The sequence below is a fragment of the Micromys minutus genome, assembly GCF_963924665.1.
Source record: "Micromys minutus genome assembly, chromosome: 13".
Taxonomy (NCBI): domain Eukaryota; kingdom Metazoa; phylum Chordata; class Mammalia; order Rodentia; family Muridae; genus Micromys; species Micromys minutus.
The window spans coordinates 1,767,180-1,835,089 of record NC_137982.1 but is presented as its reverse complement, the minus strand read 5'-3'; the positions used below and the strand labels follow the sequence as shown (position 1 = coordinate 1,835,089).

General features: G+C 53.7%; 6 protein-coding genes across 7 annotated transcripts in view; 3 read left to right on the top strand and 3 right to left on the bottom strand.

Annotated features, from left to right (window-relative positions):
• Positions 1-1,133, top strand: part of LCN12 (lipocalin 12) — a gene marked incomplete at both ends in the record, with an annotated part of 4,023 nt that extends 2,890 nt beyond the window's left edge. Inside the window, one exon of the mRNA XM_080927350.1 lies at positions 1,087-1,133. Within this exon, the coding sequence (XP_080783476.1) occupies positions 1,087-1,133 (47 nt within the window). The remainder of the gene's footprint in view (positions 1-1,086) is intronic.
• A 19,852-nt stretch (positions 1,134-20,985) lies between these two features.
• On the top strand, positions 20,986-24,074 carry PTGDS (prostaglandin D2 synthase). Its single transcript, XM_080928150.1, has 8 exons — positions 20,986-21,086; positions 21,266-21,440; positions 21,742-21,881; positions 21,988-22,064; positions 22,702-22,818; positions 22,970-23,071; positions 23,497-23,522; positions 23,958-24,074. The coding sequence occupies exons 2-7, from the start codon at positions 21,327-21,329 to the stop codon at positions 23,514-23,516; spliced, it is 570 nt and encodes a 189-aa protein (XP_080784276.1). The 5' UTR covers positions 20,986-21,086; positions 21,266-21,326; the 3' UTR covers positions 23,517-23,522; positions 23,958-24,074.
• A 5,233-nt stretch (positions 24,075-29,307) lies between these two features.
• On the top strand, positions 29,308-30,737 carry PAXX (PAXX non-homologous end joining factor). 2 transcript variants are annotated; one of them, XM_080928146.1, is made up of 7 exons: positions 29,308-29,445; positions 29,517-29,577; positions 29,740-29,789; positions 29,877-30,067; positions 30,160-30,225; positions 30,375-30,459; positions 30,536-30,737. In XM_080928146.1, exons 1-7 carry the CDS (start codon positions 29,321-29,323, stop codon positions 30,552-30,554), a joined length of 597 nt encoding a protein of 198 aa, XP_080784272.1. In that variant the 5' UTR covers positions 29,308-29,320; the 3' UTR covers positions 30,555-30,737. The 2 variants fall into 2 exon arrangements, with proteins under 2 accessions (XP_080784272.1, XP_080784271.1); XM_080928145.1 differs by having other exon boundaries at positions 30,532-30,737.
• Positions 30,738-31,512: 775 nt separating this feature from the next.
• CLIC3 (chloride intracellular channel 3) lies at positions 31,513-33,344 on the bottom strand (the record flags this gene model as incomplete). The annotated part of the gene is made up of 6 exons (XM_080927305.1): positions 31,513-31,671; positions 31,750-31,925; positions 32,008-32,114; positions 32,249-32,374; positions 32,453-32,562; positions 33,309-33,344. 6 exons carry the CDS (start codon positions 33,342-33,344, stop codon positions 31,513-31,515), a joined length of 714 nt encoding a protein of 237 aa, XP_080783431.1.
• A 7,662-nt stretch (positions 33,345-41,006) lies between these two features.
• Positions 41,007-60,246, bottom strand: ABCA2 (ATP binding cassette subfamily A member 2). The gene is made up of 48 exons (XM_080927569.1): positions 60,101-60,246; positions 56,919-57,012; positions 55,809-55,920; positions 55,568-55,731; positions 55,191-55,318; positions 54,966-55,076; positions 54,511-54,729; positions 53,797-54,164; positions 53,373-53,532; positions 52,569-52,697; positions 52,309-52,476; positions 52,136-52,232; positions 51,674-51,847; positions 51,501-51,603; positions 51,317-51,431; positions 51,023-51,213; positions 50,746-50,896; positions 50,465-50,669; positions 50,166-50,330; positions 49,889-50,069; positions 49,583-49,795; positions 48,532-48,728; positions 48,263-48,445; positions 47,881-48,065; positions 47,654-47,774; positions 47,182-47,403; positions 46,897-47,103; positions 46,528-46,630; positions 46,127-46,446; positions 45,839-46,052; positions 45,648-45,753; positions 45,444-45,555; positions 45,169-45,229; positions 44,912-45,086; positions 44,716-44,831; positions 44,496-44,643; positions 44,300-44,423; positions 44,062-44,194; positions 43,861-43,978; positions 43,576-43,754; positions 43,213-43,354; positions 42,975-43,109; positions 42,773-42,876; positions 42,604-42,696; positions 42,425-42,527; positions 42,210-42,347; positions 41,921-42,121; positions 41,007-41,617 (listed from the first exon to the last, which is right to left on the bottom strand). Exons 1-48 carry the CDS (start codon positions 60,164-60,166, stop codon positions 41,582-41,584), a joined length of 7,290 nt encoding a protein of 2,429 aa, XP_080783695.1. The 5' UTR covers positions 60,167-60,246; the 3' UTR covers positions 41,007-41,581.
• Positions 60,247-63,128: 2,882 nt separating this feature from the next.
• On the bottom strand, positions 63,129-66,247 carry FUT7 (fucosyltransferase 7; the record flags this gene model as incomplete). The annotated part of the gene is given in 5 exon segments (XM_080927349.1): positions 63,129-64,137; positions 65,023-65,051; positions 65,055-65,183; positions 65,996-66,044; positions 66,159-66,247. Coding segments are annotated over 5 exon segments (1,305 nt in total).
• Positions 66,248-67,910: the final 1,663 nt, after the last annotated feature.

The window sequence follows — 67,910 nt, the reverse complement described above, 5'->3', positions numbered from 1 at the left end:
GGATCTAAAAGTCTGCTGAAGAAGGAAATGGTTCCTGCCAGTTGAACTCACCCTGCCTCTGCTCTCAACACAAATAAATACACTGCCTACTCCAGAATGACTACTGTGATCATGGGGTGGGTGAGAGACAGGAGTGTGAGCCTCTAACCCTGCAGGGCCATGATGCTCATCCTTGGAGCAACCCCAAACTGGCTTTTCAACCCATACAAGGCTCCACTCCTTTCCTGTGTGAGGTCATGAGTTACCCTGTACCGAAGAACTCTGGGGCAGACAAGATAAACTGTGGTAGGCCCAGGCATCCCCTTGCAGCATTGGGTCCTGTGTGGCAGACAGGACCACTCAGAGCCCCAGAGCAGGCAAAAGAAGCCCTGATGATTGTACCCCAGGCTGGAAAAGGGAAAAGGCACACATTCCTTCTGTGTAATGTGGAAATACCATTTATAGGCCTGGCCCTCATTCTAGGGAAGCCATTCAGAAACAGAGAAGCACAGAAGGGCCAAAGCAGTCAGTTAGGAACCTAAGCATCCCAGCTCCAAATGCATAATGTTCACATACCCGGTCCACAACAGCAGGCCACTGATTGGCCTTGCCCATGCCTAAGCCCATCTCAGTCGCAATAAACAGGCAGAGTAGGTCATGGGCCAAAGCCATCTGTAGAGATGATTCCATAGTTGTTGTTGGCCTTGGTAGAACTCAAACAGCAGACATAGACCACCAGACTTAACCTTTACCCTCCTATGAATACTCTACTGCTTGGGAGGGCAGCATAGGGATTGTGGGAGTGAGTGTTTACAATCCCTCTCATGGTACCTTCCCCATCCCCTGGGCAGTGGCATATGGCCTTGTGCCCACTTACTATTGAGCAAGTTGTAGAGAAACCAAGCACATTCTGGACCATGGCTAGGCCATGGTAGGTACAGACCTGAGGACTTTCCTAATGACACCAATAAGACCAATTTCTATTCTAGTCTCAAGGGATACAGTAAGCAGAGCCTTGGTACACAGTTTAGCATTCTCTTGATATCTGACCCCCAAATCAAACTCTACAAGGGAAGCCTGGTCTCTTTTACCCTTATTGTGTCCCAGATGTATCCAAGATGGCACCTCTCATGGAGAAAGTAACAGGCACCTGATTCACTATATGACCGAACTGATGATTGGCTGGCTGTACGATGCATGAATGGGTGGATGGATGGATGGTGGATGGCTGGTGCATGGGTGGCTGATGCATGGGTGGATGGCTGATGCATGGGTGGATGGCTGATGCATGGGTGGATGGTGGATGGATAGACAGATGGGTGAATGGATGAACTGGGTGTGGAGAGGTTGCAAGGGTGAAGGGCAGGCATGAGGGGACAAGGAGATGGGTAGGACTGGGGTGCATATGTTAAACTCACAAAGAATCAATAAAAAGATTCCTTGATGAGGCACACTGTCCCAAGTGCTGCCACCAGTAAGAAGTGGGGCCAGCTCTCCAGCGTGCTCCAGCCAATGAGGGGTGAGGTAGTTCTGCTCATCCCTGGGACACTGACATATTTCCTGGTAGCTGCCCAGAACAGGGACATTGCCATGTTCTCTGATGAACTACGGACATCAACACTGATTCCCGTCGAGGTACAGCTACAGACATGGCCCTTGGTGGCAGCCCAGGCTCCAGGGGTGGGGCAGACACTCACAACAGGCTGCTCCTCTCTCTTCAGAGTGCTCACTCTGCTCCCTTCTCTCTCTCCTATCTGTCCTCCACATAAATCACATTTTGGTGGCTCCTGCTGCAGGCTGGGCATGCGACCGGGTGGGCCCTGTGTGATACCATGCATCATCATGTGGTGGCAAGCAGGTCCATGCTCTAGCAGGCAGGAATGTGGGCAGTAGGGCAGTCTGCAGATCTGTCTCCCTCCTTCCCTGTTGCCCAGCTTTCTGGTAGGCAGGATTCTGTATGTCTATGCCCTGCCTGTGCACATCTGCAGGCGTCTTTTCCCCCAGGACTGTGTGGCACAGCAGAGCAAAGGTCTGTCTTTCTCCTCCAATGCTGCACTGCCTAGAATTGATTTGATTTGATCTGATTAGTATGTGTCCTATAAGACAGCTGTGGCCAACAAAACAGGCATCAGGCCAGGATGGACAAAGACTGCCACCCTCTCTAACCCTGACTGAGAGAAGAGCAGCACCAACAAGATGTCTCTGCCCACCTCTGCCCATCGCCCGGGGACTTACCCTCCCATTCTATGAACCAAACCTTCCCTGTAGAGAAGGGAGTTTGACCACCTGTGTAACCATGCCAAAGGGTTGTAACCCATCCATGATCACCAGAGCCTGACCTAGCTAGGTGCTGAGTCCAGACCTAAGAACAGCATGGTGTCTGCACTCATCCTAGAGCTGTATCCTGGGAGCACATGGCCATTGATCTCCTGGGCGACCCCTGTCTCCTGACACAGATAATCCCCCTTTGAAGCTGAGAGGAGGCTGTTCTTTCCGCAGCAGGAGCTAGAGCACCAGGACATTCTCCAACACTAACAAAAGACTCAACACCATCATAATACCATTTATATTGTGGTCTTCACACGTCCTTTGATAGGAACCATGGAGGAGAAGATGCCATGGTTCCTATTAAAAAGGATAGACTTCAGTCCAGAGATAGGGAAAGGGTCACTTACAAGACTATGCCACCACCTCAGAAATATATTTTTTAAAGCAAACTTTAAAATCCACGAGGCAGACCCCCTAGGAATTTGTCTTCCCTTAGCAGCAGCAGCCCATTCCAGTCCTTCCTGGAATGTTTGCTTTGAAAACAAGAATCCTCTGTGTAAACTGTCTTTGAAGAACGAGGCTCTCCCATAAGAAGGTGGACTAGCCCTTGGCCATAGACTGGGCAAAGAGCAGCAGATGAAGCCCTGGCGAGGCCAGAGGGAGAAGAGTTCAGACACAATGAAGACAGGAGTCTGGAAGCACAGGGGGGAATCAGCACATCTCTGAGAAAATACTCTGGTGTGCTAAATGGGGGAGACAGAGAGAGAAGGGTGGTCACAACAGGCTGTCACTGAGGGCACCACCACCCCAGAGCCAAGATGTGTGTGTGTGTTACATGTGCCTGAAACACACATTTGAGAAGCTACAGACCTTTAACTCCAGAAAGAGGCACCGACTCCCTCACGCAGTTGGACGTTCCTGCTTTGCCCTGTGCCTTCATCTGATGCCACACCAGTGTGTAGAAGGCAGTGTATAGACTCAGCAGCCGGCACACGGACATCATAGGAACTTCACAGCTTCCAGTCTTTGTAGAATTCATTTTACATCCTTTCCCTCCCGATCTCAGTTCTCTTCAAACTGTGAAGCAGTGAGGAGCAGCAGACCAGCCTCTGAGCTAGCGCCATGTGCTCTCTTCCCCGGGGTTTGGGGGGACTCTGCTTGGGGGCGTGTCTCAGCTGTTCTCTGCTTGTCTTCCTTTTAGTGATGCTGAGACTGGATCCCAGGAACTCATGGTCTTACATGTGTTAGGCATGTGCTAGGCATGTGCTAGGCATGTGCTCCATACTAAACTTCCTCTTTGCTTTCATAAGGTTATAATTTCCAGAAGACCTTCCCTTTGGTGACATTAAATTTGGGTGTTTGGCATCCTGTAATCTTCACCAGTTCAAAAGGTACCCCAGGAACCCCAGCTACACAGTGAGCATCTTCTATTCTAGTTGAAAGCCAGCTGGCCAGACAGGAAACCAACTTTTGTGAGTTGGTGATTAGGTCAGGGCTTCCCGCACCAGCTGGTTCTCCAACTCTTGGGACCCAGCAGTGGGGAAACAGCATTTGACCAAACTCTTGCTCTTCAAACAGAGTGGCCAGGCTCTCCGTCTCTGCCAGGGAGCTGCCCAACACGTCTTCCTGGGAAGCCTCTGCCATGGTAAGAACCACAGCACTTGTTCATGTAGTGCAGGAGCCGTGCTGTACCAGAGGGCAGTCGGTGGCCAGGGTGCAGAGGTGGGCGTAGGGGTTGGAGGTAAATACACATGGGTCTCTAAGGGGTGAGGTTGGAAACTTCATAGTCTCATCTGGGATCCTCAACTAGATATGGGGTGGGGATGGGGCTTCGGCATTGCTCCCCAAATGAGGTTGGTTCCCTTCTGGATTCTTCCCAGAAAAGGAACCTTTGTATCTAAAGCCTGTATCGCATATAGCTGCCTAGCTCTGCCCAAACAACAAACCCAGCGCTTGCTTTGACAGGTGGCCACAGAAGTCTCTTTATTTTGGCCTACAAACAACCCTTCCCATCACCACCAGGGCTTGCTGGGCCTGGACCAGCCTGCTGGGCCCTAGAGCTGAGCCTGCAGTTTGCTGGAAGTGAAATGGGGTCAGCTGGACAAGGACCAGCCTGTGAGCATCCCCTCCCATCGACACCTGCGCCCGCTAGGCCCTAGAGCCGAGCCTGCAGTTTGCTGGAGGTGGAAGTTTGCAGCTGGACAGACTGGGTGTGTGAAAGACCTGACCCAGCACCACAGAGCAGCCCTCCCTCAACACCCTCCGTTCTGGGTCCTAAGACCCTCCAGTTCCTTTTTTTTATTATTATTTATTTTATTTATTTACATCCCAAATGCTGCCCCCAGCTCACAGTCACCCAGGCCCTCCAGGTCTTAGTACTATCATTTATCTCCCAAGGGAAACTGCTTTCCCTAATGCTACCCTGGTCCTGCCCTCCTCCATTTCTTTCAGAGTCAGTCCCATGTGCCCCACAGCACAAAGTTCCCCGAGGACACCCACAGGATCAGGACGTGTCCTGCTGGAATGATCCAGGGGTCCCTCTGGTCTTCATGGTCCACAGGAAGAATAAGGAGATGTAACCACACCACTTCTCAGGCCTCTGTTATCTGAGACACTCCCACCGTACTTAAAGTGGGTGATATGGGGGTCTAATCCTAGCCCTTCATTTCTGGAGGGGGAGCCAGAGGAGGAAGTGAAGAGGTCCCTAACTTCAACCAATGACAGGTTTCCATCAGGTTTGGTAGGAACCTTTCATTCCTCAGTGGGAGTCAGACAGGTAACCAGCACGGGAGCCAGGAGCCAAAAGTTCAGTTACAGGCTAGGGCAGAGAAGCAGAGGAGGGAGCTCAGGTTGAGGCTTGGAAGGACATGGGGGTAGACAAGCCGAAGCAGGTTGGGGAGGAGGGTTGGAAGGGAGGAAGATGAGCTCCTTGAGCAATGAGCTACCCTCTGAGTGGGAAGTGAGACATGCAACATCAGCCGCAGCCCTCACACCTCTCTGGAAGAAAATCAAGTCCCTAGCTTGGGGTTTCTCCTTGGCCCTTGGGTCCATCCTCAGCTCTGGGGTTGGGGCTACAGCCTACACTGTCATTATCCAGGTTGGTAAGTGCAGAGCGTCAGGTCCTGGTCCCCTGGCATGCCCAGTCATTAAGAACTGTTAGTCAGGGAAGACTCCGCAGCTCTACCCCAACCCTGCTCACTGCTGTGTTCTGGAGGCTTGAGGTTAAGGCTGAGTCTGACCTACTTGGTCACAGAATCAGAGCCTCGCTTCGGGAAACCAGAGGCTCAGGCCTGGTGTCTGTCTACCCATGGTTTGTCACCACCATGGCCACTACTCAGCTGGTCAGGGGCACTGCCCACTGCCTGACAGTTATTCCCAGTTGGGACAGACAATTGGGCTAAGAACTGGGCAGTAGGGTGAGAAGGAGGCCAGCTTCTTGGCTCAGATGGAGGATGCAGCGGCGGTAGGGCCTAGGGTTGCCTGGAGAGTCAGCAGGAGCCTGTGGGATCCTGTAGGTGAGACAGTGGCCATGCCTGGCTCCCGCTCTCACAGCCTTTGCAGTACATCGAGCTCCATAGAGACAGCGCCGGGGCAAGCGAGAGCCGGACAGGCACTGGGCGACTCTGTGCCTCGCGGAGGAAAATCAACTAACCATGGGCAAAGGAGATCCTAAGAAGACGAGAGGCAAGATGTCCTCATATGCATTCTCTGTGCAAACCTGCCGGGAGGAGGACAAGAAGCACCCGGATGCTTCTGTCACCTTCTCAGAGTTCTCCAAGAAGTGCTTTAGAAGACCATGTCTGCTAAAGGAAAGGGGACATTTGAAGATATGGCAAAGGCTCGTTATGAAAGAAAAATGAAAACCTACATCCCCCCCAAAGGGGAGACCAAAAAGAAGTTCAAGGACCCCAATGCTCCCAAGAGGCCTCCTTTGGCCTTCTTCTTGTTCTGTTCTGAGTACCGCCCAAAAATCAAAGGCGAGCATCCTGGCTTATCCGTTGGTGATGTCACAAAGAAACCAGGAGAGATGTGGAACAACGCTGCGGTGGATGACAAGCAGCCCTATGAGAAGAAGGCCGCCATGCTGAAGGAGAAGAACGAGAAGGATATTGCTGCCTACAGAGCTAAAGGAAAACCTGATGCAGCGAAAAGGGGGTGGTCAAGGCTGAAAAGAGCAAGAAAAAGAAGGATGAGGAAGATGAGGAGGAGGATGAAGAAGATGAGGAAGAGGATGAAGAAGATGGTGATGAATAAATTGGTTCTAGCGCAGTATTTTTCTTGTCTATAAAACATTTAACCCCCTGTGTACAACTCACTCCTTTTAAAGAAAAACATTGAAATGTATGGCTGTGTAAGATTTGTTTCTAAACTATACAGTGTCTTTTTTTGTATAGTTAACACACTATCGAATGTGTCTTTAGAAAGCCCTGTCCTGGTGGTATTTTCAATAGGCACTAACCTTGCCTGGTGCAGTCTGGGGGTTGTCAATTGGTGAGGAAATTTAAAGCAGGTTCTTGTTGGTGCACAGCAGTTTGGTTGTTTTCATTTCTTCGTTTTTTTTTTTTTTTTTTCTTTTGGTTTTCTTTTGTTTTTTGTTTTTCATCTTCAGTTGTCTCTGATGCAGCTTATATGAAGATAATTGTTGTTCTGCTAACTGAAAACCACTCTGTAATTGCAAAAAAAAAAAAAAATGCAGCTGTTTTCTTGACATTCTGAATGCTTCTAAGTAAATACAGTTTTTTAGTATTGTTGTCCTTCTCATAGGTCTGAAAGTTTTTTCTCAAGGGGAAGCTAGCCTTTTGCTTTTGCCCATTTTGGGTCACAGGGATTATACAGTGCATATCCTTTCATACTTAACTGGAGACAAGCTTCTGTCCACACTCCCCGAATAATGTGGTGGGGGTAACATTTCCATCCATAGTTGAATTCTCCAAAACCGTGATCAGCTGGGTAAGAGATGTTATATAACCTCCTCGGCACAGCATGGACGGGTCAGTTCTGTCACCCGTGGGATGATTAGAATCCAGCAATCTGGTCTGTCCATGAAGGACTAATAGAGGGTATGTTCTCCTCACGTGAGGACTATCCTCTAACTGCCATCGCTGTGTGGTGACAGTTATATGTTGCAGTCCCTACTGAAGACACCTGAGGATGTATCCTCGAAAGCGTGAGTTAAAACACAACAGTGGCGCTCTGCTGCCCTCAATCCCAGCAAAGGCTCTTTGCCCTTCTATCTACACACGGTTCTCAGGAAACGACTCTTTAAAGGTATTTTTAATTAGTTGAGCCGGCTTTGAAAATTATGCCACATTTAGAATGAAGGGTGTATGTTCCTATATTGTGGTTTGTCCCTTTTTAAATCAGATGCAAGGGAAGAGGGTAAACTTTGCAGATTAGTTCCAGCTCTCCAGTCCATTTGCTTTTCTTTGTAAAACCCAAACTCATTCATTGGTCATGTTGAATCTGCTTGTTTCGGGAACAATTTGGCAATTTTGTGGGGTTTTTTGAGATTATCATTCTCTTAAAGTGCCGGTGTTTTAAAACAGTGTTCGTGTAATTTTCCACAATTGTGTGATGGGGTGTTGGTGCATCATTTTATGTAATTTCCATGCCTGTGTGGTGGAGTGCTGGTATGTAAGTTTACATTTGTAGAGGAAGAATATTGAACGTGAGTCCTGGATGTTATTTATAAACTAATAATTGCAGAGGTTTAAAAAAAGATAATGGGGGGGGGGGCTGGGGAGATGGCTCAGTGCTTAGGAGCACTGACTGCTCTTCCAGAGGTCCTGAGTTCAATTCCCAGCAACCACATGGTGGCTCACAACCATCTGTAATGAGATCTGATGCCTTCTTCTGGTGTGTCTGAAAACAGATACAGTGTACTCACATACATTAAATAAATAAATCTTAAAAAAAAAAAAAAGATAATGGCCATTCGGGGGCGCCAGAAATGTGCCGGCGGCCACGTGGGCTGGGATTCTAATGGATGGATCTAACACTAGGCTCCTCCCACCTCCTGTAACAGATCCAGAAGAGACTTCTTAGACCTGGGACGGGGAGAAGCAGGCTGAGGTGCTACACTGACCTTGGAGATGGGTTAGGGTTAGAGTGAGGTCTTTTTCTGCTCCTCATCTTGTAGGGCAGTGGGCATCACGGCCATCATGGCGTGGTGCCCTTGTGGCCACGGGATCCCCTGGCAAGAGCTGGGAAGTACAGGGGGTTGACACTAGGTTGGATAAGGAGGAGTTCCCGGAATCCAGGGCCAGGAACTGCCAGAAGGGCCAACTGGAGTCTTCCTGGCCCTCTGGTGTCGTTCAGAATTGCAGTGTGCAGAGCAATTCACACTCACCACCCCTTGGTCTCTTCGTGGGTTTTCTTTATGACCAGTATTCATGCCAAACCATGGGGCTCTGAAGGAAAGACAGACACCTCTTTAAGTAGCCCTGTTCTGAGCTGTGGAAGGGAGCACTGCAAAGGGAGCACTCTCTTATTCAGGGAGACAGTGAGGTCGTATCAGTGACTACCTTTGGGAGCAAAAGCAGAGAGAGATCTTGGGTGCCCACAAAGTCAAATTTGCCTATGTTTTACAGTAGAGGGACATTTCCACCTGATCTGCGTATATCATGGGCAGTTGTGTCCTTTCTGTGGTTCTGAATAGACCAGGGACCCATTTGCTTTTCTAGTGGGTTTCCCAGGGAGTGAAACAAGCATGCGGCTCTTCAAAGACCTGTGCTCGCATATTCCTGGCTGCTTTACGTGAGAGAGCCCCAAACTTGAAATAACACCTATGCCCATCAATCAGCAACTGTGGAAGGTGGCACAGTGCGCCACCACATGGCTCCAGATACTGCAAACTGCTGCAATTCACTGAGCTCGGAAGCTATCAGGACATGCATAGCGTGGCTCCCGGTACAGACGGAGCAAACTGCTCTGTGCGGACTGACAACTGCTGTGGTTGGAGGTAGTGTGAGCAGTGGAGGGAGGAATCGGCAAGAAAGCTTAGGGAATCTTTATATTATGTTATGTGTATATTGGCGCGTTGTTTGAACATATGTCTGTGTAATGCTTGTGTGCCTGGTGTCTTCAGAAGCCAAAAGAAGGTATTGGATTCCCTGGGACTGGAAATACAGTGGATTGTGAGCTGCCGTGTGGATGCTGAGAATCAAACAGGATTCCACTGGCAGAGTATCCAGTGTTCTCTTAACTGCTGAGCTATCTCTGCAACCCAAGGAATCAGTGTGTGTGTGTGTGTGTGTGTGTGTGTGTGTGTTTGGAGACATGGTTTCTCTGTGTATCTGTACTGTAGCTCTGGCTATCCTGGAACTCACTCTGTAAACTGGGTTGGACTTGAACTCACAGAGTGAGTTCTGCTTCTCTGTCAAATGCTGGGATTAAAGGCTTGTACCACTACCCTCTGGCACCAAAGAATCTTTTAAAAAGCTATTTATTTCTATCTTTTATTTATGTATGTGGGGTTGGAGTGATGTCTGTAAAGGCCCTGTTGGATCTTTCGGATTTGTAGTTGCAGGTGGTCATGAGCCTCCTGTGTACAGAGCTTTTGGGGTCAGTTAGCAAGAATTTGACTTGACATTGGGCTAGGACAAGGAAGTATGGCTACTCCAGGTAGGAATTTGACATTAGGCCAGGACAGGGAAGTAAGCTCAGGCAGGAATCTGATTTTAGGCTAGAACAAAGAAGTAGGCTTCAGGCAAGAGTATAACTTTGGGCTAGGACAAGGAAGTAGGCTCAAATAAGCCCTTAGAAACATTGATCACAGGACTTTATTGTCTTGCTTGTTCTCTTAACCTTAGAACTGACCTTATTATGGGCATGTAATTAAAATGACATAAAAGCAGACTAGGAAAAATTAAACCCACCTGTACTGGCTAGTTTTCTGTCAACTTGACACAAGCTGGAGTTATCACAGAGAAAGGAGCCTCAGTTGGGGAAATGCCTCCATGAGATCCAGCTGTAAGGCATTTTCTCAACTAGTGATCAAGACGGAAGGGCCCAACCCATTGTGGGTGGTGCCATCCCTGGGTTGGTAGACCTGGGTTCTATAAGAAGCAGGCTGAGCAAGCCAGGGGGAGCAAGCCCTTAAGCAACATCCCTCCATGGCCTCTGCATCACCTCCTGCTTCCTGACCTACTTGAGTTCCAGTCCTGACTTCCTATGGTGATGAACAGCAATGTGGAAGTATAAGCTGAATAACCCCTTTCCTCCCCAACTTGCTTCTTGGTCATGATCCTTATGCAGGAATAGAAACCCTGACTAGGACACCATCTTACCCTCAGAACTGGCTGGGGGTTATGCTATAGTTTTGTCTAATCGTCTCTTTCTTTTTAATCCTTGCTCCCTGCTGGAGAACCTATTGACTGACTGGGCAGGCTTGGTCACTCCTGACATGGTGCTGGGAATAAAAGTCAGGTCCTTGGGAAGAGCAGCAAATTCTTGTAACCACTGAGTCATCTCCACAGCCTTGGCAGTCCTGGAACTCACTACCTCGACCAGGCTTGCCTTCAGCTCATAGAGATTCACCTGCCTTTGCCTCTTAATGAAGGAATCTTTGTGGATTGGTAGATACTTTCACTGTGTAGGATTTTATTGTTGTGAAGAGACACCATGACCACAGCAACTCTTATAAAGGACAACGTTTAATTGGGACTTGTTTACAGTTCATAGGTTCAGTCCATTATCATCAAGACAGAGATCACAGTGGCATGCAGACTGTCACAGTGCAGGCAGCAGGAATAGAGAGAGACACTGGGCCTGGCTTGAACTTCTGAAACCTCCTAGCCCACCCCCTGTGACACACCTTCTCCAGCTGGGCCATTTCTGTTTAAACCACCACATGCACTATCTCACCATTGTGGTGATGGTTTCCTGGACACACACATTATTATAACTTCTCAAAAATTAAAAAAAAAAAAAAAAGAAATCCCATAAAACCCAAAGCCACAAAGATAATGTTGTCACAGAGGCTGTCATTAAGCCAGAGCAGAGACAGTCTGAATTCTCCAGCATGGCAGCCTAAGCCACCTGAGTACTTCTACAATCCAGATGCTTTCCCTTTGGTTGATATTGAAACAATTTAAACAATGACTAAGAAAGTATTAAGTTACACCCCAGAAAACAGACAGGTCCTTGAGTCCTTACTGAAAGAAGCTAGTGATTAAGGAAATACAGACTGAGAAGAGACACCCAGTAAGGCTGTACCAGTCTCCGAAGGGCAGGCTGAGCACATCTCAGTCCTCCTAGAGGACAGTGAGAAATGAGCCCAAGCAACATCTGCCTCCAAATGCCCCAGTGACAAGCTATGATTCCTGGTTCCTCCCGGGGTGGGGGGGGTCATGATTTATTGGGCTTACTCACAGAACCTGAGGGACGCTTGTAGACAGGAGTGTGAACCAAAAGCAGACAAACCGGAAAGCCTGCACCTAGCCAGCTGCACGGGTGTTTTTCCCTCCCTAGAAACTTACCAGGCTCAGAGACCTGGGAGCCATGCAGGGACTTTTGCAAAACGCCCAGCCAGCACTGTCCAATACCAGCATGGCTGAGAAGGAATAATTGACAGTCCTTCCCCAGCCCATAGAGACCCGAGGACGATGAAGCAAAGCCTCCTGAGGGGCCTGGATCATACACAGAACTGGACGAGCCCTTTAAACGGGCTAGGACATCTTTCCATTTGTTTTTGTTCTGTACTGACTCCAGGGCTGCTTGCCAGCCAAGCACTCCACCAAGTGAGCTAGACTTTTGATTAAAATATGGACTTTCTGGGGTTTAGTATCTCAGTACTCAATGTCGCTTCATGTGGCCTTGTTAACTAACTATGCCTGTGACCCACAGGTGCTTTAACAGGAGCAATGTCCCCTTTCCCAGGCAAATCTAAAACTATGAAAATCAAAATACACGTATGTGTTTGTATCATGTGTTGGTGTTGTGTGTTGTGACATGTATATTGGGTGATAGCCACCTGTCGTTATTTTTATGGCTTTTTTTTTTTCTGAGACAAGGTCTCTCATTGGCACAGAACTTGCCGACTAGACTGCGCTGGTCCCCAGTGCAGGAAGCTGCCTGTCTCCGCCTCCCCGGCACTGGGATTGGAGACCTTTCATTGTCTCGGCTGTCTCCCCAGTCCTATGTGTTCATTTTTAAGTATGTGTGTCTTTTAAAGGGCACTATATTGCCTAGGCTGGCCCTGAGGATCCTCCTGCAGCCGCCTTCTGAATTCTGGGATTACAAGCCAGAGCCGGGACTCCCTGCCTGAACACTCACGTTTAAAGACAGACTCTAGGCAGCAGGAGAGTGGCTGTGTGTCCTCTCACTTCAGTCTTACCGTCTCTGCACCTTCTCCCTTCCCACCTTCTCCCTTCCTCTCTTTTGAGTGTCTGCGGCCATTGTTAAAGCTCATGCTGTTGATCTGTGTGGGGTCTTTTGTGTTGCCCTTTCTTGTGCCTGCGGCTGGGCTGCCAGGGTTCCTCCTCTTGGCATTTGCTCTTTCTTGCGTTTCACGGGATGAACGGATCAACGGCAACAGAGACAGCAACCTCCCTGAAGCCTGCTTCCAGAGCCCGTTCTGGCCTGGGCGTCCAGTGTAGCTTCCTGGATTGCATATGACAGTGCTAAGAACTGGACCACCAAGGTATCTAGGAAGCATCTACGTTAGAAACCATCATCAGAGTTTCCCAAGGAACACAGTTCAGAACCAGTGAGAGAATCCTAGCAACCACCTGCCCCAGCACATGGAAAAGAGGCCAGAGGGGAAGAAGACAAGAGGAGGCTTCCATGGTCCTCAGGAAGCCACCACAGCCAGGGGCTCCAGGGCCAGCTGAGGGCTACATCCAAGGTCAGGGAGCGAAGCATTGCAGAGGAGGCAGCAGCCCCATGAATGGCCATGGCCCAGATTGGCTGTGTGGCCTGAGCAGGTGGCCCTGGGCCAGCTCTGGCATAGCACACTCTGTCCCTTTTTGCCTAGCCCAGAGAACAGCTCAATCTGCTCCCAGGCAGGGGTGAGGGTGGATGCAGAGCCTGTGCTCAACAGACCAGGACAAGTGTGGGCGGGTTCTGGCATGGCCACTTACGCTATGCACACGGTGGACCCTCAAGGTATCTACTGCCATCTTGCCCAGGCTGGAGCTCTGCGCTTCTTTGATGAGCAGTGTGCAGCACGGAACGTGTAGGAGGTGGGCAGTGGAGCAGGAAGGACTGGAGAGGTGTTTGTAGAATAGAGCCCTGCCCCGAAGCGTGAGGAAGCCAGTGGCACACACAGCCTTTCCCCTGTTGGATGTAGAGATAGGAGCTGCTTGCTTTGGGCAGGGTTAGTGCAAACTCAGTGACAGCCTGAATCCAGCACCTCGCTGCCTCCTCCACTGGCCTGGCCACTGCTACCCAGGACTCTGCTGCCCAGGATCAGCCTCCTCCACTCACATGGAGCTCCTGTGGGTGGGTCTCACCTTGCTGGTGATGATGCAGACCCAGGCCCAAGGCCCAAGAAAGCCTAACATACATTTTTACAAGATCTGTCTTCTGCCCAGCCCTGATAAGGAGAGAGTGACTATGAGCCCTGACCGGGATGGCCCAATTTTCATGGGTAGGAACAGGAAATGGGGAACTCAGCCCAATGCCAGCCCTGCACTGACTTCCCATTCCCCGGTGGTCCTCGAGACCGTCCAGGTGGAGACAACATTTTCTGTCCGTGAGACGAAACTGAGGCTTTGAAAGTCATTAGGTCTCTGCCAGATGCAGGTTTGGGGCCATATCTGGGGTGGGAGTGGACTGGGCCTGTCTGTTACTAGTCCTACAGTTCAAAGGAGAGTGGCTCATCCTTGGCTTGATGGGCTGCGCCTTTAGGAGGGAAGATGGGTCCTGTTCCAGATGTGGGTGACAGCCATTTGCCATGGCATCTGCTCCACTCAGGCTGTCTCATAGCCCCTGCCACATGAGGGAATGGTGCGTAGCTAGATGGCAGTTGAAAATCAAGCACCGACAGGCAAGTGAAAGACCTCCCCCATGTAGCAGCAGGGACTATGTGCCCTGAATGAGTTCATGGATAATTCCCAAATACATGCACCTGCTTGTCCTGGAACCTGTGGTTTGGAGGAGAAATCGGCAAGGTAGCAAGCAGGGTCAGGGAAGTAAAGGTTGAATCTGAGAGGTCCCAAACATAGTGACTTCAGCTGAGGTACCAGTGAGCTCTGGGAAATCCAGACTGCCATGAGGCATGACCGCTCTTGGAAAGCATGAGAATCAGGGCCCTTCCAGAAGACCCCAAAGTCTCCTCCTGCATCCCACATTCTCCTCAAAGACCAATTCAACCAAAAGTTCCCTCCTGTTTGCTTTCTGTTCTCCCCAGGACCCCGGCATATAAACACTGGGTCAAGACCACATCCCTGAGGGTCATTCAAGCCAGGACACCCTCAGAGTCTGGGAAGGTGAGTTCTTCTTGTCCGAAGCCCCAAGGAAGGCCCGAAGCAGCTGAGTCAAAGAGCACTCTGGTGCCGCACTCAGAATGGTTGTAATCAGCAGTCCCCTTCCCACAGCTACTCCTGAAAGGCGGGGGGCTGCAAGAGTGTCCCCTGGTCCTCCACATAAGGACTAAGGGCCAAGGGATTCCAGCCCATGCTGCTGGGTAAGACCTGGTGGAAGATGGGTCAGCTGGGGTGGAGGTGGCATCCTAAGTGAGGCATAATTACCTTAGTGGAAAGAAGGGTCCTTCCCACGGACCCCCAGGGAGTAGATGGAATCAGAGGGTCCTCCCTAGGGGAGGACCTTATCTCTTATCCTGACACAGGGAGGAAACTGGATTCTTATCTGAGAGGAGGTTTATTTTGCTTGCTGGGACACTGGGTATCCTCCAGGACTGGGTCACTTTCTTGTCCAAAATTGGTACTGGGGCCTGGGAGTGGTGGGAGGGGGCACTGGGTTGCACAGATGGCTGTGAGGTGGCCTCGAACCCTGAGGAGTACTGCATCAGAGCTGGGAACTTTGACAAACTAAGAGAATCATGCACTCGGCCCTGATCCTTGAAGGCTAGAGGGAAGAAGGTTGGAGACGGTCCTGCAGTTACACATAGGGCAGGTACTGAGACTCAAGAGGAATGTCTGAGGCAGAGCCTGGGGGAAAACCCTAGAGCTAAGCAGTAGGTCCAAGAGGAGGGCCCACACATGTGTTAGATAAAATGCATCTATCTCAGAATGAAGGCAGGATACACTCAGGATGATTCAGGCCTCAGCAGGTACAAACTCTAGCAGGAGGCCTCCAGTTAGAGAGTCTTGGGCAAAGTAAGAGTGGGGTCTACTGTATAGATCCACCACTATGCCTGACACTGACAACTTGGGCTACACGCTGTGAAGGAATTGGGAAAGGAACATGAAGTTAGGTCCAGGCCTTCAGAAGAGACGTTATGGTAAGGTTGGAGACAAAGCCTTGGTTTCATACTTGTACCAGAATCAGAGATGCATGAAAATTGGAGGGGTGGTATGCAGAACACACTGTTACCTGAATGTGTTTTCTGTCAAGTCTTTGGGTGCCCTGGTCTGGGTCCTCCTTCCTGTCCAATCTGAAGGTACTAAGGCAGGCCTGGGTTGAGTAAGGAAGTTGGAGGTCAGAGATCATGCAAGTGTGTCTTTAGAACACTGGGCTCCCTAACCAACATTGCACCCATAGAGAAATATGACCCAGAGTTCTAAGTTAACTGTGAGTCTGTCTGGTAAAGATGGACAGGTCATGGGGGAAGGGATGTCAGCTGAGACCCTACCCTTTGCTCTCTTGACCTTCCTGTGTCTCTAGTTCCTTGTGCTCTTCCTGCACCAGGCTAGTTCCTCTTAGGTCCTTCTTGCTGGGGTGTGTCCCTACCCAGGTTCTTCTGGCTTCAGGTTCTCTCTCATTTCCCTTCCCTTTCTTCCCTCTCTTTTCTAGGCTAGAAGATCACCGTCAGGGTTGGCTAGCCATGGACGGCTCGGCCTTCACCGCATCCCGACTAGACCCACAGCGCCCCTTCTCACTCACCTTCCTCTGTCCCCAACACAATAAATACCTGTGACTGAGGGACAGGCTGGTTGTCCTTGTCATGGGGAGTGTGAGCTGGGTGGGTGGTGTGCCAGACCTAGGGGGAAGCTAGAGTAGCTGATCTGGAACCACAGTGTCCTCTGCTCTGATGACCTAACTCCTTCCTTAGTCTCAGAAGCACAGAGAGACACTTGTACTGAAACAGCACCTGGTCTCAGGCTGGGGAGCAGTGACCCTACAATCTCCTGCAGCCCAGATCCCAGGTGGGGCTGAAAAGAAAGTGCCCAAGCACGGTGCCTCAGAGTATGACACCTAGCTACCACACCTTGCTAAGTACCTGTAAGTTCTCTTCAGAGCTGTGGACCAGTTTCCCTGGGTCCTCTTAGACCTCATAGTGAAAGTCAGGGCTCTGTTTCAGGGCTGGACTTAGATTAAGATCAGATACAACATTAGTTCTAGGACACAGGAGGCAGACATTCATGAGTTCAAGGTCAGCCTGATCTATATAGAGTTTTTCAGGCCAGCTATGGTTGCACAGTGAGACCCTGTCTCTAAACAAAAGCAAAAACAGCAACAACAACAATAACAACAACGACCCAGATCCTGTGGCTGTCGTGAACCCAAATATAGGAGCCACGAGATGCTGAAGGCCCTGCCAGCCAATCTTGCCCAGGAGACCCAGCCTGGCCCACGAGGAGCAAGCCATTCCCCAGTCTACTGCTGAGGATGCTGGAGCCCTCCTGGGCTTGTCTTGTTCGGCCTACTCTCTGGTCCTGGTTGCTGACTGCTTCTGGGAGCCAGAGTAGGCCTTGGAGAGCCATTCTGCCATCTAGCCATCCCCCCAGCACTGATAGCCCTCTTGCTGAAGAGTGTGGGTCTCCGGCAGCTCACCAGCTTTCTGGATACTGGATACTCCATTGCAAGAAGGGAGCACGGCAGAGGATTCCAGCAGATTCCCTGACTTCCAACAGCTGCCTACCCAGACCTAGTTTCCTGAGCAGCAGTCGGCCTGACCAGTCTGGGCCCCTTCTGGGGCCTGGGTGACAATATGCACAAGACTCAAATCCAATAATTTATCTAACCCCTGCCCTCCAGCTTCTTCCTTGATCCTGGTTCTGGACCCTACAGAGCTGAGAAAGGCATAGGTAGCCTAGAAGTGTGGCAGGGAGAGGCAGCCATGTCCAAAATCAGCAGAGGTGAACCCAACAGCTGCAGAAAGCAGCTTCAAGAAGAGCAGGCTGGGGGGCTGGAGAGGTGGCTCAGCTGTTAGAAGCATGGACTGCTCTTCCAGAGGTCCTGAGTTCAAGTTCCAGCAACCACATGGTGGCTCCCAACCATCTGTAATGGGATCCGATGCCCTCTTCTGGTGTGTCTGAAGAGAGTGACAGTGTACTCACATACATGAAATAAATAAATAAATCATTAAAAGAAAAGTCTTTAAAAAAAGAGAGAAGAGCAGGCTGGGCTTGCACTGAAAGTCAGAGATGGCCTGCACAGTTGGTCAGTGGGCAAGCCTGAGCTACACTGTAGCCTCCACACAGGCCCTTCTTCTCCCATGCTAAAGACCAGGGTACTACACTAAGGTTAGCTTTCCAAGTCCAAAATGTTCCAGTCAGCTGCTTCTCCGTGGCCTAGGGCAATGTCCTTCTACTTCAATCCTTTGAGGGACATTGGGAAGGGCTATGAGACAACAGCAGACCTGAGAGGGTGAGGTCCTAGGTCTCCCAAAGATCACACACGCACACATGGGCACACGCACACGAATGCATGCTCTTTAACACAGAGAGGAATCTGCTTCCCTCTAGGACACGGCTGGGACTGTTTCTAGAAGCTCAGGCCTTGAGAACCTTTCAAGTCCAAGATTCTCGGGTGCTCAAAGCAGCCAGGTCTTACCCTGGCCAAACAGTCCCATGTGCGGTCCCGTGTGTGGTCCCGTGTACGGTTCATGTGCTGATTCAGTCTCTTTTCACTCAGGACAGCTACAGTAGGCCTGGAGGAGGGAGAGGCAGGCCTGAGACTAGGTAGGGTAAGGGCCTCCAGGTCAGTCCACCCTTAATTTCTCAGAATCCTCATGCAGCCCCATTTCTATGCTACTGATAAGGTTGAAAAGAAAAGCCTGACCAGGCTGAGGGGAGGAAGACTGTCCAAGGTCTCATCTCAGCCCAACAGAGGCCCCTAGTTACTGTGAACAAGTCCTCATGACTTGGTAGGCCCACATTTAACAAGCTTCCAAGAGCTTCTCCACTCCTTTTGCACATATGGGGAAACTGAGTCACATAGGCTGGACATTGGCCTGGGTGACCTTGTATTTGCTAGACCCAGGATGGCATCTCTGTCCTGCTCATATCTACTCCTGGTTCTGAGCCACTAGAGGAGGCAGGACGGGATTCTGGGAGAAGCTAGGCTATAACACACAGCTGTCCTGTATAGTTCATGGGAAGTAGGTACCCTCAACCTCCGAAGAACTTAGGAAAAAGACCTCAGTAGCAGAGCTGGTACCCAGGAGCATGCAGAGGCTAAAGCTGGGGGACCCAGGGTCTCACTCAATAGTGCCAGCTGAGTTCTAGCATGCTGTGCCTTCTTACACTAGTCTGTGTGAGCCTGTTTCCTAGGCTCTCACAGGACACTAGTGAAAATGGACACTATAATCCTTAAAATGGGATGGTGAGAACAGGAGGGAGGGACCCCAGTACAGTCAGAACCCACTACTCTTCCTGCAGGTGTTCAGGCTTTTTCTAGGAGGGTGGTACAGGGGGTATATGCTGAGGCAGACACACTTGGGAGTTGAAACCAGAACCCTCTCAGACAGGAGACAGGACCAGAGGAGGACTTGAAAGGACTGTTAAGCACCTCACTCCTTGTGACTGGCTTGGGTCATTGAGCAGATTGGGACAGGGTACTTCATGGACAAAAATCTTTGTGGGGAGAAGCCTTCTACTGTGGTGGGGGTTGGCAGAGCTATGGTCCTTAGAAGTTTGTCCCCTCCAGAGGAAACCCAGGACCAATGTAGCACCAGAGCCCCAGTACTGTCCCTTCTCAATCTCCTTTATTCATGGTTCCACCAGGACCAGCACCGTCTCATCTCCAGTCTAGCCTGAGCAGCATTGCAGATGGGTGCTGAGGAAAGTGGGGTCCTGGGACTTGCCCAAAAGGAGCACACAGGAGTGCATGGCCAGAGAGAGGCCCACACTGGCTTGGAAACAGGGCCAAATTCACCAGATAGAACCACCAAGAGTCAGTCTGAGTGCTATGGTCCTTCCAAGAAGACTGTATTACTTACTTTATTGTCATTAAAACCACAGTATCCTTGCAACAACCAGAGGGGGTGGGGCTGTCCCTGACTCTTGTCTGCCTGTGGACCCTGTTCCCCTAAGTGGGCTGCCTTGTCTGGCCTCAGTGGGAAAGGATCTGCCTAGCCCTGCATAGACTTTGATGTACCATGGAGGGGTATATGGAAGGGGGGAGCTTCCACCCTCTTAGAGAAGGAGATGAGAGATGAGGGAGGGGCTGTGGGAGGAGGGAACCAGGAAAAGGGGGGCAGCAATCGGGCTATAAATAAATAAAAAAATAATGGGGGAAAAACACAGTATCTGGTCAGGAATAACTTCAGAGAAGAAAGATTATTTTGAGGTGTGGAACCAGGAAAAACAGAGAAGAGAAAGCAGCAGGAGCAGGGGCCAGAAATCACCTTCAAAGGCCCTTCTCCAACGACCTACTTCTACCAGTGAGCCCACACCTCCTAAAGGTTCCACAGATCCTCTGACGGCACCTGCCTTCAGCAGAGGATGTTTCAAACAGATCCAAACCAGAAGAGGCTTTCCACTTGGAAATACTTTAGACTACTCTGTTTGGGGTCTTCAATCATCTACAGGACCCCACACACAGGTTGATGCACCCCGACACAGGAATGCTGTTTTTCTTGCCCCTCTCCTTAGCCCCGCTAGAGAAAACTCCCAAATCAACCATTAGGCCTGGCTGGGGTTGGGGTCTGTGGTCAGCTTCCCCCTGACAGATCCTCTCCCCTTAGGTCCAAGATGTGGATAGAGTGTTCTGTCGGGGAGGCTGAGTGAAGGGGCGAGATCTTGGGTCCCTCTGGGTAGTTCGAGAATCTACTCACATCCTGTAGCCCCAACATTAGTGAGAAAACAAGAGACCCTCCTCACAAAGGCCACTCAAATGTTCATGCTAAATGATCCTGTGGTCCAGGACCCAAAACTCCTGGGGCACAGGGAAGGAGGAATGAAGGGCAGCGCGTGCCAGCTCTTTCTCTTTCAATCCAGGGACAGGCCTCGGAAGCCAGGAAAAAGCCACAGACTCTGTCCTTACCTACAGTAGCTTGAAGCACACCACTCTACCCTCCCCACCCACCACTGCTTAATTCCTCTGAGAGCCCAAAGGGTCATCATGTGAGCCCCAGTAGATGACCATGGGGGAGGCTGTACTCAGCACGGCTGGTTCTTGGATTTGCTTCAGGGTAGAGTGCGTGAGTTTCTTTATCTTGGGGAGGGTTACTTGTGGCCTCATGACTGCTAGCCTTTCAGGACCAAATGTTCAAGGCACAAATGGTGCTTTGTGTTCCCTGCTGGGGTCATGGGACTTGGAAAGGGATGGTAGGTAGGGCTTGTGAGAAGCAGGTCTTAGCTCCAGGTGGGAAGTGACTAGATTTTCCAGCAGCGGGGAAGTGTCAGAGTGCACGTTCAGCACCATCCGTCTGTGGGGAACAGTGGGCTTTGCTGGCAGGAGTCGGGCAAGAAGGGTCTGAGCCAGCTTTGCCTCTGGAGCTGGGGAGGGGACAGGCGGAGGCCCTGCCTGCCCTGCCCTGCCCTGCTGAGGTATGGGGCTCAGCTGGAACCTCTTACATAAGGAGCAGATGAGGCTGCAGCTGGGACAGCCCTCCCTCACACCAACATCACGAGCCTCCTTCAGTGGGCAGTCCTTGGACCTTGGGTGGAGGCCAAGCTGGCTCATAAATAGGGGTCTCCACAGTGGCCTCTGCGCCTTCTGCCCACAGTCTTCTTTGCTTTGCTCACATTGCTGGCCTCAGGCCCAGACACCTGCTCTGCTCCAAGAAAATGGCTGCTCTTCGCATGCTGTGGATGGGGCTGGTCCTCCTGGGTCTCTTGGGATTCCCACAGACCCCAGCCCAGGGCCATGACATAGTACAGCCCAACTTTCAACAAGACAAGGTAAGAGGATTCCCCACACAAGGAAACAGAGCTCTCAGGTCAGAGCCAGGCTTTCTCTCACAAAAGAGGGTGTGCTGGGCACACCCAAAGATGAGGAGCTCAACATCCTGGGGACGGAGGGGGTCTTGGCTACCCCTTCCTCCATGGGGCAATGAGCTAGCCCACTAGAGAGGGAGGTGCATGGATGAGCATCCTCTAATGAGGACCTGTGTGGGGGAGGAGTCAGCGAAGGGAAGAACAGCCGACCAGGGTCTGCCCATGAGGGGTGCATGGAGCAGACCCAGGCATCCACTGGTCGTAGTTCCTGGGGCGCTGGTACAGCGCGGGCCTTGCCTCCAATTCAAGCTGGTTCCGGGAGAAGAAAGCAGTACTGTCTATGTGCAAGACAGTGGTAGCCCCCTCCACAGAAGGTGGCCTCAACCTCACCTCTACCTTCCTCAGGTGAGACAAGGGGGTGTGGCAAGCTCTGGGACACAGAAGGCCCACAGAGCCTTCTGGGGAACATCCTGGGGTTTGTTCCCTTACTTCAAGAGTAATCTACCCACAGGAAAAACCAGTGTGAGACCAAGATCATACTGCTGCAGCCTGAGGGGATCCCTGGATTCTACACCTACAGCAGTCCCCGTGAGTGAGCCACTTCCTTATCTGGGCAGATTCTGAGGTAACTGGCGGCAGGCTGTACAGCCCCTGTCCCAAAACTGTGGGGATAATGGTCACACCACAAGGGCCAGTCATCCAAGGCCAGACCTGATTGTGAGTCTGCCTCAAGCACACGGAACTGCCTCTCTTTGGGGACTTTGGCCTCTCTGAAGCCCACCCCCATTCTTCCAGGCCCCTTTTCTGTCTAAATGGAATTTCCCAGTACTCAGCTGCCCAAGTGGGTCACATACAGGCATTTCCCAAATCCTACTCACATTTCATAGCTCCTATCCAAGGACCTTTTGCTATCCCTCACCTGAGTTATGGCTCCCCACCAGAACCCCATTTCCTTGGCCTTCCTGTTGATTTCTTGAGTCTAAGCGTTTTCTGCCTTCTCCCCAAGACTCATGGTTTGGAGACAGTGTTCCAGGCTGTTCAGGCAGGAAGCTAGAGACTGGCTAATGGCCACCCAGGGAGGAACAGGGAAGGCAGCTAAAGCAGGGCGGAGGAAGAAGGCCTGAGACCCTCCACGGAGAAGCCCACAAAGGTCACCCTTCCGAGAGAGGGAGACAGAGATGTGGGAACCACATGTCTCAATCAGTGTCATTTCTTGGGTTCTCAGACTGGGGCAGCGTCCACTCCCTCTCAGTGGTGGAAACCAACTACGATGACTATGCACTGCTCTTGAGCAAGGGCACCAAGGGCCCTGGCCACGACTTCCACATGGCCACCCTCTACAGTAAGTGTCCCAGCCCACAGGCCCATGCACAGGGGAGATACCTGAGGTTGGAAACAGACCAAGACCTGACCCAGAGGACAGTAACAAAGGGGTGTGGGGGCAGGGCAGGAGCTTTTTGCCTCCTGATGCCAACCCTTTCTTTATCTACCAGGCAGAACTCAGACTCTGAAGGACGAACTGAAGGAGAAATTCACCACCTTTTGCAAGGCCCAGGGCTTCACAGAGGAGGACATTGTTTTCCTGCCCCAACCCGGTGAGGGGGACTAATCTGCTGGGGAGGGAGTTATAGTCAGATTAACACAGCCTGTGGTTGCAGCAAGGTTGGGGCAACCGGCCTTGCCCTACCACCTACTAGTCCAGGGGACTCCAAGGAAATGAATGAAGGTGTCAGTCTGTCCAGACATTACTGCATCTTCCTGCAGCCCCCTTTATTGGGAACCCTCTTCCTGGTGGACACCTAGCTCCCCTGCCTGCCAGCCCCCTAGCTAGGGGTATAGGGATGCTACTGGGACCAACAGCTGGAGAAAGATACCTTTTATGTCTTAAAGAACAGATTGGAGTAGGGGTGGGATGGAGTCTCAAGTCTGGGGGCTCAGCTTTGGGGAGGCTTCTTAGAGTCCAGAGAGAAGCACCAAGTCCTGGTAATGTGGGTCTAAGCCTGGGCTTCTTTCTTGGCAGAAAAATGCATTCAAGAGTGAACACAGGTGAGAGAGGTCAGAGGGCTGGTGCCACATGGTAAGCGCTACTCCACCGTTTACTCACCCAACACATGACCACGGAGTGACGGGGATGCAGTTCCCCAAGCACAAGTGCCCAGTGTGACAGAAAGGAAGCAGAGTTCCAGTGGCATTGGCTAGAACAGGGTTCATGGGGAGAAGGGTAATGGCACAGGCAATGGGAAGGAACCGCCGTCCTGTGAGGCCCATCCTGCAGCAGGGGTTTCCAAGAAACCAGGAAGGGGAATGGCCAGGGATGGAGATGGCAGGTTAGAGGGCTCCTCACTAGTGCTGTTGATGAGACTTTGGGACCGTAGGCTCTGAAGAAATACTCCAGGAGGCCCTGGCCAGAAGTGCTGTCTTGGACCCACTGGGGCTAAGAGTGCTGCTTTTCTCACTGAGGGCTCTTGTTCTTCTGTCCAGGTGACCTGGCCTCAGGACTCCTTTGCTCTGTCACTCTCGAGATCCCAGCCCTGGTTCCCCAAAGTGCATTTCCCCCTCCAGCTTTGCCATGATGGAGAAATAAAAGTCCAAAGCAAGTTAGATCTTGGTTTTTGTCTGTCTGTTCTCTGGGCCCCTGGGCTGCTACTATACCCCTCATATACATTTCTCAATACGATAATCAGAAAGGTGTTTGTTCCTGCTCAAGCCCTGATGAGGAATAGCCTAACACTAGGAATGTGCCCGGTTCAGCATGTGCAGGGAGGCTACCACCTCACCACATGCCCCTGCAAGCTGCCAGCCACAGCCAGGCCTGGGCTGGGCTGCAGGGGGTCAGTCACTTAGATATGTGTCTACCCCTGTGCATCCAGAGAGCCTCCGATCCCATAAGCTTCTTAAGGTGTGAGATAAGAATCTTTAAATTAGGGGCTGGAGAGATGGCTCAGTGGTTAAGAGCACTGGCTGCTCTTCCAGAGGTCCTGAGTTCAATTCCCAGCAACCACATGGTGGCTCACAACCACCTGTAATGAGATCCGATGCCCTCTTCTGGTGTGTCTGAAGGTGCACTCATATAAATAAAATAAAAAAAGAATAATAAAAAAAGGAATCTTTAGATTAAACAATAACGTTGGAAGGACAAAAAGGAGTTGTTTCACAGATACAGACGAACTGAGTGACCTGAAGAGAGGCTGTCTGTACCCTCTGTTCCTATCCCAACCCTCTGACCACCAAAGGCACCAAAACCACACACAGATAGCCATCCAACTCGCTCCACTTTTCTTCCAGATTTCTGCCTGAGCAGCTACCCCAGGGCCTCATCTATGTCCCTCCTGGTTCATAGTGGGCAGGTCCAAGGCTTAAGCAGACCATACTGAGATTCAGACCCGTGGGTTGCCTCTGGAAAGTCTTCCTGGAGAAGGGGCTACACTATGCCTAGTCTGACATTCAGAACTACCTGCCCCGGACTGCTGAGCTCCTACCCCTCCCACAGGAAATATCGCTGACAGGATGTGGTGTGCTGAGTGTAGAAAGAACTAAACCAGGTGCAACTCAGTCAGTGGCCTCTCACAGTGGGGGTGTCTCAGGCCAAGCCAGCTACCTCAGGGCGTCTTGGAGATATGAAGGCCACAGAGAGAAAGCCATGACAGTTCTTTGGCCTGGAGGACCCTCCAACTGCTGAGACTCTGCTGATTTGTTTGTTCTTTGCCCTGCTTGGGTGTCCCTGGCTCGGGTGCCCAGGCAGGACAGCCTTGATGTCAGCCAGGGAAGCCCACACCCGTCTCACCTTCTTTCTTCACCGCAAGCTTTTTTGCACACTTTCTTTGGTTTCAGCCGGTTAGGGTCATGGACTTCAAGAAAGGCCTCCATCCATTTGCTACAGAGGACCAGGAGTGGCCTTGTGAGCACAGTGTCCAGACCAGCAGTTAGAAGCAGTTACCTCAGGCTCCCAGCACTACAGTTGTAGTGCAGAAGTTATGGGTACTGGGCACTGATCCTTGGCAGGAAAGCAAAAGTGTCCTGACGAGATGAAGTGGGCTCTTCCAGGATGCAGAGGATCCCACCCACCTCCCTGCCCTACCCTGCAGCTCAGAGGACCCAGCACACACTTGGGGCTATCTCAGATAACCAGGGCTTCCAGGACTATGAAAGATGCACGCGGTCCTAGTGAGAGCCTTGCCCAATGGTGACCTGGCTGTCAGGTTTAGGTGTCCCACATGAGTGATCCTATGAGCCTCCAGCTCAATGAAGATCAGGGGGTGGGGACTAGGTCTGTCTCTGTCATACCAGAAGTACAGCCCATAGGCTCCTGACTGGGCAGTGGAAACCCAAATAAGAGTTACAGAAGTGTGCTCTCCAGAGGACCTCGGCCTACACTGAAAGTCTGCTTGTGACCTGTGTGAGGAAATAGGGTCTGTATGTCTGTGTGTATGTGTGTCTGCAGAGGAGGCTGTTATGCACTCTACAGATGCATGCCTTGGGGTATGCCCCATCCAACACCCTGTAAGCTAAAGCACTCGGTCCCCTTGTGAAGGCTGTGACGTCTCTGTCCCCTGACGTCCCCTGTGACGACTCTGCATGGTTAATGTCCTTGTTCACTGGGGCTGCCTGAAAAAGCAAGGCAGATGTTGGGGTTGAGCACCATCAAGGGTCAGTGGTGGCTGAGGTGTGGAGTTCTTTCTCATGGCAGATGCCAGGAGAGAGAAACAACCTTCACCAAGAGCACCAGGTGAGAAGCTTGGATGGCCAAAAGACTATCATTTGGTAGCAGGGAAAGAAGTGGGGTGGGGTACCTCATCGTATAGACTGCAGGACTGGCAAACTGGAATAGCTATCTTGAGGAGTTTCCCAGGGGTGTCTTCCATGCTGGGGAGCTTCCTAAGTTGGCAGGCATCTCTGAGTCCTGGTTAGCAACCCACCTCTCACTCCATAACCTACAGTGACATTCCTGCACCCTTCCTGGACAAACCAGAGCTTTTACTGCGGTGTCCTTCAAACAGAAGTACATTCTCTGGTGCACTGGCAGAGGACGGTACCAGACACAGGCCCCTCTCCTGGAGCAGTATCCCCAGCTTTGGTGCGAATACTGCCCAGGGCGCCCAGGGCACATCTCATCATGGAGAAAGAATCTTTGTTTCTCAGAGTGTCTTCTTGGGACTCCCATGATTAAGAGTCTGCAGTAGGGGCCCAGTGAGGGGGCAGAATGCCCAGGTCAGTACATACAAGAGGCTATCATTGTCTGAGGGTGGAAGAAATAGGGAAGAAGCAAAAGCATCCATGAGGTCTGCTTTCTCAACAGATCAGTGTGTTGGTGTGCTGGCATGGATGAGTGTCCCCAGAGGTCCCTCCTAATGCCCCAACACACCAACCTACAACTACATTGGGCGTGGTCTCCATTACGGAGAAGGCAGGAAGGCCACCATAGCTTCAAGCAGCTCCTCTGCCCCTCAAGACCCTTACCCCCCACTTTTGGTAATGCTTGGGGACCTACAACACCTGCTCCTTGTAGGATGGATCCAGCCACCTGCGGGGTCAGTTGGGTCATGATGCCTCTGTGCTGAATCTTCCCCCAAAGAGCTCCAGCTCCCCAAACACAAGAAACATTTTGGTGAGCAGTCATAGGGAAGTCAGAGAGTGGATGGTGGGTGGCAAGGCCTGTCTAAGGCTCGAAACCACATAGGCTGGGTCCCTTAGGGCAGTGTAGGGTACTGGGAAAAGGCTGGACCTTAGTTTTTCGGAGGAAGATCCAAGGTGCCTAAGGGCCCTTCTTGGACCCTGTAATCCCCGGCATCTGGTCTAAGGTGTGTGATACTGCTGGTTTAGCTGCCCAGAAGCTCCTGCACTGGGACTAAAGTTACATGGGGGGAAGCCGTATTCCGCCCTGCTCCATGTGTGCCCTGGGCCCTGGGAGCCACTGTAGACAGAGTCAGCATTCAAGGGCCTGCAGATGAGGTGCCTGAGATGTCTGTGAGAATGAGACTGATTGAGAGAGGCACTCACATTGGCCTCCAGTCTCCACTTGCACACACATGTGTACACGTGAATATGTACAACACACACAGAAAGGCAAGTGTACTATTTCTGTGTTTATGCCAGACACAGTAGAACTTGTTTAATGTTTGTGTGTGTGCTAGGACCCAGGAGCCTTTCCATCTGGATTTACAAGTGCGTCCCACCATGCCCTGAAGTACCATTGTTTGAAAAGACAAAATTGTCCTGAAATGTTTGAGGACAAGGTTCAATGGCATCTGTAATGTGAATATTCTGCAAATGTTAATAAAATAAAATAGAATCTAATAGAGATACTGATTGTAAATTTGTCAAAATGTTGGTAATTCTTCCATATGGGGCTCATTATATGGTATTATTTCTGCTTTGTAGTCAGTTTAAAGTTTTTCAAATTGGTAAAACAAAGCAAAGCAAACAAACAAAACCGGCAGCTCCATAGGAGGCGGAGAAACAAGTCCCTGCAGAATTCAGCAGTTTAGTCCTCTGGGTCCTTCAGGTCTGGGACAGGCCCTCTAGTGGAAGAGGACGCCCGTGCCATCTCCCAGGCCGGTGGTCTGGACAGGGCTCTGCTTCCTAGCTCTGGCTCTGACTCTGGCAGGCCTCCATACTTTGATATCAAAGGTTTTCCTGGGTTGCCTTGTGTTGTGATGAGCAAGGCAATAGGGAGAAATGACAGTCCTCACTTCTGTCATATAAGCAGGCCCTTAGATGCAGCTCCTGGGAGGAATCAGACAACGGAAATGCAGACTGACATCAAGGTTGTGCCAGAGACTCCGAAAACCAGGACGTATGGTGCAGAAACAAGCAGGGAGGAGAGGAAGACATGGAGAGAGGGAGAGAGACTTGGGCAGAAATGTTCTACGTGGAGCCCCAAGTCGTCTTTCAAAAGAGCTATAGGCAGTACACCAGCTAGCGACAGGCAACAACCCACGCCAAGGTTCTGGTCCAATTCACGAAATTACTAACCATTCTCAGTATTCTCATGGGTCCATGACAGTCCTCTTGCACAGCCTCGGGAAGATTTCTGTTCCCATCGGGCCTCCTTCTGAGCACAGCCTTCGCCGGGCTCCGTTCTCTGCAGATGGCACCAGCCCTATTCTGCAGGCCCTGTGTGGATTCTGATCAGCATTGCTGCAGTGTGAGTGCTGTCCCATTAGATCTCAGGTTTTAGAGCCCTTGTGTTGGTGAAAGTGTCCCCAAGGCTGACAATGGGAGGGTATTGCTTGGGAGAAAATTTGCGTGGGGAGGTCTCTAAACATTTGCCAAATGCACTGTACTTACTCTTGTATGTTGGTTTGTTACAACTCAGCTTTGAAAAGAGATGTGTTTATATCTAAAGTGACACGAAGGGACAAGTGACCAACAGTTTGGAGGCCCTCCAGGGCAAGTCCATGGATGATAGATAGGAAAGGGGACTGGCATTGAAGAGCAGCAGATGTATGCACGGTTGCTAAGAAGGATCTAGAAAAGCGGAGGAGCACAAGGAATGAAGCTATAGTAGATCTATGCTAGGGTGCAAGGGCCACAGGGCAGAACCCAGAATAGCATTGAGGAGGAGCCTACTTCCCAAGGGGCTAAAGCTCTAAGCCCCGCCTTCCGAGTGCCTCCAGCCCCGCCCTACGCGCTAAGTCCCGCCCTCAAGGTTGGCCTCCCGGGCACAGCCTGGTCCCCGGAAACAATGTCAACTTTGAGTACAGCCCCACCCAGTAGTCTTGTCCTTCGGTCCCTTCAGACACCAGAAGTTCCGCCCCCTTAGCTTGCGAGTCACCAAGTTTGTACTTCTGCGCAGGCGCCCTCAGTCCACTGACTTGTTCCTGCGGGGAGACCGCCTTGCTGTCATGGCTCCTCCACCGTTGTCGCTGCCACTTTGCATTCTGCCGCCGGACTCCGGCTCTCCCCGTTTGGTGTGCTACTGCGAGCAGGACAGTGGTGGAGACAGGAACCCGGACGACTTCAACCTCTAGTGAGTGGAGTCTAGGGATGTAGGGTGTGGGAGCGCAGCGGGCGCGGTGCCTGACAACCCCTCCCACCCAGTGTGACCGACGCCGCGGAGCTCTGGAGCACCTGCTTCTCGCCTGACAGCCTGGTGATGCTCGTGCGTAACAGCACTGGGGATAGGAGACATCTGGAAGTCTGCCACCCCCCCCCCCAACTCCCGGGGCAGTGTTTCTAACAGCACTTCCAAGGTTGGACAGTTTGGAATGTCCAGTGGGTCCAGGGTCCTGGCCAGTTAGTGACAATTCCATGTTCCCAACAGAAAGCCCGATTTGGCCTAAGTGGGGCTGAGGATATCCATTCCCGGTTCAGGTAAGTTCCTGTTAGGGAGGCCACGTGGATGAGGAGCTTGGGGTAGTGATAATACACCCTAGCCGTAACACACATCTCCTTCCTTAGGGCAGCCTGCCAACAGCAGGCAGTGACTGTAAGCCTGCAAGAGGACAGAGCACTGATGACCCTTTCAGGGGACACCTCTGCCCTGGCCTTTGACCTCTCCAAGGTGCCCAGCCCCGAGGCATCCCGAAGGCTGCAGGCTTTGACTCTCAGCCTGGCGGAGCATGTATGCAACCTAGAGAGACGGCTGGCAGGTACCGTATGTGTGGGCACCTATACCTTCCCTCGAGGACATGATTTTGCAGACCCTCCTGGCATTGAGTGAGATGCCATGGCTTTTTCCCAGCTGCAGAAGAGACTGCCACTAGCCCCAGGAAGAACTTCCAACCAGCAGGCACTCAGTTCTTACCGGGTAAGGGGCAGGCCTGGCATGTGGGTTGGGCTGTTCTTTCTCTGGAACTACCTCTCCAGATGCCACGTGTTCTAGGGAGAATCTTCCAGTGTGGAAAGTTCTGGCCAGGGCTCTTTGTTCAAGATTTCTCTGATCCTATTTTCTGGCAGAACTTGATCACCAGAGAGGAAGCTCTGGGCCTGGGGTCAGGAAACGCTGTCCAGGGGAATCTCTCATCAACCCTGGCTTCAAAAGGTACTTACTACCTGTCTTTTCTACCCTGGTCACTTCCTTTTCCTCCATGCATCACACATTCTTGTCTTCTAGTAAGAAACCAGCTGGTGGTGTAGACTTCGATGAGACCTGAAGATTGCAAACCTGTGACCTCTTCAGGAGCCTGTCTACAAGGAAAGGGGAGACCTAGGGCCCCCTAAGCAGAGACACCCTGAGCTTCACTCCCCTGTGGTCCTGCTGTTGGGCAAAAGTGTCTCACCCCTTCCCCGTCAAATAAACTGCTCCCTCAGGGAGAGATGCTAGGCCAGACTTGACTAGTGCAGATTGGCCTTGGGGAGGGGCCAGAGACCCCTTCAGTGCGCTGTGGAGCTGCTGGATGCAAACATGCATCAGACTCTCAGCATCCGGGAGGCTCTTTTGCCTGGGTCTCAGGGCAGCAGCAGAGCTTTCTCAGACCTAGTGTGTTGTTTCTGTGGCCAGCACAAACACTGAGAGGGTCTTGTCTGGTAGAGTCAGGACTCCCTAAGGCTTAGAATGGTGTCCCACACTTCCAAGCCCCACCCAGGTAGGGCAGATTATACCTGTCCCATATAAAGATACACAGAGGAGTTGTCTTGGAGGCCACCACAGGGCACCAGACAGAGGAAGCCCCTTATAGGAGATAGGGTTGGCACTCAGCCTACCTCAGCTGGACCGAGGAATGTAGACCTGCCCCCACCCATTGGCCAGGATCCCGGAGGCTGAGCTCCGTGGGCCTCAGCTCTCCACCCTCCTTGGCCATCCACGGCACCCCGCCCAGCTCTGGCCTGACTGGTTTGGGAGACTAATCCAGTCCCCTAGATCCCTGATGCCTCTGTGCCAGGGCAACTGTAAGGGGCCCCAGGCCTCTGTGCCACACCATGAAGGAGGATACACTGTGTTTTGCCCAGTGGACTCTTGGCTTCATCACTCTGGGCAACCACCTTTAACTATGTTTCTCACCATAGGGTTGAGGTGGCGTAATTGTGGGTCTCTGGCCATTTGGATGTTCAGGACACGATTACTTGTGTCAGAGAAACTTTATGGGTAGAGGTGCTAGCGGGGGTGCACAGCAGGCTGGTAGGCTGCCAGGATCTCTGAGCTGTGTGGACAGGTATACTTGAACTCTTTCTCCTGCAACGCACTGTCCAAGTAGCGCCGAACACAGGACAGTTCTGCGGGGATGGGCAGCTGGCGGAAGTGCGCACACACGGCCTGTGGGTGCGGCAGAGTGTGACGAGGGTCTCACTCCATAGCCCCCCATCCACACCTACCAGCTGGTCCCTCACTCACATCCACAATGTGCAGCTTGGGTAGCAGGCTGCAGTCAGCCAGCGTGAACTGGTCACCATCGAGAAAGCGGCGGCGGGACTCGCGAAGGTGTGGCTCCCGCGCCAGTTCGTGGTCCAGTGGTGCACGCAGGTAGCTGTCCAGCCTGGTCAGAGCCCGGAGCAGCTGCTGGTACAGGGCTTGGGGGCAGTGGTAACAGTGAGGACTCAGCCTGGGCCTTGGGTTAGCCCTCCTGCCTGTACCTGCTGGCCTGTGTCTCACCATTGTCCTGTGTAGGCACTGGGTTCTTGATGAAGGCAGAGAACTTGTGGAAGATGTCGTTGCCTGCTGTGTTGGACTCCCTGTACCTGGGTGCCAGGCTAGGGAAGCTGTAGGCGTGAGTGGTTTGAGAACTCCAGTCAGACCCTCAAGTACACTGTGTCTCAAAGCACCCTACCTAGGCACTCCCCAGGTGTCCCCGAGGAGGTCCCATCTTTGCCCTCCTGCTCCATCAGGTGCTCACTCAGGTGGCCCCAGCGTCTCCTCCAGAAACTCCTCGATCTGCAGTGTGTCTGTCTTGACATCCCCATCGTAGAGCAGGATGGGCAGCTGTGAGCCTGGTGCGAAGTCCTTCAACACATCCAGTGCCCTGTGGACACCAGGCAGAAGGGAGGTGGCTGGCCCAAGGTGGGTAGAGGCCAGGGAAGGGTCCAGGGTGGTGTCTCACCTTCGTGTGTCCACTGTGGTGAGTGTGAAGGGCACACCCTTGAGGAGCAGGACCATGAAGAGCCGCTGACAGGAAGGGCAGTGCCCTATACTCTCGCCATCTTCACTGGCCTGGGTGGGTGGAACAGAGGTGTCAGGCTCTGAGCAGACCCAGGAATCCTGACACCTGGCTGGGTGGGACTCTGCTTCCCACTGCCATTGGCTCTGCAGGCAGGCTAGGGCTCTGGCCTGATTTAGCATGGCATCCACAAGTGTCTAGTGAGGGCCCTTGAACTGATCCCCAGAATGGGGAGGGCAAAAGAAGTTGGGAGCTTAGAGGCCTAGGCTTGGGGGCCTGCCACAACTTTTCCTTCCACAGTCAGAAGGTTCCAGTCACAGAGACTGGCAGGGTGGGGCAGGCCAGAGAATCATCTTCTTCTAGTGATTAACCCACACAACTGGGTATTGAGGCTTACAGCTCAGGGAAGGAAGGAAAGGAACCAAAGAAGAGGCCAGGACCCGCTCCCACTTAGGTCTGAGCACAGGCCTGTTAGCTAATAGGGCTATCTCTGGCAAGTCCCCAGTCTGATCCAAATCTCTAGCTAAATGTCTGGTGCCAGCTAGCAGACTGACACCTCCTCACCAAAGGGCTTTCCCCCAGAGCTGGGCCAGGTCCATGATGTGAAGAGCAGGACCCACACTATCTGATTCTTCTTACAGGAGCTCCTCCCTAGGAGGCCTGGCTCTGAGACTCAGCCCTGAGTGGGGCAGCTTAAACCCACCACAGGGATAGTTAGGCACCATTAGGAAGACCCACCCCTCTGCATGAACAACAAACAAACAACCCAGCGGCCCCTCCAGCCCAGCCTGCCCAGAACCTTCACAAAGAGCTGGAGCTTGGTGTTTTCAGTCATGGTGGGAGCTGAGGCATCCAGCTGCGGCAGCCGCAAGGTACAGGGTGTGCCTGGGGAGCTCTTTAAGTCTTTCTGGATGCCCCACCCTCCCCAGTTAGTGGGCCCGCCCCACGGAGCCACCTAGGCAACAGATAGGTTGCCAGAGCAAAGCAAGCTGTCTGTGCAAGACCAGGGTGTCTGTGCATAACAGTGACCACAGGGGCCCTGAATCTCGGGGCCAGCTGTGAGGATGGAAAGCTGGTTCAGAGCAAAAGACTGAAACCTCGGTGTGACTGTGAGGGGCAGCTAGTGTGGTGAATGTAGACAGGGTTGTCTCACGGCCCTCGGTGGTTTATTTTTCTTTGTCAAGTCCTTATCCCAGAAAGCCAGGGAGTGGGAATGAGTGGGAAATGCCTCAGTTTGCCTGTCTGTGAGATAAACCCTTACGGAAGAGATGCCCCCTCCCTCTGACAAAGCCCAGTCAGGGCGGGCCCACATTCCAGACTTGTTCCTGGCCAGCAGACTGATAAGCCTGGTTTGGGTGTTTAACCCAGCTGAGCAGTGAATTCCATGCTCCCATCCTGTCCACACAGGTTCAGAACAGGTTACTTACTCTTAACCTCAATCTTCAGATGCCACTAGGAAGGGTTAGAAGCTACTGTTTACTGGCTGAAATGGGGGTGTGGTCCCCAGCAGGAAGAAAAAGGCCAGGATAGTCTGACCCTACCAGTCAGCCCTTCAGTCTTCCTGAGCCTCCCGAGCCCACTGCGCTCTACAGTGCTAGTTCCTTTGTCAGCTGTCATAGCAGGGGAACTGTCCTTTACTTGTGCTCACAGAGACTGGCGCTGCCCACTGGCTAAGACCAGGACCAAGAGGTTGCTTTCCTGTCCCTGGTAGGCTGGTGTCATCCAGGCTACAGATTGCAGCCTAGATGGCTCCGTACCTGCCCACTCACCTGCTCACGTGCCTGACTCCTAGTCAGCGCCTCAGCTCTGCCGGCCTCCCTCCTCCTCCGCCCTGCCTGGTCATTTCCCTGACCTCAGCCTGAGCTCAAGTGGAACGGCTCTGGCATCCTTGGCGTTTGCATTTGCAGAGGCTATCCTCTTCTTGCCTTGAGCCAGTTTTATTTTGGTTTCTTACTGACATGGTCAGCTTTCTGCTTTGTGGTTTCTGTCCTTTGCAGACAAATCACCACTGCGGGCCAGCCCTCCAAAGCCTTTGCCCAACTGCTGGTGGTCACCAGACACGCCGTATTTATATATTTTTGCAAAACTGTCCTTACAAATCTACAAGGAAGGGATGAAGTGGACGGACAACATAAGCAGTGGTTCAGAGGGAAAGATACAAAACACATCTCAAGAAACAAGGCAGTGACGCCAACTGGCTCTTCACTGTTTCAAGGGAGCCGTGGACACGTCCCGTGTCAGTCTGTGGGTACCGTGGACACGCCCCGTGTCAGTCTGTGGGTAGCAGGAGCCTCCAATACTCTGCTCCCATGTTTACAGCCTCCTGGAGGCAGCTAGTTTGCCTCCCAAAATCCAGGGTCATTATTGCACCACTGAACTTTGTCCCCCAGGATACCATCATGGATAAAGGGGCAGGAAGTAGTAGGGCCACATGTGCATACCAACAGAGTCTGGCATTATAGGTTTGTTGTGTTGGAAGATAGTGTCCTTAAAGAGGCAACCAAAATAAAATACGAGGCCGTCCAGTGGGCTCTAGTTCAATGTCCTTTCCAAAGGGGAGTTTGTGGCCAAGGTATCTTTCGGGGGAGTGGCCTGTCCAGCATCCCTTTGTCTGATCCCCAGCACCACAGAGATAGGGGAGATTTGAACCCAGAGACATGCACAGAACATCTTGTGAGCATTATGGCAGAGAGGGCAGGATGATACGCTATGTTCCATGGATTGTCAGAACGTACACAGCAAAGTCTACGGGTAATGGAAGGGCCTGGAACACATTTTTCCTCAGGCCTACAGTGGAGCCAGCCTGCCCTAACCCCAATCTCTCTCCTGTTTGTAACCACAGCAAACCAGTACAGAACTGAAGGGGAGAAGCATCATTAGCTTCAAGGTCATGCACTTCCCCTGGCTCACTGTGAGCACAGGCCTCAGTAGACAAACCCCTGACAGGACAGACGCCAATGTCTGTTCTGTCCATACATACCATGTACATTTTCCAATCTGTGGATTTTGTTTTGTTTTTGAGACAAGATTTCTCTGTGTAGCTCTGGCTGTCCTGTAGACCAGGCTGGCCTCGAACTCACAGAGATCCCCCTGCCTCTGCCTCCTGAGTGCTGGGACAAAAGATGTGTGTCACCACTTCCAGTGGTGGTGAATAGTCTAAGTGAATAAGAAGAGAACCAGGCCTGGTGATGCAGGCCTGCCATTCCATCTACTCAGGAGGCTGAGGCAGGAGGATCATAACTTCAAGACCTGCCCAGGGACTCAGTGAAGCTCTGTTCCTAACAAAGTATGTGTGTTGGATAGAGCTAGCTTGAAGGTAGAACTAATGTGTAAGGTCCTCACTTCAACCCCAACTCCACCAGTACCCCACCCTCCAGAAAACTTAATGCCACCCACTTTGGCTGAACCCATGACTTACCATGGCCATAGGACCTCACCCTGAAATCTCCAATACATACAGAGCATCCTCTGGGAGCTGAAAGACCCAAGACTGGCTCGTGTCTCCCTGCTTGTACATTTCACTCCTAACACATACCAGAGTGTCTCTGATAGAAATCCTGTTCCTGTACAAAGCTGCAAGTTGTTTTTTAAAGTCTCATGTAGCCCAGGCTGGCCTTGAACTCCTGATCCTCCTACCTCCACTTCTCAAGTGCTTAGATTACAGGTACCTGTCACTGCTTCTCCACTAACAGCTCTGCTATGAAAGGAGACACCAACTGGTGAGGGAATGAGGGTACTAGCATTCTGTCTAAGCTCCACCCTACAGTTAATAGCCAGGTATTCCCCACCCCACAGTTACCTAGCAGCAGCCAGGTATGCCTGGCCCTGTAAAAGGGGCTGCTTGCCCCCCCCTCACGCTCCTGCCCTCTTGCTTTCTTACCCTCTTCCCCCTTTACCTCTTCTCTCCCTATTCCCTTCCCCCCTTTCTTTCCAGGTGCTCATCATCCTTTATTCTACACCCCACCCTCTCTTTGCCTCTACTACCCTCTCAACTGCCTTCCCCATGCCCTGAATAAACTCTGTAACTATTCTATACTATACCTCCGTGTGGCTGGTCCCTTGGTGGAAGAGATGCCTCAACACGGGTCCACAGAGACATTCTCCTCCCACAGCTCACCACACAGCCATAGACATATTTGTGCTTCTCTTTATTTTTGTATAAGCACATCATATGAGTATGGGTAAAGACTTGCTCAGGTATTTCTGAGTTCTGCCCGCAGAACCTAGGTGTGGTGACATTCCCATAGCGGGAGCAGATCCTCAGTCCCCCCAAAGGGTTCTACCATCAACTGTCACATCTCCCCAGATTCATGTGCTGAAACCCTCATAGTCATGGCAAAGGATTCGGGGGTAGGGCTTCTCAGAGTTGATCTGAGTGTAGGGCAGGGTCCTCATAAGTAGAATATGTAATCTTACAAAGGAGACCCTTCAGGATTCCACCTAGAGAACTCTGGTCTTAGACACCTAGCCTCCACAAAAATGAAGATCAACTTATCAGCAGTTCATGGGTTCCCAGCCCTGAGTTGTTAGAGAAGCCCCAGAGGGGAATGGAGGAAGGTCTGGTCTGTGTGGTGGCCAGAAAGCAGGGGCAGCTCAGAAACTGTCAGGGCAGGGCAAAGGAACAGAGGCCAACCAAGCCAGGAAGGTGGTTTATACCTATAAGCCCAGCATTTAGGAACAGGCAGCCTGGGCTGTACACAAAATTCCTGTCTCTAAAACAAACAACAACAATAAAAATTACTGGCCAGCAAGAGATGGCTTTAGTGGTCAAAAGCACCAGATGTTCAACACGAGGTCAAAAGCACCAGCTTGTTCAACACAAGCCTAAAACCTGCCTCTGATTCCAGGAGCCACCGGCTGAAGTACAAACAACTCTAAAATCATGGAATGTGCATGCCTAAGCACACACAGTCACATGCTCACACACACCCACACACAAAAATAACAAGGAAAAAATTTAAGTGCATAGGTCCACAAGAACATTCTTTTTTTTTTTTAGTAGAGGAGAATTCCATGAGCATGTCGGCGGACGTGTATGGAAAAGAAGTGATCACCAGTCCTGCCTCATTGTCTCAGTACTAAGAGAGAGGTCCTCCCAAACTCCAGGACTCCCGATATTAGCATGTCATAGCCCACTGTGTTCTTCCCAAAAGATGTCCCACTATATCTGACCAGGAAATAATCAGACCCCACTCAAATCTCTGCACTTGTCCTGGTTGAGAGGAGGAAAAAGCTCTGCCAGGGCCTGGTGCCTAAGGAGAGGCAACAGCTCGAACCTGGAGCTAAAGGGACATTTTTCTTTTCTTTGTTCTTGCTTTTGTTTTTAGACAGGGTCTTCTGCAGCCCTTGTTGGCCTTGAACTCCTGATGCCCCTGCTGTTGCTCCTGAGCGCTAGAGTAACAGGTAGTCCCGCCAAACCTAATGTGCTGGTTAGTTCTTCATAAACCTGACAAAAGCTAGAGTCATCTGGGAAGACGGACCCTCATTCAGAAAATATCTTTATCAGACTGGTCTGTAGGCAAGTTTGTGAGGCATTTTATTCATTGATGGTTGATAGAAGAGTGCATGCTCAGCCCACTGTGCTGTTGCCCCTGGGCAAGGGCTCTTAGATTATATAAGGAGGCAGAAAGAAAGCCAGGACTGGGTTCCGAGGTTTCTCCCTGGCTTCAGTTCCTGCCTGCAGGTTTCTGCCTTGGGTTCCCTCAGTAATGAACCATTACACCTTTTCTTCCCTGAGCAATCTTTGCCTGTGGTGTTTATCACAGCAAGAGAAAGCAACCTAGGACACCTAGCTTTTCTTCCCCTTTTAACACTGCATGGTGTGACTAAAAGTCACCATTACCAGATTGAAAACCTCAGAAAGTGAGTCCTTCCTAGTCCCAGCTGCAGACTGGGCCATCTCCAATGACTGTGGACTTGGTGGGCACTAGGTAACTGCCCAGGTGGTTTGCTGATGGGTATCTTGTGACAAAGTAAAGGTAAGGGCAACAGTGCCAGCTCTGGAGCCCTGCAGGCTATACATGGTTGCCCTAACTTGCCTCCAGCCTGTAGCCCAAGGCTGCTTTTATAGCAGAAGCTTCTGGTCCATGGCCACCCAGATGTCTCTGTTCCTCCTAGCCCTGCTCAGGTCCTCAGCCTACTCAGCTCGAGGTGGGGATGGCAGTGCTCCCACAGCTCCTAGGTCCTACGGCTACACACAGGAAATGCTTCAGGGTCTGGGGTTGTGTTGTTTGCTTGTGTCTGTGTTGTTTCCAGAGAGAGGTCCTTGTACATGGTGGTGGGAACTGTGGGGGCAGGGCAGAAGCAGCTTGGAGGTGGTGTAGCTGCTAGTTCTGAGCTGCTACTGATGGGTTAACAACAGAAGGGTTGTGCCAATAGCCATAAAATGGGTGTGGGGACGCACACCTTCAACCCCAGCACTGGGAAGGCAGAGGCAGGAAGATCTCTTGCATTCAAGGCCAGACTGATCAATTTCCAGGACAGCCAGGGATACACAGAAAAACCCTGTATTGAAACAAAAACAAAAACAGAAACAGAGTGTTCCAAACCATGAGCTTGTTCAGAGGAGTGGGGTGCACAAGGAGTGGGGTGCACGAGGAGTGGGGTGCACGCAGAGGAGTGGGGTGCACGAGGAGTGGGGTGCACGAGGAGTGGGGTGCACGCTGTTCTTTCCTTGCAACTGTTCTGGAAGTTTCAAAATTAAGATGGTGGGATTACACTTTAGGATTGTCACAAATTCAGAAGCTTAGAGCAATTCATCAAAACCCATGTCCTGTCTCAAGGGCAGGAATTAAATGCATCTCACTGGGTCCCAGGCGTCCAGGCTCAGAGGTCTCTTCTGGAATTCGGGATCCTGTTGTATGTGTGGACGTAAGATAACTTCGGAAGCCACTCCTCTGGTACCCGCCAGGCTTGTTGTTTTTATGGTTAGTCTAGATTGAACCTAGAACCTCAAGCATGCTAAGCGAGAGTCCCACCTCTGAGCTGTATTCCCAAGCTCCTTTCTACCTTTGTTTGCTGTTTTGCAACAGTGTCTCATTATTTAGCTCTGCATGACCTAAACTTGTTATATAGTTATATAGACCAGGCTGGCTTTGAACTCGAGACCCAGTGCTGGGACCAAGTGTGTTTCACTGTGCCAGTTCACTTTTTGAGGCAGAATATTCATTAAGTAGTCCAGGACAGTAGTGGCTCACTTTGTAAACCTGGTGTGAACTTGCTTCAGCACCCCAATAGTTGGGATTTCAGGTCTGTGCCAAGAGCCCAGTAATTTAGGTTTGTTTCTTAAGATTCATCTGAGGAGGTCAGGAGAGAACATAGGATCCTTTAGAGCTGGAGTCAGAGGCAGTTGTGTGACCTAAGAGCTAAACTCCAGGACCTCTGGAAGATCAGGACATATCAACTGCTGAGCCATCTCTCCAAACTCCTAAATTTTTACTTATGTGTGTGTGTGCACGTATCTGTGACTATATACCACATATATATGTGTAGATGTGGATATCTGTGGAAGCCAGAAGGTGTCAGGTCCCCAGGAGCTGTAGTTACAGGCACTTCTGAATTATCCAACGTGAGTGCTGGAAACTGAATTCTTATCCTCTGCAAGAGGATCAAGTGCTCTTACCACAGAGCCCGAATTCCCAATTCTTAACATACTCACCCTCTCTCTCCTGGCTTGCCTCTTGGGCCAGGGAAACCTCAGCTCACTAGCCAGGACACCTTTGAGCCTGGCTCTCCCCATCCTTTCCTTTTCCTTCACTCCTGAACATGGACCCAGCCAGCCTCTATCCTCCCATGGATCTTCCATGTATTCTAAGCCCTAAGCACTTAAAACGTCTGCTGTGGACGTGAGTGTGAGGGCATCCTGTTTTCCTAGCTCCTGTCTGGTAGACACAGAGACTGTCTAGTTAAGCCCAGAGCTCCCAGGCCCCTTGTCCTGAGCCCTATGCTTCCTGGGCCTTACTCCCCACTGGATCTTGTTTTCTTACGCTTCATGCTTTAGGGTCTTTCTCTACACTGCCCAACTTCGCCACCCAGCAGGGCCAATGTGAAGTACGGACTTCATCTCACTAGATGCTCATCACCTTCAGGAAATTCTCTCTATGCACCCAGACTCCACTGCCAACCTGGAGGTCTCCTCTCAGAACCCGCTTCCACGTCTCAGGAAGTAGAGACGGCCCCAGCACAAACAAGGCTGTGAGTACTGGGCATCATGGGGGAGGCTGAGATGGGACAAGCAGCTGCCTGAGAGATAACACCAGTGTGGCTAGCACTGCCCCACCCCTTCCATAAGCCCACTTAGGACCCACCCAGAGAGCAGGGGTCTGATCTGTGTGAGCAGGGAAGGGGAAAAATGGTGGAGCTCCCTATTTGGTACAGTCAGACCAGATGGCTGTCCCCTAGCCTAGTGCGCCTCCCTTCACAACCCCCTCCACCACACGCATAGGCTCCCACAAGTGCTTTTTGCTTATTTATTGAAAACAAACATCTGTGTGCTATATACAAGGTCCTGCTCCCATGTGGGTGGCAGGAAGGACCAAGCTGGACGGGAGAGGAAAGGCAGCTTGAGGGGGCAGGGAGGAAGCCGTGACCCCTCACCTAGCCAGCAAGCCCAGCTTCTCCGTTCCTGCCTTTCCACTTCTTCACAACAGTCGAGTGAGGAAGGCTCTTAAAGCAAAATAAGTAGGCAAGCTGCCCGTCCCCAACTGCCGCCAAGGGTGTCCATGAAAAGACATCTATGCAAGATGCTGGCCCAGGTAGACTTGTGGCCACTGCAGAGGAGGGTCACAGGATACTTGGGGCAGCCCATGTCACCCTGGGAAGGTGGATGGTGCTGGGCAGGGTAAGGGGCTGGGCCAGGACCCAAGGCTTTAAGGCAAAGCAGGGTGAGGGTGTGTGCAGCCCAGGGCCAGGCCAGCCTTTGGCACGATTGGGGGAGAATGGTAGTTGGGAGGAGGGCGGGAGCCCTTTGGTCCTGAACCTGCCTTTCCAGGGCCTGGCATGTGTGACTGGGGGCTACGGCCACCGCCTGACTTCTGCCCCACACAGCTGCTTCCCTGATGTGACTCTTGATGGTCAGCAGAGCGTGTCAGTGTTGAAGGACAGCTGGGCCTGGTGACGAGGAGACAATGGTGCTCACTGAGCATCCTCTACCTCTCGCCCAGCGTGACAGTCACTCCCCCTAGTCTCTGGTTCCCTGTAATCCTCACCACTGATCTGGGGTCGGCAAAGCTCTGCCCTCGGTTTCTGCCCATTCCAGTCTCCCCACATCCACTCAAGGCCTCAGCACGCAGGAGTCTCTCTCTGCTCCGAGCGGCAGAGAGCAGGCACAGCTATCGCCAGTTCTCTCTCTCAGGTCCTTCAGTCTGGGGGCAGCCTGAGCAGAGGTGTAGCTGGAGGGCGCTGACCACTCACCCGCTCTTCCTCGAAGCTGATGAGGCCCTCATCCTCCGTGTCCAGATCCTCAGGCTCATCAGCCACCAGTGCCCGGAGCTCTGTGGGCGCAGGGCGGGGCCTCAACAGGCTGAGTAGTCCGAGGGGGGACGGCAGGGTCGAGGGCTCAGCCTCTTGCTGCTCCACATTGTCACTCTGCTTCTTGGCAAAGTTCACAAACACCTGTGGCAGGCAGGCGGGCCAGCGGTGAGTGGTGCAGGGCTTGCCTAAACCCGCGAGGACACAGCCCGACTCTACGCGGCACACTCACGTTATCCAGGGTGGTCTGGCTGACTGAGTAGTCCTCGATACCCAGCACGCCCACCACCTGCTCCATCTTGCTGAACACCTGAGCCAGCGAGATGTGCTCCGACTTGAGCTGATACTGCACCTTCGTATGGTGCCGCTCCTGGAGACCAGGGAACGTGGAGGTCAGGGGCTGGAGAGCAGGAGCGACTCTAACCCCATCCATCCTATCACACCTACCTTAAGCATGGCCTCTGGGAAGTTCCGGTTGAAGAACCGCACCACATCCTTCACATTCTGGCTGCTTTTGGTCCTTACAGTGATCATGTAGCCGTCCCCAAACCTGGTGGGACACGGGTGTGGCCGGGAGCCCCATGCAGTCTGACGCTCACCCGCCTCCCGCACCCTGCTAGACTCACCTGTTCTTGAGGTGCTGGATGCTGCCCAGGCAGCGCAGCCGCCCGTTCACCATGATGGCCAGCCGTGTGCACAGAGCCTCACACTCTTCCATGCTGTGGACAGACAGCACGGGCTGGCACCAGAGGGACTGCCAGAGCCCACGGAGGGAGGGGCTGGAGAGGGGCACACCTGTGTGACGTCAGCACCACTGAACGTCCCGTCTTGATGAGGTCCAGAATGAGGTTCCACAGGAAGCGCCGGGCCTTGGGGTCCATACCAGTGGTGGGCTCGTCCTAGGGCAGGGCTCTCAGTCAGCCAGAGACACAGCCCACCCAACCTGGTCTTGTCATCTGTCCCTTGGCTCATGAGGGATCCCACCCCGAGGACTTACTAGAAAGATGAAGGCAGGGTACCCAATGAGGGCGATGGCTGTGGACAGCTTCCGTTTGTTACCTCCGCTGTAGGTGCCAGCTGGCTTGTCTGCGTACTTTGTCAGTTCCAGCTTCTCCAGGGCCCACGTCACCACCTGGCAGGGTCAAGCGAGGTATGGACGCTGCCTCACGGACCTCCCACCACCCCCAGCACATGCACACCAGGGCTCCCACCAGCTGCTTCCCCGTCACCCTCACCCGTGCCTCATCCTTCCAGGGGATGCCACGCAGCCGAGTGTACAGCTGCAGGTGTTCGCGAGCCGTGAGCTCATCAAACAGGGCGTCGAACTGCGGGCAGTAGCCGAGGCTCTGCTGTACCTGGAGCAGGTCCTTGAGCACACTGGGGACGGAGGGTGGTCAGTACTCAGGACCATATGCTCACCCCACACCTGCCCTCCTGTACCCTGGGGCCATGGTCATCACACTCCGAAATCTACACTCGCGCGCACACACAGCTTTGCACCTGAGGGGTCTCCAACTCACTCACCCCCTACCCCAGATGCCATGCCTCTGGAAGCAGTCACACACAGGCAGACACATCATGGCTCCCTGTGTGCCCACCTGTGTCCATTGACAAAGGCCTCGCCCCCTGTGGTGCTCTCGTCCCCAGTCAGCATCTTGAAGGTGCTGGTCTTTCCTGCACCGTTGACACCAAGGAGCCCAAAGCACTCTCCAGGGCGCACACCCAGGCAAAGGCGGTCCACCGCCAGGATACGGCCAATCTTCCGAGACTTGTACACCTGGCCAGAGAGCCTCCCCACTCAGCAAAGGGAGGGGGCTCCGGCCTGGCCTGGCTATACCCCACCGCTGGGACTCACGACCCGCCCCGCCCCGTTCCCTACCCACCTTGGTCAGGTTCTCTATCTTGACCATGTCGTTGTCAGCATCGCCACGGAGCACTCTCTGCCGCTCACTAGCCACATCCACATCATCTTCCACGGGGTTAGTAGACACGGGCAGCCGTCTAGGACAGTAAAGTTGGCGGGCCTGGCCAAGCCACCCACCCCCACCGAAGGTTCCCGGCATCACCCAACACTCTCCACTCACTGTGGCTGCCGTAGGAAATTATACTGGCACATGATGGTGAGGAAGAATCCCACGAAGCCCTCGACTGTCATGGCCACCAGTCCACGTGTGACAATGTCCCACTCGAATGGGGATTTCATCTTGTCAAACTGGCCTGTGGAACTGCTGGTTCAGGGCCTGAACCAAAGCCTCCAGAGGTCCCAGTCACCCCACTCTGGCCCCCAGAAGGCCTGCACTGTCTACCCAGAGCCAGACTCACCAATCTTGGCATAGTATTCATTGATGTACTCATTGTAGGCCATCTCCATGAGCCCATGGCCCAGGTTGTAGTTGGGGAAGATGAGGAAGCAGCTTTTCAGGTAACTGTTGACAACCTTCAGATCCTGGGGGCCAGCCATAGCTCAGCACTGCTGCCCCCAGGCCATGCCCTGCTGCCCAGTCACCCCCACATTTACCTTGTCGTGCTCAAAAAGCTGCAGAAGGAAGGTGGCCACCGTGGCCGTGATGCCAATGAAGAGGTTGATGACGATGAGGAACACGTAGGCTGAGCTAGGGACCTCAAACCAGAAGGAGGCTGGGTACATGATGGGTGTGATGGACCACCTGTGGACAACAGTGGTGGTCACGGGGTAACCCTGGGCACGCCACAGATGCGCCACACCTTTCCCAGCTTACCCATAGAGCAGGAACAAGGAGAGCACCGCGGGGAAGTTGGTGGGTGATGTGTAGGCCGGTAAGTCAAACACAAAGAGGATGATGACGCAGCAGGTAGCTGGGACCAGGTAATTGAGCTGCAAAGGCGAAGGTGAAGGGTGAGACCCAGGCATGGGGACAGGAGTCAGGAACAGGGAGGGACCATGCGGGGGCACACCATGTCCCACACGTAGTTGGCCAGCCAGTAGATGACAGGGTTGCACCCGCTGACAAACTGCAGGTGTTTGGCCTTGGTGGATTTCTCTGCCACAAGGAAGACCACAAAGCTAGCCGGCACGAAGGACATGGCCACAATGATGAAGATGGCGATGACCACATCTGTGCCCTGCAATCTAGAAGAGGACAGCACTCAGTTCAGGGAGGTGTCGGGGACTGGTGGTCCTGCCCCTCCTTGGCTTGGTCTGCCTCACTCACAGGTAATCCAGGGAGAGGCTAGCACTGGTCTTGTTCATGGGGTGGTTGGTGACAGTGATACCTGCGCACAGGAAGGGCGGCTTCAGGCCCATGTGCCATCCCAGCTCAGCTGCATCCCTCCCATGCGCCATCCCAGCTCAGCTGCACTCCCAATGCGCCATCCCAGCTCAGCTACATCCCTCCCATGCGCCATCCCTGCTCAGCTGCATCCCTCCCATGCGCCATCCCTGCTCAGCTGCATCCCCGCCCCATCCCTCAATCCTGATTCTCCTTACCATAGGCTGCTGGGTTGCCCTTGCTTTTGGGTAGGTTTGCACGCAGAATGGCATTGTTGAGGCTGTTGAGGTAGGTGGGCATGCTGTGGTAGCCCTTGTTATTATAGAGCACCTAGGGAGGGGCAAGGGACTCAGAGAGGCTCAAAAGGCAGAGAGTCACTAAGCTTAGAACCAGGTCCCCCAAACCCCAGGGCAACAACATACCTGGGCCACCCTCCGCACTGCTATCTTCCGCACCATAGGAGGGGCCCGGGCACCGAAGGATGCTGGGATAGATTTCTGGACATTACCAAAGGTGATGGCTCCATATCTATACAAGACAGGTGGGAGGGGCGCTGAGCCCGGCAGCCATCTGCCAGGAACCCCTTGTTCACTGCAATTCCAGGCCAACTTACCGGTGTAGTCGGAAACGGTCGGAGGTAAAGAGCAGGTACTCAGAAACGTTGTGGCCAGTGATGTCAGTCAGGATGTCACCTGTGACCACCCTCATCTGGGGTGGGTGCCCACCCACACTGCTGGGGCATGAGAAGCCCGTGCCCTGTGCAGAGCAGGTACAGCGGACTGGCTCATGCACTAGGTGTGGCAGAGAAGGCGCTGAAGTCCACGTCTCTGTGGGCAGAGTGCAGCACATTGAGAAGGGTCACTCACGCCCATGCCCCCAGGAGCCTTTCATGAGCTAGTACCTGGTCCAGCAGTAGGTGGCAGGGACATGTTCCAGGCTTGCAGTGAATCCTCATCCAGGGACATGGGTGAGTCGGAAGGGGCGGGCGAGGGTGGGGGTGGCACGAAGTTGGACAGTGGCAGCCCCTGTGTGAAGGACTCTAGGCACATACTGTCGAAGAACCGTGCGGCCAGCAGGCGGGACTCTCCACTGCTCAAGTTCAACATGGGCCCCAGGGAGCCGTTGGCTGGAGACTTGAGCACACAAGTGGCACCCACACCAGAGGGCAGCCGGAATGTGCTCACCAGCTGCTGGGGGCTGGCATCAGGTGACAGTCGTAATCTAAGGACACAACGATGAGTTAGGGGCCATATGCCTCAACTCTTGCCCTGCCCTGTGTTACAGCCCCAGCCCAGGCCTCACCGGTACTCCCGGCGTTCCTCATTGGCATAGGGGATAAAGTTGCCACGGGGCTGGGTATAGTTGTGGTACTGAGAAGGCGACAGGACCAGTGGAGGCAGGTCACCTGGTGGGTGAGCACAGACCTAAGCAGACTCCGATTACCTGATGCCAGCCCCCAGACCTTCATCCTCTCTTCCCAACACAGAGAGGGCCAAGCTTGTGGGGTATGACTCCCCGGGAGACAGAACCCTCTCGTGAGCCCCTGAATGAGGTTCAGAGTGTGAGGAGAGGGGTAGAGGGCTGTTCTCCAGTGAGCTGGGAGAAAATGAAGCCAAGACCCAAGAACCAGAGAGTAGCCTCAGCCCACCACATGGGGCCGAGCAGCCTTACCGATCTCAGGGACCGACAATGCCACAGTCATGGCCACACAGACAAAGAAGGCAGGCAGCAGAATCTGAGAGCAGAGAGCTTTGGAGTTCCGGCGAGCACAGTGAAAGCGCTTCACCAGGAGCCCGTGAAACTGCCGCATCTTCAGCCACCAGCCCTCTAGCTTGCGGCTGCCCTGGCCTACCTGAGCCAGGGCCTCCATTTCTGCCTCTGTGCAAAGAAGCAGGGGTGAGGAGCCAGTATCATGCCACTGCTCTGGACCCTCCCGGCCTCCCCACTAGCTTCCACCTTGTAAGCTGACACTGTCTGGGTCCTGCAAGTTGTCAAAGAGGGGACGGTAGTCACCGTAGCCATCAGCGTAGCCGGTGCCCTCGTCCCCACGGGCAGAGCCCACAGAGGATGCAGACTGCAGAGAGGCCTGGGAGTGTGCCAGCTCTGAGCACCGAGCCAGGTTGCCAGCTGTCAGGCCCTCCCCCCCAGGCAGCACGTCCTTCCGGGACTCCTTCACATCTGCAAACAACAGAAGCAGTGAGGGAGGGCGGGCTTGGGGCCACGCTCTCCAGGACATCTTAGTACCTTAGTCCCTAGTGCCCACCCGTGACACCAGCCCTGCCTCGATCCCTGCCTCTAGTTCACACACCTGTTCACAGGTGGGCCATGCCACCAAACCATCCACCATGAGCCTACACTGACCCCACTCCCAGAGACGAGGGCCTTCCGTGGGTAGATCGGACTGAACACTTGCCTTCGGCACTCTTACCCGCCTCACTGTTCTCCAGGGACTGGTCTTCTTCAGACACTTTGAGGAACACCTCCTCCAAGGTTGTGTCCATCAGCCCAAAACTGCTCAGATGCAGTGCATCCAGACTGTGCTCCAATTGCTGCAAAGAAACTGGGTGAGGCTAGTGCCATGGAATGCAGGCAGTGACTTGGCCACTGTTTCTACAACCCCATCCTGTCCCCAGCCACCATGCCCAGCCCTCACACCTGAAAGAGGCGCTCGAAGGCCCCTTTCTTGACAGCCTCACTGGGCAGGATGTAGGAGAGCTCAGTGCTCGTGTCTGAGACCAGCAGGGAGGAAGCCACATGCTTGCGGATGAATTGGGACACCTGCGGCTCTGAGCAGCTGCTCAGCTGAGAACGACCTGAGGGGCTGGAAGCCAGCCCTGGCTCTGGGAAGGAAGGGGGAGCAGAAAGGAAGTCATGAGAGGCTGAGGAAGAAGGGCCCTCAGTGAGCAAGCAAGTCAAGATGAGGCTTAGTTCCAAGTCCACCAGGTAGCTGGTCCGGATGAAGTGAGGGTAAGGTTGCACTCTTAGGTAGGGAGTCAGGGCAGGGAGGACCAGAGGTTCAAGTAGTCTCAGCACAGACCTTGGGAGGTGCCAGGCTCTGCCGGCCGCTTGACCAATGTGAGGCGGTACCCATCACCATAGGCACCCTTGAGGAAGAGGGGAGAGCCACAGCATTTGAGCTTCCCGTGGGAGATGATGGCGATGCGGTCCCCCAGCAGGTCAGCCTCATCCATGTGGTGGGTAGACAGGAGGATAGTGCGGCCTGGGGCAGGCCAAACAGCAAGGTAAGGGGACACACGGGGCAGGCAGAGACCCACGTCCGCTACACCAGCCTGCTCTCCTGCTCACCCGGCTTGTATTTCAGAATGAGGTCCCAGATGGCACGTCGGGCGTAGGGGTCCACGCCAGCCGTGGGCTCATCTAAGATAATGGCTCGAGAGCCACCCACGAAGGCTATGGCTACTGAAAGCTTGCGCTTCATGCCTCCAGACAGTGTCTGTACCAGTGAGTGCCGCTTGTTGGAAAGCTCCAGGTCCTCGATCATCCTGAGGAGGAAAGTTAGACTGGTACGTGGAGAGTTCTCATCTCACCCCGTCCTCACCCCTTCCCCTCAATTCCACACGAGCACCCACAGCACCTGCCTCTGCTCATGTCCAACACCCCTCTGACACCATGCCCTTGTGGGACATAAAACCATGCCAGGAAGTTTGGTAGGTAGAGCAGGTTGAGACCGGTAAGCACACACCTGAGACTTATACAACTCCCCACTCCTTGACAGACTCCTAACTTAGAACATGTGCTACGCTTCTCACATAAAAGAAACGTGGTCTGTGGTCACACAGGCCCAAAACAGAGTTTTCCCTGCTAATGAGGCACCTAAAGGCCCTGAGGGCTCAGCCAATAAGCTTCCCTTCCCAGACATCCCTCCCTGCAAAAGGTATTTAATCTCAGGTCAGACCCCGAGAAAGGGGTTATGCATTCATTTTCCGCCTTGGACAGCTAATTAATGACAAGATTAAACACGGACTGTCACTTTCATCAAGACCCACCATGAGGAACCTGAGGAAGGCCTTTGTCTACAGCCCCACAGCAGAACTCTCCCACAGAAGGCCCATCTGTGCTTCCAGCCTGCCTCCGCCAAGCTAAGGACAATCATGGCTGGGACAAGCCGGAGCTCCCCACCCCCGAGCCTCTCACTCTATTCTTGGCTCTTCTGAGACTCCCAGCAGCTGTCCAAGAGTCTGAGAACCCACGGCCCAGGCCTCACCACAGGCCCAGCGACCCCTGAACCTGCTCCGGCTTCCCACACTCTGACTGCACTTAGCCCTGCAGGGCGGGGTAAGCACACGCTCCCACGTTCTGCACCCCGTCTGTCCTGTCTGTCCCTCACGGCACCCACTTGTCCATCTCTTTGCGGATCTCCTCTTGTGCCATGCTTTTGAGGCGTGAGTAGAACCAGAGGTGTTCCTCCACAGTGAGACGGTCAAAGAGCACGTTGTGCTGTGGGCACATGCCCAGGTTCTTGCGGATCTCGTCCATCTCTGTGCGGATGTCATGGCCATAGATGGTGGCTGAGCCCGACGTGGGTGGGAACAGTCCAGTCAGGATAGACCTGGAGCAGGAAAAGTGGGGTCACAATCCACCATATCCTGAGGGAACCCTGTCTCCCTGTTGTTAGCTAAACCTTCTGTCCCTGGACACTCACATGGTAGTGGTCTTGCCAGCCCCATTATGGCCTAGGAAAGAGACCACCTGGTTCTCATAAAGATTGAGGCTCAGTTTGTTTAAGGCCAGCTTCTTGTCATTCTTATAGACTTTGGTGAGCTTGTCCACGCAGACGACCAAAGGCAGGTGGGTGGGCTCTTCCTCCATACCGCGAGTCTCCTCTGTACCAGGGCTGAGTCAGCAGGAGCAGCACCAAGGCCACTTTAGACCCCCAAACCACGTACCCACCCCAGTCAACATTCTGACCCGAGCCTCACCAAAGTGCCGGCTCTCCATGGCACAAGCCTGGTCCTCCTCCATAACGCTGAGGCGTGGTGCGTGTGCCCATGGCCAGCTCCACTCCCAGGCCTCCGTCCGCCCACTGCCCAGCCAATAAGACTTCTGCAGCGGGAAGTACCAGGGCCGGGGCAGCCCATACATACCTGGGGGTCCAGGAGAGGAGAGCTGACCACGAGCCTGGAGGTGACTATCCACCACAGAGACAAATACCACCCAGAGAGCGGCAGAAGCCCAGTGACCTTGTCCCACCCTGGTCCCTCCATAGGTGGGACTGTACCTGGGTGCACAGCCTCAATGTACCAAGTGAGTACACCATAGACCACTGTGTCCACCATAAGCATGGTGACAGCAAGGAGCAGGTTGAAGTCGTCCCCTTCCACTGGGGACTGGCTGAATGTGTGCCACTGGATGCCCACACCTGCCACTTCATACAGGGCAAAGTACTTGGAGCCCAGGCCGAAGGCTGTCGTAGACATCAGGGACTGAAGAAAGATGGGTGTCAGTAGGTGGGCTGGAGACGAACATCCTGTCCTGGCCCTGCCCAGTCATAAGCCTCACCGCAATGCACTTCTCGAAGGCAGTGATCTTATCGTGGGCTACTTCCTCACGGATCGCCACATACATGTAGGGAACGTAGCTCAAGAAGTAGATGATGCCGCCGCAGGCTGAGGCCAACTTAGCCTTGGAGTACAGCACAGACACCAGGAAGCTGGAGTGGAAGGCCACACACGTTAGCCCCAGGACCCTCGCCTCCTGGCCTGCAGCCCACTTGGGCTCCTCTGTGGGAAGAGCTTTGCCTATTTGTAGCGGTTTCCCTGCTCCCTGAAATACTCACCAGAACATGATAGTGGCCACGGCATAGACGGCAAGGAAGAGCCAGATAATGAGCACGTGGCTGTGCATTAGCACCTGGCCATACTTGAGGATGGCCGTGAGGGCCGTCACAGAGATGGACAGCTGCACAAAGCCCGTGATGAACCAGGCCACCCAGTGCACAGCGTTGTTCAGGCCCATCGTCTTCATCACCTGTGGGGTGGGGTGGCAAAGGTTCCTCGGGGCCCAGGGCAGAGGGAAGGGCTGCACCGCCCGTCCCCGCCTGCTGTGGGGGTCCTGCGAGACCTAGCCCCACCTCCTTAAGCCGATGCTCCTTCTCTGCCACAATATGCTGTATGGTCATGGCCACGGAGTAGACCCAGGAGATCACCATGCACAGTGGCATCATGTGTTCAATGACAAACAGGAAGCTGAGGGGACACAGGTGTGAGGTGGGGCGTGGGCCCGAGACCCCCAAGCCCCTGTAGGCTGGCACTCACTCATCACGGGTGTAGCAGGGGTATGGGAACATCTGCACATAGTTGCCAGGTTCGACCACGTCGTGCCCCACAAATGTGTTGATGATGGCTCGCTCCATCATGTCTGTGGGTTGGAGGTGGTGTCAGGGTAAGGCTGGGCCCCCTTCACCTCCCACCTGGGCTCAGCACCTCACCCTGGATCCAGACGAAGCCATAAAGGAAGTAGAAGCGGCCACCAGTGTTGGGCCCCGGGCGCCAATAGGCACGGCGGATCTCATTGGTTTTCTCAGTGAAGCTTGAGTTCTGGCGAATCTTGTAATGCACATGAGGGGGGAGGGAGCCATCCTTCCGTGTCTGGAAGATCACGCCTGGGAATAGGAGGCTGATGAAGTGTGTGGCCAGGGGCGCAGGAGGGGGTGACACACTGGAGAGAGCTCTCCAGGAGTGGTAATGGGACAGATCAAAAGGCGGAGCAGGAGCCAGCATGTGAAGCATGGGGGCAAAGTGAAGCAGGCTAGGGAGGAGGGAAAGGCCTGAGAAGACATGACTGGGGGAAAGGTTTGGGCCAAGCAACTGGAAGAGGACCAGCACACAGTAGGGATAGGGTGGGGCTAAGCTGGTGAGAGCACAGGTTGGGAGGACGGAGAGGCACTCACTGGCGAACACTGTAACATTGTCCTGGTAGGCTTGATTGAGAGTATAGTTCACGATACTCTCCTCATCAGGAAATCCCTTGAAGATGTCCACACTCACCTGCAAAGGGGCTATCATTGGAGCTGGCCCTGAAAATGCCAGAGGAAGGAGGGACCACCGGGCTCTCCAGGCCCACCTTGGACATGAACTGGATCCAGCCACAGGCTGCATTGTCTATTGTGTCTAGCTGTTGCAGGAGGGCTGTGCCATTGGGCAGTGAAAAGTTGTGCTGACGCAGAGCAGGTGGCAGCTCCTCCAGTGACAGGTTCATTGCTTCAGGATGCAGCCGGAGATCAGCTACATACTAGGGCGGACAGGTGAGTTCAGGGTGTGGCTCAGACCTTTGTAGACAGAAGAGCCCACCACAGGTGCCCACCCTCCTGGTACCCACAGCACCTGCTGCAGCCAGTGCAGATGCTGCTGCAGCCTGCCTTGCTCCAGGAAGCTTCGAATCTCTGTGGAGATGTTGAGCCAGACCTGGGCGTAGTGCGTCACATTGCCCACAAAGGCAAAGGTCTCGTTTGCCTGCACAGAATGAAAGCTTGGGGCAAAGAGCTCAAGGGAAGATCCAAGCCAGTCTGAGCATCCTCCTTCTCACATGCCCAAGGGACCAACCCAGCTACTATCCCTACTCAGGCCGGACTTCTACCCAAGTTTCTGCACAATTTTCTACAGTAGCCACGTGAACTGTGAGTCCTACCTCAGCAGCCACGTGTACTTCCCAGCTCCTTCCTCATACCCTTCCACATTCCCCAGGAGCCCCTGATGTCTGGCAATCATTTCTTCCAAAGAAACCTCCATGGTCCAGCTTTGCCACACCCACTTCCAGACCTGGCTATTCCAACAGATTCTCTCCCCAGGCTCCGGCTGTCCTTTTTCATTTGATGCTACTGTTGTGTGGGAGGGATGGGTATCTCTGCACCCTGGCCCAGTCAGCATGGGGATCGATGAGGAACACTCTAGCCAGACCAGCCAGCCTTTCTAATTCATCTCTGCAGAAACTCTCAGGAGTTCCAAACGCTGCCGAGTGCTACTGCCCCTCCAACCCTAAAACTCGGCATGCCAGGCACCCCAGCGCCTAGACCTCATGAGGTTAAGCTCTTAGCTCTTAGCAGTCCTGTGCCTGCAGAGCCCTCATTCAGGTTCTGGCTGGGCTTGTGCTCCTGCTGGGGAGACAGGCACAACTGCTGACCCACACACCTTGAGGATAACACGGTCAGCTTCAGAGCCCGCTGGCGCATACAGGATTTTGGGGTTGCTGGTCATGAGGTGCACAAGAAGGCCCAGGTTCCGTTGCTCTTTACTTGTAAAGCCCAGGGAGCTCATGTTGCCCCTCCGAAGCGCTTCAGGCTCAATGGTGCTGGCAGAGACAAAGCACCAGGAACAGGGACAGGATGTCACAGTCAGTGAGGTGAGGCTTTGGGATGGCTCAGTGTGAGCCATAGGGCAGGGCTTAGGAACAGAACATCAGGTTACAGTGGGGTGTCAGGTCAGGCATGGAATGGACTTAAATGGCAGACACCAGATGGGACCTTCAGAATGGAGTCTATGCGAAGGGCCAAGCGATGTCCCAACCCCCCACTACCCTGTGACTCTACCCTCCATCCCTCTGCTGCTGACCTACCGGTTGTTACCACACAAGATGGGCTGCAAGCCAGCCCAGAGCTGCACAAAGGCTGAGCACTGGCCTTGCAGAGAGTCAGTAGAGGCTGGGGAGACAGGTGACTGGGTGCCCTCCTCGACGGTGGTGTTGGAACCTGCATTTGTGCCTACCCCGGTGCTGTTGGCCAGGCCACTCAGGCTGCCAGCTTGAGGTGCAGGGGCCCGGCCAGCACAGGCACCTTGAGGCAGCAGCAGGGCAAGGGCTGATAGGACATCCACATCCTGCAGAACCTTCTGAGCATCCAGTAGGTCTCCTAAGAGTGCCTGCAGGCTCTGTGGGGATGGTGCCTGCGGCTGGGGATCTGAGCCGTTGGGGACATCGAAGCCCAGCTGAGGGGAAGACCAGGCATGTGGAAAATGCAGGCTAGGAAACAGGTGAACTTGGTTGGAGGTGACTCAGGGAGGTGGGAATCAGCAGAGGACAGTGCTTGGGTAAGATGAGGGAGGGTCCACAGTTTGGGAAGTCCTGGCCAGGGCTACAGGTATAGCTTGGGCTGAGAGATGGGGAGGAACTGAAGCTTGAGGCTGTGTAGACCTCTCTGAATGTGCAGTTACAAGTCATCCCATGCACGGCCTGGGAGCAGAAGCCCCTCCCACCCTCAGGCTCTCAGCACCCTCAGGACCTCCTCCAGGCTAGTCAACAGGTTTGCTGGCCAACTGGCAGGCAGGGCCTCACCTGCTGGGCAATCTTGGCTATGTCCAGCTGGTTCCGGAGCTCAGTGGCCAGATCACTGAAGCGCTGGGCACGAGCTGTAGCCTGCCCACTGCAGACAGCATCCCTGTAGCCCTGAAGGTCTACCTGATGACCCTCAGGCATGGTGAGAATCCGGCCCAGCTCCCCAGAGCCTGGTGCACATGTAAGCTGTTCCAAAAGGGCAGGAGCCAGCAGCAGCTCCTGGGGGCAAGGCATAGGGGACTGGTAAAGCTTACGCACCAAGAAATGAACAAGGCCCTACCTAAGGCAGCACATATCTTGCTGTGACCGTCCACTGTTCTGTCTCTGTGCTGGGGAGCACATGAGTCACTGACAAGCCTCCACTTTCCCACACACACACCACAGATCCCCAGAATTTATGTGTAACTAAGGAAGAGCCTTTCCCTCCACCCTTCTTCCAGGGTCAGGCTCCTCACCTCCATTTGGAACAGAGGATTGCTACCCAGGTGGCTCCAGGGCTCCTGCTTCCTGAGGAAACCCAACTTCCCATCCAGGTCAGGCAAAGGACCAAAAAGCAAGCGATAGACCTGTTTTGTGAGGGGTCTGGCTCAGTCGGGCTCCAGAGCCGAGAGGAGCTCAGGTACCTTTGCAGTGCTCTCCCCTGCTGTAACCAGGGGTGACGGGGAAATGCCCTGCCTCACCTCTGAAGGGTCCACACGGGCAGCCAGGAGGGCCTGGGCCGTGCTGTTGGGCAGTGACAGGTTCTGCATCAGGAAACGCCAAAGCTCTCTCTGGTCCCTGGCCACGGAGTCCAGAGAGAAGGATGAAACTGGACAGGCAGGAGGATGGGACTGAGAGGCCACATCTAGCTGGGGCTAAGATGTCCCAGACAGGCTACAGGCAGAGCTGCCAGCCCGGCACTGGGCCTGCCTCCAGCACACAGGTAAGGGACAATGTGGTACAGACACAAGGTCCCAGGGCCAGAGGCATACGGTGACCCAGAGTGATGAGGCAGGCTTCCAGTGACGGACAGCAGCACTGAGGCCCTCCCACCAAGTCATCCCCATACTGGGCACACCTGCAGGTCTGGCTGAGTGGCTCTCCCAGGTGCCAGGGCCTGAGCTGAGGGCCTCCAGACGTTGGCGTAGGGCCTCAAGCTCTGAGCCCAGGCTGGGTCGCACTGGGTCAAACAAGTTTCCCTCCTCTACCACACGGTTGAGGCGTTCCAGGAGCTGGGTGACCCTGGAACACCGTAAGACATCAGCTGTTGCCTTAGGGTAGGGCTGGGGGAAGCTGCCTCCCACGGTAGGGGCACTCACGTGGAATTGGCATATTGCAGGAAGCCAAACTCATCACGCTGGCCATCAGGGCAAAGCGACTGCATGACAGGCAGGATGCCGGCCGATGTCAGTGGCGCTGCTGTGTAGAAAGCTAGTGGGATCAAGAATGAGGGAGACGGGGCCAGAGATGTTCAGAGACAGTCAGGAAGGATGAGAAGTTTCAGGCAGACTAGGGTCGGGGCACAGAGCACCTGGCCCCAAGCTGTGCTAAGGCAAATAACTCTGCAGGCCAGAGGTCAGAGGGCACCCAGCCATCCCTTCCCTGTAACACCCAGCATATCACTCCTTAGCCTGTGCAGTGCTCAAATGCCCAACTATCTCCCCTTCCAACAGAGACAAAGGTAGAACATGAGGCACCCCCTTGGCAGTGACCTCTGACCTCTCAGGCCAACTGGTTAGCAGAGTGAGTCTGAAGGAAAAGTTGCAGGCCATCCTAGCCCTAGTCTCACCTCAGGCTAGCCCAGGCTCAACCCAGGAACCCCACCCTTATAAACTTCCCAGATACCCTGCCAAGAAGTTACTCCAGTGATCTGACCAGGGTAACAGCTATGCCTGGGTGGCCTGGGCCTTCACTACCCACCACCACTCAGATCACAGCCCACCACCCTGAGTCATAAGCCAGCCTTTCCTGACCACAGGCGGTGGCTTCTGTAGGACCCAGCTGCTAGGAGGCTGTTAATGCAAGCAGTAGGAGTGCTTAAGCCACACCAGGAGGACCTGCCAGGCCATCCATGGCTGCCACCTGAGCCAGCAAGGAGAAGATGGCCGCTCACTTACAGACTGCATGCACGCCGGGCCGAGGAGGGCAACAGACCATGCGGGGTGGGGGCAGGTCAAAACAGAACAGAGGAGACAAGTGAATGCCTAACCCTCCAGAAACAGGCATTCCATCACTCATGAGCACCTTGGCCAGCCATGGCCTCCATAACCCAGCTGAGACACGTGTGACCAGGACCACACAGGGAGCAGGTTCTCAGGCCGTGGCCTCCGGGAGTCTTGGGAATGGGGACACACTCAGGCCAACTCATGCAAAAGAGGACGTTTGTCCCTCCCTGTCCACCCACGAGCCCAGCCATGCCTGCACCTCACCTTCCTTCACAGAGATGGTGGGCTTCTTCTGCCGCAGTCCCAGCAGGATGAAGAAGAGGACAAGCGGGATGAAGATCTCAAACGCCAGGACCCACTGGAAAGGGTGGGCCACCGTGAGGCCACGCACAGTCTGTCCACTGCCTGCCCAGGGCCAGACATGACAAACGTGTGCTGGCCTAGGCTCTCCTGACCCCCCTGAAGGCCAGCCTAGCCATGTGCACCCAGTGGCCACAAAGGGTTAGCACAGGTTTCTCAGGTGCAGCCAAGGTTGTGGTCCCTCCCAGGGTACCAAGATGTTGAATGCTGTGTGGTACCAAACGGGGCCAAGTTGTGCCTGTCAAATCATTGTCCACCTACCCTAGAAGAGGTCAAAAGTCAGCCAGTGTGGTCAGCTCTGACCCATTCATTCATTTACCCGAATGGGTACTATCCTGGAGGGTACCTGGGCCACACGTGGCCTCCGTGTCTTGAGCATCTCTCATCTCTGCTGCAACACCCTTGTAACTTTGTCTGGACTCAACACGAGGCCTAGTGTAAGCAAGGCCCAGCAAGTGACCAGGGCACCGAGCCTCTGGCTTACACGGTCCTTGCGGCAAAAAGCCTCTTCTCCTGCCCTAACCTCTCAGGGCCAGTCTGCCAAGGTAGGCCAGAAGTGCCAAAACCCTGGGGCCCAGAAAAACCATCTGAAAAACAATGGGTTTTACCAATTCCTGTCCCCACCTTAGCTCAGGGAGGAAGGAAATATAATGGGGAGCTCCTGTCTCTGAGATTCTAGGAAAGAGGGGCCCACCACCACAGAAGCAGCCCTCCTCCATGGCTCTTCGATCTCGGGTCTCCTTCCCCTTCATCACCATCCCAGGAGTGGCGTGGGGCTGTGCCCAGCATGTCCCTGGCTGTGCCCACTGTGCTCTGACAATAGCTCTCTGTGATCCAGAACACCCTGCTGTGTTGTCTATGCCCTTCACCCGCCTCAGCCTGTGCCAGTCTCCACCTCCTCTCCGGCCAGCTGAGGAGCTGGTATATACACCCAGGGCTGCAGGACAAGTGTGTCTCACACATCCAGAGTAGCAGGGGCCACAGCTCAAGAGACAGCCCTACCCACACTTGCCCCACCACCCCTGCCCTGGGCACCTCCGCCCGAGTAACTGCAGCACAGGCCAGGCTGTCTCCCCTATCACTATAGCAACGGCTGCGCATGAGCTGCTGGGAGAAATAGTCCTAGCTGGGAGGCGGAGGGCAATAGAGGGGCATCTGGTTACAGGCTCACAGCGCAGGTCCAGTGCTGCCTGTCTTACCTGGGTGGCAGCACGTGACCTAGGGACTCTGTCTCTCAAGACAAGTCCTATGCTTCCACACTGCCCCAGTGTCTCACTCTGGCCTGAGCAGCCTCGTGCTTGCTGTGATGGAAGATGGGGAACCAGTGATGCCCAAGTGTGATGTTAGCGTCCAACACAGCTACTCAATACTGGTGATCCTCCTAAGGGTGCCAGGGTGGACCCACGTCCAATGTGCAACTCTACAACAGGGCAGGGTAGTACTTGGGAGAAGAAAGCAAGAAGGGCAGAAGTCCTGAGGTCCCCTTCCAGATCACAAGCTTTGTACAGGTGCACCCTGACACCAGCAAAGACTGTCTTCCTGGAGGAAGAGAGTCGCTGCTGGCAGCTCAGCCATAGGCTAAGGATCCCCTCTGTGGTCTAATTGCTCTCTGGGAATGTTGAATGGGAATCTGGGAAAGTCCTACAGATCAACCCCGCCTAGCAGAGGTCACTCCTAGGAAAAGGGCAGTGGGCACCTTCAACTATCAAATCATCGGACTCTTCCTCCGGCCTGGTGTGAAGCTCCTGTCTGGTGCAGGAACCGTTTTGGCCTCTGCTCCCAAGCCCTGATGAGTCTTCCTGACAAGTGAGTTGGGGCTAGCACGAAGGCATGCCTACATCTTCACTCTACATTCCTTTTCCCCAGAGACTCAAAAGCTATACACACAGGGCTGCCCCTTCAGACCCGGACAACCAGGACAGAGAATGTACTATCCGCCAGGGACAGGTGCCTACAGGAATCCTGCCAGGATGTAGTGATGACTGCTACCCACCCTGCCTACGGACCAGAGTTCTAAAGTAGTCAACATAGGAGTGTTGCTGCCCAAGGGGTCCCTGGGTGTGAGCTGGTTAAGGTCCTTCCCTTAGGTTCCTGCACTCTCTTGTCTCCATCCTGGAAAATCCCAAGGGCCCTCGGATACTCTTGCTGGCCCAGGACTCTCTGGATGCCCTTGCCCTTCCAGGGACTGGGATGAAAATCAACATGGCAAACGCCATTCATGCCCAGCATCCTGCTCCTCACCCAGGACTCCTACCCCAACACTCTATATCCTGGCTGGCCTAGACAGGTGCTGAGAAGCTCAACAGAACCCAGCCCCCAGAGAGGCCCGAGGCAGGAGAAATCAGAGGAGCAGCCTCGGGAGAAACTGGCCCCAAAGGACGAAGGGGTGCTGGGATTTGACAGGTTGAGTCCACACAACAAGGACATTCCCAGGGATGAGAAAGCAGGAGTAAGAGTTGTGGGCATGTCAGGATGGGTTAGGAAAGGAAAAGATGGTGGTGGAGGTGGTGGTCGTGTTGGTGCTGCCGTTGCTGGTGCTGGTGGTGGTGGAGGAAAAGGAGGAGGAAAATGAAGAGGAGGAGAAGGAAGGTGAGGAGGAGGGCGGTAGCAGCGGCGGCAATAGCTGTTTGGTACAAGCTTCAGCCTAAGGTGCTTGCCCAAGGGCAGAGTATCGGTAAAGGAAATGAAGAGACAGGTTCTTTGGGGCCCCAGAGACCATGGGCCCAGGGCTCGGAGTTCCTAAGCTGAATGGTGTGTCCCAGCCAGCGCTCTGTCCCAGGAACCTGGACCTCGCTCAAGCTCAAGTCCAGCGACCACCTGCCCCCTCCCCAGCCTGCCAGAAAGCGCTGCGGAGGGCGCCGGCCCGTGACTCAGCCGTGCGCTGCGAGTGTCGGCGGATCGGGGCACAGCCAAACCCTCTGCCGGAGGCCCCGAAGCCCGCGGCAGCGTGCGGCCGGGTTCAGGGTCTCCCGTGGCGCCCTCCCGGGGTCTGCGCGCGCCTGGGCACTGCACGTGCACGCGGGGAGCGCACCGGCAAATTGGGCGCACGGCCTGCGAACCCCTAAGGGCGGGCGCGGCTCGCTCACCGGGCTCCGGCGCTTCAGCGTCACGTTCTTCCAGAGCAGCAGCTGCAGCTGGTGCAGGAAGCCCATGGCCAGGCCGCGCTCCGCCGCCTCAGCGCCGCGGCCCTCTCCTCTGCGCGCCCCGCCGGGCCCCGCTGCCGGCCGCGCCGCTCGGCATCGCCCGCGCGGGGGCGGGGCGCTCGAGCGTCCAGGACCTGCTGCTCCCAGGCTCCGCCCCGGCGGCCGCAGCTACAGCGACTAGCCGTCGCGCCCGCGTTCTCCGCCCCCGCTTAAAGGTGTCTCTGCGTTCGGGTGGCCGCCAGGGGGCACCCAGACCCGCCAGGCCCGGGCCCGCCTGCACCTGCGCACAGCACCGGGCCTCGCTGCTCATTGGGCCCATAATGCAGCGTTCCCAAGATCCCTCGCAGCCCCCGTCTAAACCAAGATCCTGGCTCGCACCTTTCCGAGGTCTCTGGAGAACCCGGGCACCCTATGCTAAACCCAGGGGATTCCAAATATATGTCTCCAATTGGGAGAATTGTGCAGAAGAGTCCCCAAGGTGTTCTACTGTCCTGGAGAACTGAAAAACTGAAGGAGGCTTGGTCCCCATTAGGTTGACCCTCCTCGAATCTAAGTAGAGACAGGAAGCAGGGTCAGTCACTCATTTAGAGGAGAGACATTGATCCAGAGACATTGAATCCCATCGAGGTTCGAGGTGCAGCACGCAGCCCAACAGCATGACGTGATAGATATTTAAAAGAGGACTGAGGTGGTTAGACCACCTTCACAAAATCTTTGTTCCATAGAGGCGAGCTACTTGCTGATGAAATGACGTTTGCCTGGATTATCAAGATGGAGACCCACAGCAGAGCAGCTCGGCGCTCAGCTGAGAGACAGAGATAGGCAAATCTCTGAGTTCAAGTCCACCCTGGTCTACATAGAGAGACCATATCTCAGTAATCCCAGCACCAAAAAGGCAGAGGTAGGAGGATCAGAAATTCAAGGTTATCCTTGGCTATATAGAGAATTCAAAGCCAGCCTGGGCAATATGAGACCCTGTCCAAAATAGATGCACACACATGGGCACACATTCATACACACACACACATGCACCCACATACACGGTGTGCACCTTCAATGGTCAGAGGAGACACAGAATCGAAGACTTCGTTTGCTTTACAGAGCCAGCGAGTGACACACCCTCCATGCAGGTGGTGACAGCTGTGAACAGGGCTGTTTTGAGATCCAGGGTGTCATCCAGACATTTTCCTCACGGAGTTTTAACTGAGTTTAGAACAAGTGAGATGTAGTTGCATGGGGTCACTGTGGCCTAGCTGAGATTTCCATGCTCAGCGGGGCTGGGCAGCAGAAATGCTTATCAGGCGTGAAGAGCTAGACACACCACGTGAAGGGCTGAGTGTGCATAACTGAAAACTGCTAAAGGTGAGAGAGCCCTACTTCTGGCCTGAGAAAGTTAGGTTTATATTCAAAATGGGGGCTGAGTCATCACAGTGGGAAAATTCACCACAGTCATCCATTGTGGCTGCCAGATCAGGGTGAGAGAACACAAAAGGGGACCAAGAGCAGGGGTGACTGCGAAGACATGCTGTCCTTTATATAAATGGGTTACTTGCTACCCCAACACTGCCCACCACCCCACGCTCTCCATATCCATGTAAGCCTAGCTTCTTTCTGTACGTGGAGCCTAGGGTTTGGTGGGTCCTTAGAAGCCTATTAATACTGTTACAGGAGCACTTACTCCATGTGGCCGGCAGGAGGCAGCAGGGGACCACTAGCTCCTCAGAGGCCCTGAGGAATGTGTCTGAAGGCTGCAGACCCCCTTGCTTCCCCCCTGTGAACAGGAAGGTGGAGGATGTGTGGTGTTCAGCCAGAGACATGCAGTTTAATCTTAAAGTGAATGAAAACCGTAGAGAGCTAAAGGTCCCCGCCACTTCCTAGCTCCTTCTCTGAGGAGAGGTCCCTCCTGGGCTGATGGGAGAGGACACAAAACTCCACCCAGCCCCCAGCCTCAGGACACTTCCTTCTCTCCGGTTAGCTCATGAGGTTAAGTCAGGGCAGGAAGCCATAGGCAGGCCTTTCTCACAAACCACAGGGGGAGGGGAGCTTCCTTTCTGTACTGCCATCCCTTTCCCGGACAAACCCAAGCCCCAGCGCATCCCAGGAGTACCACCTCATCATACACTCACAGGCTCATCAGTACCCCTCATCTCCCCTCCTCCAACTCCCAACCCAACACAATGTGCTCACTCCTGCAGCAGGATCATCAGCGGAAGCCCTAACGGATACCAGCCATCATAAATCACACCCTGTCACACAGGACACCCCTCCCACCTGAGACCTATGACAAGTGGCACCTCCAGCCACAGCTATATTTGGAGTTCTCAGATCTCTACCTGCCATGGGCCTTGGGTTCTTGCTCTCACAGAAACCCAGTGGCTGACAGAGGGAAGGGGCAGGGGAAGCTAGCTGTGAGCGCTGCTGCCTGGCAGACCTGACCCAGGAGATTTCTGTCCGTGTCTTTATTAATGGTGCCTCTTTCTCTCAGGGACTGTGGTATCCACACTGCCCTTCTTCCACAACCCCTGGCCCAGCCTACAGTTTGCACCGAGTTCTGGAACATGCATCTAACCCTGAGGCGAAGCATCTCGGTTGTGGAAGTTCAGGGTCCTGTGTTTGTCCCCACAAATCACAGCTTTGGATGTTCCCAGCTCCAGAGATGCTGCCTCTCCTTTTCTTCTGAGCCTTGAACCAGGAGCATGTTCAAGGTAAGGCAGGAACCCTCAGCCACCTTTCACATTTGACTAGCTTTTCCCATAGCCTCCTTAAGAATCAGTCCCTGGATCCTACTCTAAAACCCACCAGAGTCCTCATCCGTGTGACTTCTCAGCCCAGTCTGCTCCTCACATCCTGACTTCCTGTCTGCTGACTTAAGCCTTGGGTTAGTGCCGTGGTGACCCAAAAGCCTGGATATCTAGCTCTTTGGTTTCAACATCAGCCTTCCACCCACACAGCCTCTTCCAGCAGCAGGAGTTCAAGCCTGGAACCAGCTTTCAAGGTCTTCATAGACCTGGCTACGGGGCAGATAAGGGTAGCGGGCACAGATGGTGCAGAAGCGTTCCCTCCAGTCACCCAGGAGCCGAACGTGGAGCCGGTCTCGCCAAGCAAAGAAGCGACGGTAACGACTCTCATTCATGCTGACAAGAAAGACAGCCAGGTCACGGGCAGAGCTGAAGTCATCCACGTGTACAAAGGCATCTGGTGGCACAAAAGCCTCGTAGGTGGCCCGAGGAGGTCCCAGCACCACAGGCACAGTTCCAGCGGCCAGGGCATTGCGCCAGAACTTCTCAGTGATGTAGTCCCGATGCTGCGAGTTCTCGAAGGACAGGTAGAAGCGGTACTGACCCACAGTGGGCAGCAGACAGTTAGCGCACAGGGGCCGTCCGCTGGCGCGACCGAACACATCAACCTGCAGATGAGGGGCCAGCTGCCGGTACAGCTTTGCTCGCTGCTGCCGCTCCTGGAAATTGCTGACCACCCAGGCAACCATCCTGCTTTTGGCCGGTAGTGGGGGTGTAGGCCCAGAGAGGGGCTCCAAGCGGCCATAGGGTACAAAGATATCTGAATCACGCCGATAGCTCAGCACCCAGTTGAAGATGCCCCGGAAGTGATGGAGACCATGGGTATTACTGGGCGATTCCATGGAGGCCCAGACCCAAGGCTGTCCATGCGGCCTCTGGTCCAGGGGCAGGCGAGATTGCCGGGTCTGCAGCTCACGGTGGTGGAAGACCACAGCATCAGCACTGGCTAGCAGGCTCCGGTTAGCGCTCAGACGGCAGCTGGCCATGCCATAGTGAGTGCAGGTGTCACCAGGCAGCTCTGGCGGCCTCTTGCTGAAAGGCCAGTGCCAGATAAGGATGGTGAGTGTGGGCTGAGGCACTGGGGCACCCCCAGGAGTTGATCCCAGCAGCCAGAAGAGCCAGATTACCATGAGTGTTGCACCTCCGGCCAGGCCCCCCAAGGCCCGCAGCCTCCGGTTGGGGCTGCACCCTGAAGCAGAATAAAAAAAGGAGAGGCCCTGTCACCCTAGGCTCAGTGGCACCCATACATCCCCATCATCCCCAGCTGGGAGTGTTCAAGGGCCAGCCACTTACCAATAAAATTCATCCAGAACCTTCTGGAATCAGTCACCCAAGGAAAGAAGGTTTTCAAATCACAGCAGCCTCTCCAATAGAGGCACCCCGAAATCACAGCTGCTAATCAACTCAGCCTCTGATGCTTTTGTTTCATCTACCAAGGTGAGGAAGCCAGGGGCCTTCCCACTTCTGCCCCGCCCTCCCCCTCAATCTTTGGCATCAACCACAATCCAACCCCACCGCACCCACCCGTCCTCTGCTGAAAGAGGGAATTAAAACAGAAAGGCCAAGACAAGGCCCCTTCCAACCCTGCTGGTCCCTAGAAATGACCAGCTAGGCATATGGAAGAGAAGGAGAAGACAGAGGGAGGGAGAAGAGAGGTAGGAGGAGGAAGAGGAGGAAGAGGAGCCTGCTTGCCCTTGGGGAAAGGAGAGGCCCTGTGTGAGCACTCTGAGCAGAAGCGATCCCCTCTGCAGTGAGTGCCTCCATCCTCAGTCCACCATGCAGCTCCTGAGGCCACAGGGCCGTCCCTGCAATGATGCCCACTTCCTCCAGTCTTCCACTGAGCTGGACCTGTTCTCTCAGACCCTCAGGATTCACAAACTGCTGCTCTGCCACCTCGAGAAAATGCCTTGTTCCCAGATTTGTGATCCTCAGAAAAGGGCGCCATCACAGTCTGATGAGTCCTCAGCACATGCCCTGAAGGGAAGACCCAGGAGCTACCTGCAGTGGGCTGGGGGTTGGGGGAGACTGGAGATACGTATCTTTCCCTGCCAAGACCTGTGGGCATACAAACCTTGAACTGTAGGCTCAGCCCAAGGTCAAGGACTAGAAGAGTTGCAGGGTGCTTCCTTCCTGCTATCCCAGGAGGGGGCTTTCCATTCTGGAACGGGAAGGAGTCTGTGTGTCCCTGACGTGGACAGGCAGGCTGGTGGGCAGGGGGTTGGCGTCCACTCCAGAAACAGGAAGGCTAGTTCCAGTCCCAGGTCCAGGCTTGTTTGGTTTCCCTCCAGCTGGCTCTGGTGGGCTAACCTACAGCTTGTAGCTAAGGTTCCTCTCCATCTTACCACGCCTCCCAATCTGGAAATGCAAGACAGGGCAGGGTGTCCTGGCAGGGTCACCCAAAGCTTCAGCCAAGCTTCCTCATCCCCACCAGATTCCCTGCTCTGCTGAGCAGGACACTGTGGAGCCCTGGATGGACAATGGAAGCCCGGCTTGTCCATGTCCCAGAGCTCCAGACCAGGAGTTCTGAAAGAAACTGCTGGCCAGATCTGCCCCATCATCCCTTTCAGGCACTGTCTCCTATACCCCCCTCTGCCCTGCCCCATTTCACTTCTGGACTTCGAGGATTTCCACCCCCACTCCAGCCACAGTCTCACGTAACAAGGCTGCTGTTGAGACAGGAAAACAAGAAACTGACAGCAGTTCCATGGCCAAGACATGGCTGATTGCATGCAGGCAGATGCAGGCTGGTTGGCACCTCAGAAGTGCCCTACCCTGCCCCCTTCCCCATGCAGGGTATAACCTCCAGCTTGTGGTGGAGAGCTTGCGTAATGCTCAAAGGGGAAGGGAGGGTGTGAGAGCCATCAGAAACTATCTAGATGGTTTGAGATACAACGTGAGGTGGTCGTGGAGTGGGCAGCTGTGCCCTTGCCTTTCTGGTCACTGGGTGCTTAGGAAGATAGCCATAGTGATCTCTGTCTCTGTCTATCCCCGCGCAGGGTGACCCCAGGAGAGTCACACTCTGGCTTCAGAGCTCACTTACCCGCCCCACCTTTTCTCTTGTGTCAGGAACCCAGAAGGCTGTGGGGGACCTGCAGGAAGGGGGCCATCCTGCCAGCTTGGGGCCACAGACTTCTGGCTGCCAGAGCCTGCAGTCCTTCCTGTTTGTTCTGCCAGGCTGACTGGGGCCTTTGCCCCAGCCTCACCGACGCCCACAGGCTGTTCCCTTCCTGGGTGGATTTGAAGGAACCTCCCCCACATCTGCCTTGGTACTATTATGCTGACCCTCCCCCATGCCAGGTTGAAAGAGAGTCCACAGTGTCTCTCAGGGTGGGTCTCTTAACTGTAGGGCACCTGATCATGAGAACATGCTAACTGAGGAGTAGATTCAGATTAACCCAGAAATGGGTCAGAATGAAAAAGGGGGAAAGAGGGTGAGCAATCATGAGTCAAAAGGAAAGCCAGGGGCCTCAACACACCACCTCACCTCACTGGGCCTCCTGACTCACAAGGGCACCCAAACCCAGCTTTACATTTGGGGTTCACAGAATCAGGATCACACATTCTACCCAGCCTAAGAGACCCTGGGGACCCTCCCCCAATGAGAGCAGGGCGCCATACACACACACACACACACACACACACACACACACACACACACACACACACACACACACACACACGAACCTGGGGCAGCAGGATTTTGAGGAAAATGCCCCACAGGCCAGCCTGATCTAGTCTACACCTCCAAGACTGCTCAGATGTGTGCCTAGGGGTCCCCCTGGTGGCCATGATCCTGCTAAGAAAGGAGCTAACCCACATAACAGTGGAAACTAAAGGTTCTAAGAACCCTCAGGCAGGGTTTGTCTTTGGGGAAGCATAGAGACAGGGCCTTGTAGGCTTACAGGCAGTAAAGGGGACACCTAGCGATTGTGCTGCTGAGGGGTAACTGGCAGCAGGCTGGTAACCCAAAAGTGCACGGGAAAGGCGTGGTCTCTGCAGTCCAGTCCCTCCTTCCCCATGCACTTCATCAAGCCTTTGGGGAATGAGTCTGTTCTTATACTTGTCCAGCTACTGTCGTCCGACGAACTATAAATCTGCCAACAGCTGGTTCTCAGGGGCCACACCCTGGTCCCCCAGGCTGGGAGGGGCTGAAGGACATCACCTCCCAGGGGATGAGGGGAATGAAGCCAGGAGGACAATATTTATTTATTTATGTGTTTGTTTGTTTGTTTGTATTCTTTCTGTGGGGGATTATACCACCTTTTGATACGGGATATTTTACTGAACATGGAGCTCACCAACTGGGTAGACTGGCCAGCTACAGAAAGCCCCTGAGATCCTCTGGACTTGGGGGTTACAGACACTCATGGACACGCCTGTAATACACTTTTGGAGTTAGATGTTTAGAGAGCTGCTCTCCTAGAGGCTATGGCTTGCTTTCCAGCACCTGCATGGTAGCTGACAGCATCTGTAACACAGTCCCAGGGGATTCAACATACTCTTCAAATCTGTAAAGGCACTGCACACATGTGGTGGACAGACAGACAGACAGGCAAAATACCTGTAAACACAATTTTTTTTAAATTAGTGACATTTGAGGACAGTGCAATGGCTGAGGTTACGAGCGAGAACTGAAGTTCAGTTGCAAACATCTGTTTGGACCCATAGCCTCCTGTAACTCCAGCTCCAGGGGATCTGACACCTTCTTACCTCTGTAGACACACACATGCATATACCCACACAGAGATGCACATACAATTTAATTCAAAAATAAAAAAAACTTTTAAAATTTTGTTTGTTTATTCATTTGTGGTATTACGTGTATACATGTAATGTACCATGGAGCACGGTGTGTGTGTGTGTGTGTGTGTGTGTGTGTGTGTGTGTGGTGTGTATACATGTACTGTGCTGTGAAGCATGTGTGGAGATCAGAAGACAACTTGCTATAGTCACCT

Excerpts from the sequence above, each read along its gene's own strand:
- PTGDS (XM_080928150.1), top strand. The coding sequence starts at position 21,327 with ATGGCTGCTCTTCGCATGCTGTGGATGGGGCTGGTCCTCCTGGGTCTC. Across the intron at positions 21,441-21,741 it reads CCAACTTTCAACAAGACAAG|TTCCTGGGGCGCTGGTACAG; the intron begins GTAAGAGGATTC and ends CACTGGTCGTAG. Across the intron at positions 22,819-22,969 it reads CCACATGGCCACCCTCTACA|GCAGAACTCAGACTCTGAAG; the intron begins GTAAGTGTCCCA and ends TTTATCTACCAG.
- PAXX (XM_080928145.1), top strand. The coding sequence starts at position 29,321 with ATGGCTCCTCCACCGTTGTCGCTGCCACTTTGCATTCTGCCGCCGGAC. Across the intron at positions 29,446-29,516 it reads CCGGACGACTTCAACCTCTA|TGTGACCGACGCCGCGGAGC; the intron begins GTGAGTGGAGTC and ends CCTCCCACCCAG. Across the intron at positions 30,226-30,374 it reads AGGCACTCAGTTCTTACCGG|AACTTGATCACCAGAGAGGA; the intron begins GTAAGGGGCAGG and ends ATTTTCTGGCAG.
- ABCA2 (XM_080927569.1), bottom strand. The coding sequence starts at position 60,166 with ATGGGCTTCCTGCACCAGCTGCAGCTGCTGCTCTGGAAGAACGTGACG. Across the intron at positions 51,432-51,500 it reads CCCTGCTACACCCGTGATGA|CTTCCTGTTTGTCATTGAAC; the intron begins GTGAGTGCCAGC and ends GTGTCCCCTCAG. Across the intron at positions 45,556-45,647 it reads CAGTGCGGAGGGTGGCCCAG|GTGCTCTATAATAACAAGGG; the intron begins GTATGTTGTTGC and ends GCCCCTCCCTAG.